Consider the following 72089-nt stretch of genomic DNA (forward strand, 5'->3'; position numbering starts at 1 on the left):
CAGTGACAGAGCGTCGCCGGTTCTGTTGAATCCAGATACCTTCTTCATCATACCGATGGGAGGGCGCGAACGCGTTGTCTTTCAATGAAACAGCTCCTTGACACCTGTACTGCGGGACGGAGGCAAGCTGGCGGCGGCTCCATTATGCTCTGGGGAACATTCATGTGGGCATCCATTGGTCCAGTGGAGTTATTGCAAGGCTCCATGGCGGCCAAGGAGTATCGTACACTGTTTGCAGAACACGTACACCCCTTCTTGAGGATCATATTTCTCAATGGCAGTGGTATTTTTCAAGAAGATGTCACTAGGCCAGCAGTGTAATGTAGTGGTTCAAGGAACAAAGCTACGAGTACAAATTGATGTGCTAGCCCTCCAGCTTTGAACTCGGTCGAACACATCTGGGATACGATTGGACGGGACTTTAGAGCTTATAGCCCCTCTCCAGGATTTTACGGGAACTAGAGCAGTAGCCGTGATCTAGGGGACGCAGGCACGGTAGCTCAGCGTGTTCGGTCAGAGGGTTACGTGCTCTCTGTAATAAAAAAAACTGAGTTACTCGATTAACAACGAACTTCAATTGATATTTTACGACGTCCGCCCTGAGCAGATGCAACGATCAAAAGCGAATAAAATGAGATTAAAAAAAAGGGGGTAGCGTCTTTGATTCATAATCAAAACGTCTACGGTCACGGGTTCGATTCCCGCCACTGCCTAAATTTTGATAAATAATCAACATTGGCGGCCGAAGACTTCCGGCATAAGAAGTCAGCCTCATTCTGCCAACGACCTTGTCAAAGAGGGCGGAGGAGCGGATAGAGGTTCAGGGCACTCTCTTGTCCTAGGGGTGGGAAATTGCCCCTAAAGGTGGAAGAATCAGCAATGATCAACGACATGAGGATGCAGAAGGCAATGGAAACAACTGCATTAAAGACACGTATCGTGTATCCACAGGACATGTGGCCTGTAACTGAAGAAGTGTCGTGTTGATCTCTCCATTCGCAAAAGATTCCGGAATGGTCCCCCATTCGGATCTCCGGGAGGGGGCTGCCAAAGGGGAGGTTACCATGAGAAAAAGATTGAATAATCAACGAAAGGATAACGTTCTATGAGTCGGGGCGTGGAATGTCAGAAGCTTGAATGTGGTAGGGAAACTAGAAAATCTGAAAAGGGAAATGCAAAGGCTCAATCTAGATAAAATAGGGGTCAGTGAAGTGAAGTGGAAGGAACACAAGGATTTCTGGTCAGATGAGTATCGGGTAATATCAACAGCAGCAGAAAATGGTATAACTGGTGTAGGATTCGTTATGAATAGGAAGGTAGGGCAGGGGGTGTGTTACTGTGAACAGTTCAGTGACCGGGTTGTTCTAATCAGAATCGACAGCAGACCAACACCGACAACGATAGTTCAAGTATACTTGCCGACGTCGCAAGATGAAGATAAATAGAGAGAGTGTATGGGGATATTGAAAGGGTAATCTAGTATGTAAAGGGGGACGAAAATCTAATAGTCATCGGCGACTGGAATGCAGTTGTAGGGGAAGGAGTAGAAGAAAAGGTTACAGGAGAATATGGGCTTGGGACAAGGAATGAAAGAGGAGAAAGACTAATTGAGTTCTGTAACAAGTTTCAGCTAATAATAGCGAATTCCCTGTTCAAGAATCACAATAGGAGGAGGTATACTTGGAAAAGGCCGGGAGATACGGTAAGATTTCAATTAGATACTGGATTGTAAGGCGTACCCAGGAGCAGATATAGACTCAGATCACAATATAGTAGTGATGAAGAGTAGGCTGAAGTTCAAGACATTAGTCAGGAAGAATCAATACGCAAAGAAGTGGGATACGGAAGTACTAAGGAATGACGAGGTACGTTTGAAGTTCTCTAACGCTATAGATACAGCAATAAGGAACAGCGCAGTAGGCAGTACAGTTGAAGAGGAATGGACATCTCTAAAAAGGGCCATCACAGAAGTTGGGAAGGAAAACATAGGTACAAAGAAGGTAGCTGCGAAGAAACCATGGGTAACAGAAGAAATACTTCAGTTGATTGATGAAAGGAGGAAGTACAAACATGTTCCGGGAAAATCAGGAATACAGAAATACAAGTCGCTGAGGAATGAAATAAATAGGAAGTGCAGGGAAGCTAAGACGAAATGGCTGCAGGAAAAATGTGAAGACATCGAAAAAGATATGATTCTCGGAAGGACAGACTCAGCATACAGGAAAGTCAAAACAATCTTTGGTGGCATTAAAAGCAACGGTGGTAACATTAAGAGTGCAACGGGAATTCCACTGTTAAATGCAGAGGAGAGAGCAGATAGGTGGAAAGAATACATTGAAAGCCTCTATGAGGGTGAAGATTTGCCTGATGTGATAGAAGAAGAAACAGGAGTCGATTTAGAAGAGATAGGGGATCCAGTATTAGAATCGGAATTTAAAGGAGCTTTGGAGGATTTACGGTCAAATAAGGCAGAAGGGATAGATAATATTCCATCAGCTCATGCATCGAAGCTGCTTATAAGAATAATATACAGAAGAATGGAAAAGAAAATTGAGAATGCGCTAGGTGACGATCAGTTTGGCTTTAGGAAAGGTAAAGGGACGAGAGAGGCAATTCTGACGTTACGGCTAGTAATGGAAGCAAGGCTAAAGAAAAATCAAGACACTTTCGTAGGATTTGTCGACCTGGAAAAAGTGTTCGACAATATAAAATGTTGCAAGCTGTTCGAGATTCTGAAAAAAGTAGGGGTAAGCTATAGGGAGAGACGGGTCATATGCAATATATACAACAACCAAGAGGGAATAATAAGAGTGGACGATCAAGAACGAAGTGCTCGTATTAAGAAGGGTGTAAGACAAGGCTGTAGCCTTTCGCCCCTACTCTTCAATCTGTACATCGAGGAAGCAATGATGGAAATAAAAGAAAGGTTAAGGAGTGGAATTAAAATACAAGGTGAAAGGATATCAATGATACGATTCGCTGATGACATTGCTATCTTGAGTGAAAGTGAAGAAAAATTAAATGATCTGCTGAACGGAATGAACAGTCTAATGAGTACACAGTATGGTTTGAGAGTAAATCGGAGAAGGACGAAGGTAATGAGAAGTAGCAGAAATGAGAACAGCGAGAAACTTAACATCAGGATTGATGGTCACGAAGTCAATGAAGTTAAGGAATTCTGCTACCTAGGCAGTTAAATAACCAATGACGTACGGAGCAAGGAGGACATCAAAAGCAGACTCGCTATGGCCAAAAAGGCTTTTCTGGCCAAGAGAAGTCTACTAATATCAAATACCGGCCTTAATTTGAGGAAGAAATTTCTGAGGATGTGCGTCTGGAGTACAGCATTGTATGGTAGTGAAACATGGACCTTGGGAAAACCGGAACAGAAGAGAATCGAAGCATTTGAGATGTCATGCTATAGACGAATGTTGAAAATTTGGTGGCCTGATAAGGTAAGGAATGAGGAGGATCTATGCAGAATCGGAGAGGAAAGGAATATGTGGAAAACACTGATAAGGAGAAGGGACAGGATGATTGGACATCTGCTAAGACATGAGGGAATGACTTCCAAGGTACTAGACGGAGCTGTAGAGGGCAAAAACTGTAGAGGAAGACAGAGATTGGAATACGTCAAACAAATAATTGAGGATGTAGGTTGCAAGTGCTACTCTGAGATGAAGAGGTTAGCACAGGAAAGGAATTCGTGGCGGGTCGCATCAAACCAGTCAGTAGACTGATAACCAAAAAAAAAAAGAGCACTTGCATGTGCGCATGTGGTACGATCTCCCTCCAGCTTCCATGCCACGACGTGTCGCCGGCGTTACCCGTGCCAAATAGAGTTGTGGCGATTCGTGAATGAGTCTCTCATTTGAACGACTCTAAATAAAGAATCGTAAGAATCGAATCGTGATACGGACGAATCGTCGTTCAAAAGAATCGTAAGAAAGATTGCGTGTTTCTGAGTCGTGACGATTACAAGTTCCGACGATTCATCGATTCTTACGTTAGTACGCTATGCTTCGAAGCAACTTCCGAATCATGCCGAGTTGTGCCGAATGATTACGAGCGCCAGATGGCAGACAAGTGGAGGATGCGTGTGAACAAAGGAAGCTCAGAACGAACAAACGAAGTTCGTGGGCCGAAATATTACTCGTGAAAACCAAGCTGACACTTGGCGGTGCCTGACGGGAACGAGCATAAAGGCATTTCCCATTTACTATCGCTACCATCAGCCACCGCGCCGACGTCAGCTTAGTTTGCGCGAGTAATACACGAACTAGTGATGACAGAAACGATTTACAGCGACTACACAGCTCCCAATACACAAGATTAAAATCAAGAAATGCAAGTATGATGAATAAATACGTGCCTCTTATTTGTTGCAAATGGAATGCAAAACACACACACCTTCTTTATACATGAGCAATAGCACTTCGATTATGTACTATATTTCGCGTATCTCGAAAACGGCCTTAACGATTTGGATGAAATTTTGTATTTAGACTGGATTTTGCTTTTTGACTTCACATAGTTCCATTCTTTCGTAAAAAGTCAATTATACAATATATATATCCTACGTAGCTCCATTCGTAAAACGCAATTTTATATTATAGAAACGCTATTTCACATGTTTTTATAACGCCATCTTGTAAAACTTTGTTAGTACGAATTGAAAGTAGTTAAGGTTTTGGTTTCTTTGTTTATCTGTATAAAGGTGTCTTTCCTTACAGCACGCGATTTTACACAAAAGAATTTTTTAAATAAAAACGCGAATTTCGTGTTTCTTGGGAACGGCTTTAACAGTTTGGATAAAATGTTATATTTAGATACAGATTTTGATTTTTAAGTTTATCTATATTGGTGTGTTTCCTGAAAAAAGTCGATTTTACACATAAGTATTTTATATCGCAATTTTTCTGTGCTCTTTCCATCTCCACAGCACCTTGTATTTCATAATAAAGCAGCTGTCAACCCTCACACACTGCAAATTTAGCTTAACTTTTGTTTCGTCGAAATACAAAGCATAGGAATTTTGCTTTTAATTTGTCTGAGAACTTGCTTCTGCCACTACTGTTTATGTGAGAAGATGACATACTTCGAAAGCGTAGGATGCAATCGTATACAGCAACATTACTTCACTGCTAATTTGCTAATTCTGTTAGTTCCACCAGTGCTGCCACTAAATGGCTGTCGCACTAGACCAATATTACAGAGCCTATATAGAGAGAATACCTTTCTTGGTGGATCGCCATGTAATACCGTCTTTAAACAAAACTTTTTAATTAATAAATTCAAGTTCAAGTTTTCGAATGTTATCGTGTTCAGATTCATATTAAATTTTAGTGAAGTAATGTCGCTGTTTACGATTGAATCCTACTGTTTAGAAGTACGTCGTCTTCTTACATAAATAGTAGTGACAGCGGCAAGTTCTCAGACAAATAAAAAGCAAAATACCTATGCTTTGTATATAGAAGAAATGAAAGTTAAGCTAAATTTGCTGTGTGGGAGGGCTGTCAGCTGCGTTATGAATTACAAGGGTGATGGGGACTTGGAAAAACATTTAGCACAAAAAAACATAGGATGATATGAGCCAAACCAAGTCTGCCTCACTACTAGATTTTGTAACTATAAAACAGACGTCTGTAGTTAGATACGTTCAAGCCACATAATCAAACTGGTATACCACGTAATTTTGCACCATCTTTCGCACAAATCGACTCCTCTCTCCTGGCATATTGAAATAAAACAATAGATGCAATCAAATCAAACGTGACCGTTCATCAATTAAGGCATTACACGTATAAATCGAGAACCACTCTTGTAACGTCATATGCATGTTTACCCATAAATAAACTATTCTGGCATATCTTATGATGACACAGTTCGATTCTAACCCCACTGACAATTTCAGACATGTCCTGCCATCTGTGAGTAAGATGTAGAACTTTTTGCATTCCGTAAGAATCGTACCATCGCAGTCTATTATGAATCGTGAAAGAATCGTAGGAATCGATTCGTAATGTGAGATTGAATAGTAGGAATCGAATCGGGAAAAAGAATGGTGTTACTCAACTTATAGTGCCAAATGTAAGCATATCAGTTAGTGGGTAATTGGTCATAGCATTCTCGCCACGTATCAGTTATGAAATAACTGGTCACGGCTATCTCGCCAGTCAGTGGACTCCTATCAATTAACCCTCACAATTTCACCTGTGGCAATAACAGCATTCAATTTAAATACATCGTATGCAAGATTCTAACTGTGATGTCCCTACGTAATGTAATATGATTGTAATATTCCGGCTGCGAGTAACAGCGATGATGCGCTACCGTACTCTGTTACGTCAACGCTCTTTGCTCTGACGACAACGCTCTTTGCTGAAAAAAAAGAGGAGCGTCTATGTTTTTCTTGTAATTGTTGGAGGTAAGTTTGCATATAGCAGTAATCTGAAGTGCAGAAGGCAACATGTAATGACGGTTATCAAGAATTAAAAATTGAATTTCTGGAAAAAAAGATAAACATCTTTCTCTCTCTCTCTATTCGTTTAGTCGGTTCCGACTCTTCGTGACCCCATGAACCAAATCACGCCACTTTTTCCTGTCTTGCACTTTCTCCCGTAGACCTTCCAGGTTGGAACACATTGCTTCTGTGATGCCATCGATCCATCTCATCCTCTGACGTCCTCTTCTTCTAGTTCCTTCAATCTTCCCCAGCATTAATGTTTTTTCCAGCGAGGCATGCCTTCGCATTGTGTGTCCAAAGTAGGTCAGCTTTTGTTTTAAGATTAGACCTTCCAGGGAGAAATCTGGTTTAATTTGCTCCAATATTGACCTGTTGGTTCTCTTTGCAGTCCATGGAACTCTAAGAAGTTTCCTCCAACACCACAATTCGAAGGAGTCAATTCTTCGCCGTTCAGCCTTTCTAATGGTCCAGGTCTCACACCCATACATCACAACTGGAAAGACCATAGCCCTCACAATACGGATCTTTGTTGCTAGTGTTATATCTCTGGACCTTATAACCTTGTCAAGGTTTGACATCGCCTGTCTACCGAGCAACAGGCGTCTCCGGATTTCATGGCTGCAGTCACCGTCAGCAGAGATCTGGGAACCGAGATAACTGAATGTGGTCACTACCTCCATGGTTTCTCCTGCTATATCCCACGAATTGGTAGGTGTAGTTGCCATAATTTTCGTTTTCTTCACATTCAGCATAAGACCAGCCTTTTCACTTTCGTCTTTCACCTTTAGTAAGAGTGTTCTCAAATCTTCTTCACTTTCTGCCAATAGGATCGTATCATCCGCGTACCTGAGGTTGTTTACATTTATTCCAGCTATTTTAATTCCTGTTTCTCCTTCATCTAGCCTCGCATTCCTCATGACATGTTCTGCATACAGATTGAATAAGTACGGTGACAGTATGCAGCCTTGCCGGACCCCTTTCTGAATCTTTATCCATTTCGTTGTTCCATACACAGTTCTCACCGTGGCTTCTTGGTCAAGGTATAAACTCCGTATCAGATGAATGAGGTGACCTGGTACACCCATGTTTTTCAGTACGTTCCATAATTTGTTGTGATCGACGCAGTCAAAGGCTTTGGCGTAGTCAATAAAGCAGAGGTACACATCTTTCTGGAATTCTCTCGCTTTTTCCATAATCCACCGAATGTTAGCAATTTGATCTCTAGTTCCTCTTCCTTTCCTAAATCCAGCTTGTTCTTCTGGCAGCTCTCGATCTAGATATTGGCGAAGTCTATTTTGTAAGATTTTCAACATAACTTTGCTAGCATGTGAAATAAGTGCGATTGTTCGGTAATCTGAGCATTCTTTAGAACTTTTCTTCTTTGGAATGGGGATGAATACTGATCTTTTCCAGTCTTCTGGCCACTGCTGCGTGATCCATATTTTTTGACATATTGAGTGCAGCACTTTCACTGCATCCTTTCCAGTGACTTTAAACAATTCTGCTGGTATTTCATCATGTCCACTAGTTTTGTTATCAGCCATATTTTCAAGGGCCCACTGGATTTCGCTCTCCAAAATATCTGGCTCTAGTTCTAAATTAACATTAACATCAGCAGTAGGAGCCCTGTCATGATGCAGTTCTTTCTTGTATAGGTCTTCTACATATTCTGCCCATCTTTCCTTAACATCCTCTGCGTCACTCAGATCTTTCCCATTTCTATCTTTTATCATTCCAATTTTTGCCTGGAATTTTCCTTTAATTTCTCTAATTTTCTTATAAAGATCTCTTGTCTTCCCCATTACGTTACTATCTTCAACTACCTTGCTCTGTTCATTAAAGAATATATTTTTATCTCTTCTAGCTAATTTCTGAAAATCTTTATTTAATTCAAACATAGCTGATCTATCTCCCTTGATTTTTGCTTTCCTTCGTTCTTCTGCAACTTGCAGTGCCTCAACAGATAGCCATCTAGCCTTTTTACTGTTCTTTTTCTTGGGAATGTGTTTCTCTGCGGCCTCCTTGACAGTATTAGCTACTTCTGTCCACATCTCTTGCGAGCTTTTGTCCTCCAGCTGTAATACATTAAATCTGTTTTGTACCTCTGCAGCATAGTCGGAGGGTATACAGTTAAGGTCGTATCTGCAAGTTGGGATACGTTTTGGTACATTCTGAAGTTTCAGCCGAAATTTTGCAATCAGGAGCTCATGATCTGATCCGCAGTCAGCCCCAGGTCTTGTTGTAGCTGACTGAACCGCGCTCTTCCACCTCTGATTACAAAGTATGTAATCAATTTGGTTCCGGTGTTGGCCATCTGGCGACGTCCAGGTATATAGGCGTCGTTTTGGTAGTTGAAACAGTGTATTAGTAATTATCAATGAATTTTCTTGGCAGAATTCTAGGAGTCTCTGTCCAGCTTCATTTGTTGTACCAAGACCATATTTCCCTGTTATACCTTCTACAGCTTCATTTCCCACTTTTGCATTCCAATCTCCAACTATGAAGACGATATCCTTTTTTGGTGTTGACAGTAGTAATTCTTGTAAATCTCCATAGAACTGGTCAATAATTTCCTTTTCAGCATCGGTTGTTGGTGCATAAACTTGAATTACTGTGACGTTGAGGGGCTGACCTTGAAGTCAGATGGACATCATTCTGTCATTTTTATATTTGCATCCCATCACAGCTTTTCTCACTTTATCACTAACTATGAAGGCTACTCCATTACTTCTGTTGTTATTGTGCCCAGAATAATACACCATATGGCCATCCGAAGCAAATTCTCCCATGCCAGTCCACCTCATTTCACTTATTCCCAATATGTCGATGTTAATTTTCTCCATTTCTCTTTCCACTATGTCTAGTTTTCCTTGATACATGGATCTTACATTCCATGTTCCTATGCAGTGCTTCTCTTTGCACCATCTTACTCTTCGTGAAGCTCCTCTCAACCTGGTTCCCCCCGGAGATCCGATCGGGGAACTTGAAACTCCGGAACATTTTGAGCTGAGCGAAGCCATGGGGTTTTCTTGGGATAGTTCAGTGGTGGTTTCCCGTTGCCTTCCACTGTCCTCCAACTCCTATCTGCTCACCGACTCAGTTCCCCGCTGGGGTTGGTTACCCAACCTTCCGCTGAGTTGCTCGGCTTAACAGGGGCACCACGTGTAGGTAGGAAGTTGGAGAATTGAGGTGACAGAGGCTGTGAGAACTCTATTGCTGAGTTCTTGTAATCGCTTATCACCCCCATTTTATGCCAGAGTCTCATGATGTCTGCAGAGACCCCCCAGGTCATTACGTACCTTTATTCGATATTGGATCCTCGCACCTTCATAAAAACTATTAGTGTGTTTGACAATACAGCGCATAGTGATTTCTTCGCGAATTAACAATACTGGGCGAAACTGCTACTATCACGGCCCGAACGACGCGCAATGTTTCTCCATCAGCTTGTATGTTCAAGACGTTCCCTAAGCGAGCACTTTATGTCAGAAGATGACATATTGCCACTTTTGTTGGGTCTAGTGAAGCAGGGGATACAACCCGTCGGCTTTGACCAATGACGTCAGAATTGGCCAGAGAGCATTTATTACACAGACGAAGGAGCTGACGAATGTTCAGATACGAGAGACGAAAAATATAGTTGACATATATCAGTGAAAGTAGTACTTTCGCGTTAAGGATATCGCGTGTATGTATCGTATTATTTATGTGGAAAATGAAGGGGAAGAAATGGATGGAAATATTGGTAACATAGAATACCTCACGTAGCGGCCGCGCGGTTCCAGACTGAAGTGCCTACAACCGCTCGGCCACCAGCGGCCTGCCTATATGGGTTGTATCTCGAACCCCATTCGAACTGTATTGCTTAACTGAGTACGGGATACAAGTTTAGCGATGATTCTAACAGTATCGACTGTAAGTTACAGTTTTGATCACAGCAGTGACAACAGTACCCATTCCTTAGTTGAGCTATACAGCTATACGCAACATTTGTATCCTGCTCTCCAGTTGACATATATAGCTAAATCTCATCAATGTTACATATGTCGTTCTTTTGGAATAGGTCGTGTCAGAGTAAAGGTCAACTGAAGGACGGGATACAAATTTTAGTTGTGTCGGGCGTTTCGCCTTTAATATTGCTAGTACAGATTCGAAGAAATGGTACTGATACTAGTGCTGCGAAACGAAAGAACTACAGCTGCGAAATTTCTATTACGTACTGGAGTACACAAAAACATACGTAATGGTGTAATACAACAATGAAATACATCAAAATAGTCAAATGCAGTAAAAGAAAAAAAACGGGAAAACTGAAGTTACCACATTGGAACTTCTTAAAAGAACCCAAGCTCGCCTAGAAAGACATCAACAAAAATCACATACCCACTTCCACAACAAACAAAACATGACGAAAACACACACTCTCTCTCTCTCTCTCTCTCTCTCTCTCTCTCACACACACACACACACATACACACACACACACACACACACATTCACCCCATCCTAATGCGAAATTAGCTAACATATTTCGAACGGTACATTTGCCCAACACGTTTAACAAAACATTTTAACGGGCAATATGTTTAAGGAATAGCATGCCTCCATGAATACTCGTCTAAGTGACTTTAAAGTGTGGAAATCCGGCGTTTCCCCTTGCCTACAAGAGATTTCACAGCTGACCAATAAACCTCTATGTCATTTGTGCAAACCCCTGTGGATAATGATCTGATCTCAATATTGTGATTAACTACGAGATGCTGATAACCCCTTTCCCCTAAATCCCTATATGAAGAAAAACCATCTGAAATTACAGTGGATCCCTCTGCAACGTGATCTGCAATTAAGCTGACCAATACTTCCTTCCTTCGATTGGGTACTACTTTAACACAACATCGTCACACTCTTGACCTGAAACTACAGCCCCTCAAACCCATAATCCCACCGGTGGTTCCCCCCTGTTGTACTTCTTTTTGTCAAAATGCGACTCGTCAATTTGGACCATAACACCCGCACCCCCATTATTTCACGTATTCCGCACAAACTCCCCTAGAAATGTGTAGCAATCCACAACTGTACGCTTACTCACACGACGTTCATGGACTCACAGCCACACAGAATATCTCAAACACCAACAGTACGTGATTTTCATGTCTCTCAAGTCGAGCTTAGATATTTCGAACCGTCCCTCGACTAATGGACCGCCACAACCGGTCTTTGCTGCAGCGCCATACTAACAAGTCGCGTGTACGGCGACGAGATACACCTGCGAGCCGCACATGTTTCGACGGGTTGTATCCCCTGAATGACTAGACCCGGTTGCTTGATAAGTGCTCATTATATTCTCGTTGGTCAGTGTACTTCCACCTTTCAGTTAACATTCAGCGTTTCCCATTCCTACAAGAGATTTCACAGCTGAGCAACAAACTTCTATGTTATTTGTGTAAACCCATGCAATGTAATATGATAGCAATATTCCGGCTGCGAGGACAAGCAATGATGCGCTACCGTAATCTGATGCGACGACGCTCTTTGGTGTGGCGACAACGCTCTTTGCTGAAAAAAAAAGAGAGGAGCATCTATGTTTTTCTTGTAATTGTTGGAGATAAGTTTGCATATAGAAGTAATCTGAAGTGCAGAAGTCAACAGTAATCATGATTATCAAGAATAAAAAATTGAATTTGTGGAAAAAAGAAGGTAAATATCGTTTACGAACCTTTATTCGATGTTGGATCCTCGCATCCCCATGAAAATTATTAGTGTGTTTAGCAATACAGTGCATAGTGATTTCTTCTCGAAATAACAATACTGAGTAAATGTGATACTGTCACGGTCAGAACGACGCGCAATATTTCGCCATCAGACAGGTAAAAATTTTATAGTGTATGCATCTAGGCAAAAAATTCGAAAGAGAGTTTTTTCAATGCAATATCTGTCTTATCTTTGTCAAAGAGAGAAGTCAAGAGCAAGTTAATTAATTAATAATATTTTCTTTACGGCGTAGAAGTGTTCATTTTAAAGTGACGACCAACTGACAGGACTGCTTGCAAAGTTAGGGCACCTGTTAGGATTTTTTTATCATTTCTACGTATGTATGCTATTGATAAGAAGTGTATTATAACGTGTGTTTCTGTGTTGCATACCCTGTACTTGTTCGAGACCACAGAGGGGGGGGGGGGGGGGGGGGCGGCAGACTGGTGCCGTATGGTTCATCTCAACGTATCACCAGAATGTCCAGGTTGCAGGCAAGCAACAGCAAGTCTACCCATCTGGAATCTAATACTGTCCTTTTATGTACGGTCTTCCTATTTCTGTTAGTTACAGATGTATATTTAAAAAAAACCTCATGTGTAGATTTGTAATGATTTTTCATGTATATTTTTAAACTACGTGTGTTGTGTGAAGACTTTTTGTTTAGTGATTTATGGTTAGGACACGCGCCCAGTCGAGAATGGAATGGGAACAGAATACAACGGACAATATTCAGTCAGTTGAGGAAATCCCTTCCACTGATAGTTCAGTACCTGTAATGGCCACAGATAGAACTGAGGAGTTTGACATTAAAGATCTTTTACTTAGTATATCCAAAGCGGTGCAGACGTTAACTGCAAATCAGCAATCGATGTCTGCTAAAATGCAATCTATAGTAACTAAACAGTCTAAGATAGCTTCCGCACAAGAGTCAGTGGCAGCAGAATAAGACAAAATTTCTTCTATAATTCATACTGTAGCAATAGAACAGGCAAGTCTCTGTGCTAAACAAGACGGTCTCGTTAAGCAGCAGGAGGCTTTGAGTCATTGCCAAACAAACAAGGTTTTGAGAGTCTGAGCATTCAGCAAAGTGATCTTGCTACGGGAATGGCAAATCGTAAGCTGTCCCAGGAGAAAATTCCTGAGGAAGTATCCAAAATCCAAACCGTAGATTCTCTTGTATCCAAACTGGAACTTGTTAAATCAGATTGTGTCGCAGTCATAGAAGAGAGGGTGATACAATGTGTTAATAAACAACTGCAACAAGGTGTGCAAAACGTTCAACTGGCTATTGTATCAGATTCCACGACGATCCAGACTGATAGTGCTATGATGAGCCAACAATTTGGTCAAGAGTTCTCGAAGTGGAAAGACAACATAACCAAATCGGTTGAAGAATGTTCCAAGTCACTAAAGAAAATGAGAGCGAGTCGTTCTGACACGTATGTCACATTTTCCGACGAACCGAAGCAAAATGTGATGAATTCAGTGTCAGTGACGAGTAGCCCAATGCCTACGACAGAAAGTGCTCTTGTGGTGTCTGACTATTTATAGCAACATGCCACCTAACAATGTATACGCCCAAACGTTAATAGAGGAGAAGCTCCTAAAGCACCGGCGGTTCCAAGCTTTCTGTCCCGAGAAGAAAACTCTTAACCCCGTCGTTTACATTCGCGAGTTCAGAGGGGTTATAACCCGTGCATGGAATGATGCGCAAAAGATTTCTTTTGTCACTGGCTAAGTACAAGCGGAAGATAGTTTGTTGTGCACGGATATTATGGAAACTTGTGGCCCTTACGAGGATTCTGAGCTAGCGTTCTTGAGTTGGTATTAGGGAATTCTAGAACAACTGAAAAAAGTGGTTTATAAATCAGAACCATTTTCAGTCCGGAGTGAGAACTTGCGTCGGTACTTCGAGAAGTACCTGAATAAAAGTAGATATTAGGATACTCCAGTCCCACAGGTGGATATTTTGAAGAAAATTAAGGCAAAGTTACCGATCGAGATACGTGAGAAACTCATGTACGCTTCCGAAGACAATGTTGAAGACTTTCTCTCTGCCTTCGACACCATCGATCTACACTCCTGGAAATGGAAAAAAGAACACATTGACACCGGTGTGTCAGACCCACCATACTTGCTCCGGACACTGCGAGAGGGCTGTACAAGCAATGATCACACGCACGGCACAGCGGACACACCAGGAACCGCGGTGTTGGCCGTCGAATGGCGCTAGCTGCGCAGCATTTGTGCACCGCCGCCGTCAGTGTCAGCCAGTTTGCCGTGGCATACGGAGCTCCATCGCAGTCTTTAACACTGGTAGCATGCCGCGACAGCGTGGACGTGAACCGTATGTGCAGTTGACGGACTTTGAGCGAGGGCGTATAGTGGGCATGCGGGAGGCCGGGTGGACGTACCGCCGAATTGCTCAACACGTGGGGCGTGAGGTCTCCACAGTACATCGATGTTGTCGCCAGTGGTCGGCGGAAGGTGCACGTGCCCTTCGACCTGGGACCGGACCGCAGCGACGCACGGATGCACGCCAAGACCGTAGGATCCTACGCAGTGCCGTAGGGGACCGCACCGCCACTTCCCAGCAAATTAGGGACACTGTTGCTCCTGGGGTATCGGCGAGGACCATTCGCAACCGTCTCCATGAAGCTGGGCTACGGTCCCGCACACCGTTAGGCCGTCTTCCGCTCACGCCCCAACATCGTGCAGCCCGCCTCCAGTGGTGTCGCGACAGGCGTGAATGGAGGGACGAATGGAGACGTGTCGTCTTCAGCGATGAGAGTCGCTTCTGCCTTGGTGCCAATGATGGTCGTATGCGTGTTTGGCGCCGTGCAGGTGAGCGCCACAATCAGGACTGCATACGACCGAGGCACACAGGGCCAACACCCGGCATCATGGTGTGGGGAGCGATCTCCTACACTGGCCGTACACCACTGGTGATCGTCGAGGGGACACTGAATAGTGCACGGTACATCCAAACCGTCATCGAACCCATCGTTCTACCATTCCTAGACTGGCAAGGGAACTTGCTGTTCCAACAGGACAATGCACGTCCGCATGTATCCCGTGCCACCCATCGTGCTCTAGGAGGTGTAAGTCAACTACCCTGGCCAGCAAGATCTCTGGATCTGTCCCCCATTGAGCACGTTTGGGACTGGATGAAGCGTCGTCTCACGCGGTCTGCACGTCCAGCACGAACGCTGGTCCAACTGAGGCGCCAGGTGGGAATGGTATGGCAAGTTGTTCTACAGGACTACATCCAGCATCTCTACGATCGTCTCCATGGGAGAATAGCAGCCTGCATTGCTGCGAAAGGTGGATATACACTGTACTAGTGCCGACATTGTGCATGCTCTGTTGCCTGTGTCTATGTGCCTGTGGTTCCGTCAGTGTGATCATGTGATGTATCTGACCCCAGGAATGTGTCAATAAAGTTTCCCCTTCCTGGGACAATGAATTCACGGTGTTCTTATTTCAATTTCCAGGAGTGTATTAAACGAAGACATAAGAGCTACAAATCATGGGAATGGCCGTCGAAGAAGAACTTTGCATATCATCCCTGACCGAGCGGCCGTAATAATAGTAGAGCGTAGAAGATCCGAGGCTTCCTAGCTCTGCATAACAAACAATAGCTGGACGGCGGCCAGAGATTGAATGCCAATGCGGTGGTCATCCAACCTCGCCGGGTGAAAAGTGAACCTGAAGAGCGAAGAGTCAACCAGATGCAAACCACGAAGCAAAATAACCACAACATACATAGTCAGAATAATCAGCAACTCCACGGTAGTAATCCGAACTGGCAACCACAAAATATTAACCAGCAATCTCTGAATATAAATGACAGGAGAGAGCAAACGCCAGTGATTACGGATGTCACGGATGAACCCAGAACCCATCCGTTAAGCTAAAGGGGACCTGATCGTGCCCCTGATTATCGGTCGGGTGTGATGTAGGGGTTCTGGCAAGAGAGTTGTTATGATCCAATGCAGTGACGGAGAGAGACTAGTGGATGAACTTACGCTTGACGTCCAGCATTGTACAGGCAAGCGTATGTCCGTTCCTATACCGGCAATAAATGCGGCCATATGGCCATACCATTAAAGTAATTCTTGATACAGGTGCAAATGTGAATGCAATCTCAGCAGCACTGTTTGAGAGGTTGGCACGACACCGGAAGCTATCAGTCTTTCCCCTGAGTAATTGTGAAGTTACAGGTGCAATCGGTACCAGGGCACAGAAGGTAAAGATACAGACAAAAAAATGGTTCAAATGGCTCTGAGCACCATGGGACTTAACATCTGTGGTCATCAGTCACCTAGAACTTAGAACTACTTAAACCTAACTAACCTAAGGACATCACACACATCCATGCCCGAGGAAGGATTCGAACCTGCGACCGTAGCGGTCACGCGGTTCCAGACTGAAGCGCCTATAACCGCACGGCCACACCGGCCGGCAAAGATACAGACACTTATTGAATTAAGAATAGGGAATGTAGCGTCTTTATACACGTTCCTAGTAATAAATAAATTAATAGAGGATTGTATTTCGGGTATTGAGAGTATTCGGGAGAAGGACGTAAAATTCGACTTCTCTGCGGGATGTGCCTGTTTAAGATTGATGGTGAAGCCACGGAAGATATTGTTGGGGTTCAACATCTAAGCTTGTATGGTGTTTCAAGAAGAATCGGGGATCAAATTCAGAAGAGGTTTATCAAGTATGCACATTAACTGATGGCATATCTCAAAAGATGTCCGAATCTAACTGTTTGGACAATCGGCAGCGAAGACAATTGGCAAACTTATTGCAGCAGAATATCGATGTCAATAGTGAAAAAACGGGTATAGTGAAAGGTTATGTGTGCAATTTAGAAGGGCACCCACACAGAACATATTGCCAAAGTTTTTACCCTCTACCTTGGCGACTACGACGATCTGTTGGTCAAGAATTGCAACGAATGATGGATTGGAAGCTGACTGAGCCATCCACAAGCCTTTACTGTAGTACTTTATTGGTTGTCCCTAAACCAGAGGACAATGTTCGAATAGTTTTGGACGCAAGATAGATAAATAAGATTATAGTTCGCATTCATCCAAAAAATATCGATGAGCTTATACAGAAGTTTCATGGCAAGAAATTCTTTTCAACTTGTGATTTCAGAAGTTCTTACTGGCGGATAATGCTAAGTCCTGAATCGAGGAAGTACACAGCATTTGTTTAAGCTGGGAGAAGCTATCGTTTCAAGGGTCTTCCATTTGGCCTAAATGTTAGCTCTGGCGTGTTTATCCATGCGTTACATGCTGTTTTAGGACCTAAACTGCGCAGTCAACTTACGCTTTTGATGATGATATTCTCATTGCTACATATTCTTGGGAAGAACAGATTACCTGTTGGCCAGAGCCATAAATGCATTTAGTAAAGCAGGCGTACCACCTAACCTGCAAAAATCTCAATTTTCACTCGAACGGGTCGGTTTCCTCTCGCATATAACAGACAATAAGGGAATAATGGGGGATTCAGCAACGGTGAGCGCCATCAAGAATTTTCCCACATCATCAAACAAGAAGCAGTAAAAATCTTTCATAGGAATGACTACCTTCTATAGGCGATTTTTAAACAAACAGGTGATGAATGCAGAGCCATTACACCAGCTTCTACGAAAAAACGTACGGTGGAGGTGGACAAATGACTGTGAAGTTGCATTCCAGCTTATCAAAGACACTCTTGCGGGTGCAAAATTGTTACACCATCAGGATATGACTTTGGAGTTTGGTTTGATGACTGATTCATCAAGCGTTGGTTTAGGTTGCTGTTTGTTTCAAATCAGGGAAATCAATAATCAGCCAACGTTCTGTCCCATAGATTACACTAGTCGCGTGTTGTCGTGTTACGAGTGTTCCTACACAACCGCAGAACTGGAAGCTTTGTCGTTGGGTGGGCGTTTCAAAAATAGTTCAAATGGCTCTGAGCACTATGCGACTTAACTTCTGAGGTTATCAGTCTCCTAGAACTAAGAACTACTTAAACCTAACTAACCTGAGGACATCACACACATCCATGTCCGAGGCAGGATACGAACCTGCGACTATAGCAGTCGCGCGGTTCGAGACTGTAGCGCCTAGAACCGCTCGGCCACTCCGGCCGGCGGTGGGCGTTTCGAAAATTCCACAAATACTTGTTTGGAGCATGCACTACCGTGTACTGCGATCATCAAGCTCTCACATTCTTGCAACAGTGCGAACTACTTCATGCTCGTCTATCACGCTGAACCTTGGCTTTACAAGAAAATAATTTCAGAGCTGTATACATAAAGGTACAAGCTATCCAGATCGCATATGCTTTATCTAGACTACCTGAAGATTTGCAAAACATTAGCACTGTGGGAAATGAGGAGAAGCAACATAGGATCTTACAGATGAAAGATTTGGAACCCAGGAGATATTATTTATACATGTGTAGTAAGCTATCTGTCCTCCAGCAACAAGATGGTCATTGGTCTAAAACCACTCCGTCTTCAGGCCGCAAGTGACCCATCGGGACCATCCGACCGCCGTATCATTCTCAGTTGAGGATGCGGATAGGTGGGGCGTGTGGTCAGCACACCGCTCTCCCGGTCGTTATGCTGGTTTTCTTTGACTGGAGCCGCTACTATTCGGTCGAGTAGCTCCTCAGTTGGCATCACGAGGCTAAGTGCACCCCGAAAAATGGCAACAGCGCATGGCGGCTGGATGGTCACCCATCCAAGTGCCGAGCTCGCCCGACAGCACTTAACTTCGGTGACCTCAAGGGAACCGGTTCATTGGTCTATAGTTTTGAATAAACTGTGTCAGCGAGACCAAGGGCAGCTCCGAAGATTTTTCAAAGTAGTTAATAATGCATTGTTCTGCTGCAGGTCTGATACTTGAAATAAATGGTGTGTATGTATACCAGAAGATTACGTAGAAAATCTCATATTGCACACTCACAATGTTTTGGGACATTTTGGTGTACTTAAATGTGCAAGCACGATACGTAGCTACTGTTACTTTCCGAATAACAGGAGAAGAGTTCAGCAGGTTTTGAAGAAATGGAAAGTTCATCAGCTGACTAAGCCTTGTATCAAAGGTACATAAGATGAGATGCAAACACTCATTCCACATAAGCCCTTAGATGTAACCTCTGTAGACATCTGTGGGGCATTTCCGAGAGCAAGAGGACGTAGTAAATACATAGTTGGATTTTTAGATACGTTTTCTAAGGATGTAATGTTGTACACAACCCGATCAGCCACCACCAAATCCGTTATCGAGAAATTGTGTTCTGATTTTATTCCATCTGTTGGGAAGCCATGAACTGTTCTGACAGACAATGCAACGATTTTCACGAAGGCAAATATTACACATGTCAAAACGTCGTGTTACAACCTGGAGCGAGTCCCATCGAACGTGTATTTAGAGAGTTAAATAGTTATATGAGAACCAACTGCTCAACGAAGCAAACCAAGTGGGCTGATCTGTTGCAAGACTTCACTACAATCGTAAATAACCTACCGCATATAACTACTGGTTATACTCCGGAAGAATTATTCCTAAATACGTAAGAAAACAATGAGTGAGTGCAAGCGTTACCGAAGATACCCCGAAACAGGATCTCGTGGGAAGAGAAAATGCCGCGCGGGATTAGCCGAGCGGTCTTGGGCGCTGCAGTCATCGACTGTGCGGCTGGTCCCGGCGAAGGTTCGAGTCCTCCCTCGGACGTGGGTGTGTGTCTACATCTACATCTACATCTACATTGATACTCCGCAAGCCACCCAACGGTGTGTGGCGGAGGGCACTTTACGTGCCACTGTCATTACCTCCCTTTCCTGTTCCAGTCGCGTATGGTTCGCGGGAAGAACGACTGTCTGAAAGCCTCCGTGCGCGCTCTAATCTCTCTAATTTTACATTCGTGATCTCCTCGGGAGGTATAAGTAGGGGGAAGCAATATATTCGATACCTCATCCAGAAACGCACCCTCTCGAAACCTGGCGAGCAAGCTACACCGCGATGCAGAGCGCCTCTCTTGCAGAGTCTGCCACTTGAGTTTATTAAACATCTCCGTAACGCTATCACGGTTACCAAATAACCCTGTGACGAAACGCGCCGCTCTTCTTTGGATCTTCTCTATCTCCTCCGTCAGACCGATCTGGTACGGATCCCACACTGATGAGCAATACTCAAGTATAGGTCGAACGAGTGTTTTGTAAGCCACCTCCTTTGTTGATGGACTACATTTTCTAAGGACTCTCCCAATGAATCTCAACCTGGTACCCGCCTTACCAACAATTAATTTTATATGATCATTCCACTTCAAATCGTTCCGCACGCATACTCCCAGATATTTTACAGAAGTAACTGCTACCAGTGTTTGTTCCGCTATCATATAATCATACAATAAAGGATCCTTCTTTCTATGTATTCGCAATACATTACATTTGTGTGTTTGTCCTTAGGATAATTTAGGTTAAGTAGTATATAAGCTTAGCGACTGATGACCTTAGCAGTTAAGTCCCATAAGATTTTACACACATTTGAATAAGAAAAATGCTTGATGCTTACCTCAACGTGAAAGACAAAGCTCTTATGAGAAAGAAGAGACACGACGAGGGATTAAAGAGAAGACAATACTATAATGTTGGAGATGTGGTACTATTGAGATCTTATTCAAAATCTTCGCTTCTGGAGAAGAAGACCAAGAAGTGGCAAAGAATATACCATGGACCATATGTTATTATAAAACTGCCACATCCACGTGCATATCTGTTTGCATATGCAAAGACATGGAAAATAAAGAGCCGTCTTTTTTAAGTTAGCACCGTTTTGAAATTTAAAAAAAGACGTGCTAAGATATCTCAATAATTTTATTTTTACATGAAAGCCTGTACCTTAATCTACTTTTCTACATAATTTCCCTCAATATTGAGGCACTTGTCATAACGTTGTACCAGTTTTTCATACCCTCCTCATAACCACTATTTTGACTTCGTCATCGTCTTGAAGACGCTGGCCGCCAAGGTGCTTCTTCAAGATGAAACAAGGGTGGGCTACGTCACACCAGAATCAAAGGAACAGTCCATGGAATGGTGGCATTCAGATTCACGAAGAAAAGTGAAGTTTAAGCAAACAGTTTCTGCCCGGAAAATCATATGCACAGTTTTTTGGGACATAAAAGGAGTATTGCTTGTGGAATTTCTGCCTCGTAATGAGGCTATCAATGCAACAGCTTGCTGTGAGACATCGCACAATCTGCGCCGTTTAATTCAGAACAAAAGAGGAGGCAAGTTGTGCAAGGGCATCGTTTTGCTGCAAGACAATGCCCGTCCGCGTGTGGCGAATCAGACCAAAGATGTCATGACATCTTTTCGGTGGAAACTCTAGATCATCCTCTGTACAGGCCCGATCTTGCGCCCAGTGACTACCATCTGTACCGGCACTGGAAGAAACACCTGTGCCGTCAGCGTCTTCATGACGAAGACAAAACATTGGTAATGCGGTGGTTAACAAGTCAGGCGGTAGGCTTCTATGAGGAGGGTATTCAAAAACTGGTACAAAGTTGTGATAAGTGCCTCAATATTGACGGAAATTATGTAGAAAAGTAGATTAAGGTGCAGGCTTTCATGTAAAAATAAAATTATTGAGATATCTTGGCACGTCTTTTTTGTATAACTGTATGATCTGTAATTAGTAGTTATTTAAGTTATGTAGTTTGTTTTCTATGACATGTGATGATAATATACCACCATTGTTTACCATGAACTAGTGTTCTAAAATGAGTGAACTTTCAATCCAGATGTAGAGATATAACTATGTGGTTCAGTTACGGTTACTTTCACCATGCTTGTTTTTCTTGTCTGTTGTTACTACGTGTAGGATAATCTGCATACTGTTTTCTTGATTCTGTAGGTTATGCCCTTTTCTGCAAGTTTCTGATTTTTATATATATTAGATCGCAGACGGGAACATTGTTACTGTTTGACTGCGAAGGTAAAACTTGGAAATATTATTTTATACATAACTCTACTGTGAAACTGTGTGTTGTATTTTGTCGGGACTATTGTGCCCCATGATAACTTGTGACTGTTGTGAAATCGCATTCAGCGATATAAAGACAGTGAACTTTGTTGCTGTGAGTTATTTTAAGGCTGTGTGCTGTCCGACAGTGAAACTTCAATGGAAGTGTTGTTGATTGACAGTGATGTGGTTTTTATGGTGTTAGGCAGACTAGTCTTACTGCGCAAAGACAGCGATCCACCCTCCTCAGTCGCTAGTACACTTGTGACTCTTTGCGCTAATCTTCTCTGCAGAACTCTAGCGTCATTTGATAATGTAACTGTGGATACTCTGGACAACGTGTCTGGTGTTGAGAAGATAACTCAGTGTACATTGTTTTCAGCGTACTGTAACTTGTTTTGATTGTTTGTTGGACACTCTGGAGTGCAAGTGCAAAAACGAACCGAAGTGGACTGTTTACACACAGGAGCGAATTGGGTAGATTTGAGCGATAACCAGTTTTATTTCAGATAGGCGCTGTAGTTCGTCTTTTTGTCCTTGCTCATTCTTTTGTACCTTTTTGCATGTGGCGAGAACTTCTATCTTGGCGTTGTGGGGCCTCAGTAATCCCCATTCCAGCATCCAGTCCTACACTAACAGCTTTCCATCTAATTACATGACCAGCTATCACCACCGACCAGTATTCCATCCCGATGTCTTGCAGCTTCTCACCATCCTGCTGTACCATCGGCATCGCACCGTCGACATCATAGAAATTATCACCGAATCGTGGACATAATATCAATAATCTTGTGTTTTGTAAATAACTCCGTTTTGAAAGACTCTAAACAGTTCTGCGAACATTTAAACAATTTTCTGTACTTTTTTCGTTCCTTACTAACAGTAAATTTGTTAGTCTGGCGAGGCCCATTGCGGAGTTTTTATCTCGGGTTTCAGCCCCCAGCCGAGTCTGAATGTGTGGGCCTCATTTACTTTGTAAGATCCATTCTCGAGAAAGTTAGTATGATTATTTATGCCAGCCGGTAATGAGAGTTCCCAAGAAACCCAATGATTTAATTTCTATGTGGTCACATAAAATGTTTTTGTAAATTAAAAGTCTTAAAGATTTTGTTAACAACCCGAATAAGTCAGGCTGTGATCATCAAACTTGATGTCAGTCCTTGTCTGTACAATCACCAATCAATGAAATGCATTTGTTCCAACGCTGAATGACTCGGCGCAGACTTTTGTTGAACTAGTCTGCAGTTTGGCAGATCAGGGAAGGTTCCACCAAGTCGCCAGTCACGTGATTCCAGATTTCTTCATCGCGAGCAAGACGACGAAGTCACTGCGTGCCATTTCAAAACAATACGGGTAATGGGACGACCTCTGATATTCCAAAGGGGCAGCACGCGTGACCGTGTACTGTGCAGAAGTAGTTGGGGTGAGCATAGTGCAAAAATGCCCCTTTTTGACACCTTCCCGTGATACTTCCTTTTAACACCCTACCGTAATCTCGTCAGAAGACTTTGGTGAACTGTTTCCCTGACAGGTTTTTGTCAGTAAGTCCCGCAGCATGAAGCACGCCGAAATATTAAATTTCACAAGAATTCCAAAGTAATGTTTATTTGCACGAACTTAGATAGTAGTAATCAATAAGATTGCCTTTTTCGCATTATAAAGCCATTTTGAAGTGCACTTCTAAGTGATGTGGATAATGAATCTTATTTAGGTCTTATTTATGAACAAGAACGTATTTTAATAGATTACATTACTACTTAAGTCTAAGTGGAGTTGACGACCATGTGGCATCCAGTGGCCATCTGTGAGCTTTCTGTTGCACCATACTATTACTACAATCACGTATCTGTTGTAATACTGAAAGTTGGACTTTAATATTATGACGCACTATACTGTAGTTTGTGTTTTCTATTCTATGCTGGTTTCCATCGGTGTGTCATAGGGGCGTAGTCCGCTTCGCGTTGTACAAATTCAATTTGTTTGGGAGAAGATTCTTATTTGCTATTTATTGATATGTGACGCCACTATTAACTCAGGAACCTTTGTAGAAGAAACATTGATTGTTTCGTATTACATCAAATCATTCTTATTATGTCACTGCATTTAATGGCAATACATAGGTTGTCCAATTCTGTTGTAAAAAGATCTCACGCTTGCCCTAGCCCCAGCACAAATCGCCACTCCATCGCAAACATATGCTATAGGTGGTAGTAGAGAGTAGTTGTGGGTAGTGCTGGCAATGTGAATGTAGCTTTAGCTACGGACTGTTAAGAAACTGTGTCTTGCTTTTCCTTGTGGCGTTGCAAGTATGACTGGTAGAGATGTACCAAACGCATTGTGGGCACCATGACTAAGTCATTCGTATCCCCCTTCTTAGTGGGAGTCTTACCTACCGACTCGATATGGGAGGATACTCCTGTCATCTGCACTCCGGCAAATGAGTCACACGTCTGTAGTGCTTGCGACCAACGCTTTGAGCACGCGTTATTTTAATGCGATGCATGTTGCATTCTAACCAGAGAGAGTACATAAATAATATTAGAGGCATGCCATCAAATTTATGCATCGATAACACGTGACTGCACAAACATTTATAAATACATGTGTTGTCTGGACTCAAACCTAGTCTCCCAGTGTATGTCAGAATGTGTGGCGATCCCTTCCTTAATTAGCGAACATCCAAGCACATTTTTTTGGCAGGCCTGTAACTGGCTTGGCATCGTTTCATTGTTCTGAATGAAATTCATAGATTTTAAAGCTAACCGTTATATTCCTACCATGGTAAACTAACGACACAAACCTGGCGTCCCACTAGTAACGTCTGCACGATTTGTTCATAATGTGTAGACGTATACACAGTTCTCCCTTCTAAATAAGGCGATCAATCTGATAAAATGTCTAATACTCCTCAGTGTCAATATGGGTCAATATCTTTGCATTAATTCCTTATAGCAGCCATAACAAATGGACGGATAAAAGTGGCGAAGATTTCAGTTTATAATATATACAGATCCTGGTTAATCTTCACTGCCCTCTGGAGTTGCTGGAGACCTTAGTTTATTGCACTGTTCTCCAAATATCGCGCCTCTCAAACTGGCCAGTTTGTAGCCCCTGCCATTGCAACGACATGTCTCTGAAAACGACAATTAAACATGAAACAGGTAGTATCACATATGTTACAAACCCATCATTACTATCAACAAATTAAATACATAAACCTTCTTGGTGAATCAGTCTGTTAGTGAAAACCATATCAAAATCCCTGAAGCAGTTCATGAGTTTATCCACAATATACAATGAGTGGAAGCCGGAGGGTAAATTAATTTATAGACACAAATCAGGTAGTAGTCTGCCTTAAAAACTACATATGGACTACCTTAAATATAGAAGATGAAATACGAGTTAATGGTACAAAGGGATTCACCTGTTGAGATAGTGGTGGCCGCAAAAGTGAAATAGCTACAAACGAACATTATGTAGGATCAGTGCTTTATGATCTCCACGTCAAATATTGCAGTCAGTGGTCTAATAAGGAACCACTTCGGTGCGGGGCGGCGAAAAGCGATTGATGTTTACAGCTTTCGACGTCCCACATGTTGCCTACCGTGCAAACACCATATTGGCTGCTAACGGCGGGACGGGAAGTATTCAGTGGCGATCACAGCGTGAGGCTACGTAGAATAGTAGGAATTTTACAGAGTTACAAAAATGTGGCAGACGAAATTGTAGCCTCTCTTCAAGATGAGTCACTGGAACATGTGGTGTCACTCACATGTGTGGACGAGGTGCATGAGGAGTACAAAGACAGTTATCAACAAGTGAAAGTGATACCGGAACAGGTGTTGAGCCATATGGTTCATCAACATTGTCGAACAAGGAGACACAAATCCCGTCTCTCGTGGAACATAGTAAAGGACAATCGATGCCCATGCAACGGATAATACACAAAATATGTTCGAACAATATCATCCGCAGCAACGTGAAAAAGCAATTGTGAACCATTTCCGAGTATTTCCGCAGAAATTTGGCCGTGCAGTCCATAAGAAAATCTACGCATATTCGAGAGTCGACATACATCGTACGTGTTTTCTATATATTTAACCTATCTCTTCACCTTATAAATGATACGACGCATAAAACAGTGCAAGATTTAGCGGCTTTTACCAATGAAATAAAATACTTTGTATACTAAAACTTTTAATGGTGCATTTACATACCTGTTTAGAAATTCTCTATGAAGAATGAATTCCAAACATATGTTAGGGCAAACAGTAATTCCAAATTGTTTGCGTGTGTTGGCTGAATGCCTGAAATTGAGACGAAATACTTTCGTTAATTTTTTTGGAAAAATCCTCATTAAGATCGCCATCAAAGAACTTCCAGGCAGCCGCCAAGAGGCAGCATAGAGGGGAGAATGGAAATTGGGCTGCACTCCATGCGCCAAAATTTAGTGTGTATGTGCAAAACTGAGTAAACAGATGTGTCTAAAGCCAAAGGCAAGCGGATACATTTTGTCCATTTTATTGAATGCGCGTTTTATGTTCTGAGCTTACCTACAAGTAAACAGTTGTTTGATGTACTGTAAAAATTAGACATATACAATGATGAGTGGTGAGAAATATGACTACACGGAAAAGTGATGAGCGTTTTCTACAAACCAGCCGATAGTACATGACTAAAACGAGTTTTCCGATTCTCTTGCTGTAAGTAATAAAACTCGCTAAACTGTAAAAGGTTCTTTATCTGAATGGAGCAAAGCTACATATTTGCTGGTGTTCGTTATTCGGCAGAGGTTCAAGTTTTGCATCAAAAAATTAAATCCTACTTATGCAAATGAAATGACGATTTCAGTGACTTTACTGGTCTCATACAGGCATTAATTTATCGTATAAAGTGAAGTGGCGAGTAAAACGTTTGTACCAAGGTGAGGGATCGAACCCTATTCCCCTGCTTACAAGGCACGTGTGCTGGCCATTAGGCTACATTGACACAGCGATTCACATAACTGGTTGGACCACCCTGGCATGTCTGTCTCCTCGATCCAAATTCTCACTGCGTCACCAGTCTGTTATAAATTTCCCCTTACACACGAAAGAATTGGGATCGAGGAGGGAGACATCCCAGTGTAATCCTTGCAGTTGTGCCAACTGCTGTGCCGAGGTGGCTCAGAGACTAGTCCACCTGCCATGTAAGTGGGAGACCTGGGTTCGATTTCTCTCCTTGGGTAAAAATTTTTACCCGCCACTACGGTCTATATGCATAAAACACGTTTGCTCCTTAGCTATATATATCATCAGTCATTCGATTCGGAGGGAAGCAAATGGGATGCAAAACTGATATCTCCCATATCTTTCTGTTTCGTATCACAACTGGATGATGAAGTATCTGTTTTCCATATTGCTCATAGCTATTGTGATACTCACAAGTTCACTGCAGCATAAAGTTTGAAAGTTTTGCTACGAAAAATACGCTCGCTGTCTATTTCACCTTTGGTTCATTTTAGGTGACATGCTGCTGTGTAATAAATGTAGCTAACATAACGAGATTGTGTTTTAAGTTGAAAGGAAAGCCGCATCTCACTACAGTATGGAGAAAGTAGGAGCTGAAATATTTTATTTGTGCGTGGTTCTTGACGGCACTGCATGCAAATGTCCTGCAGCTCAATAATGAATGGTTCGTCGACCGCGAGTTATTGTTGTACTTACTGCTGGAAGAAAATGATGAAGAAGAATAGGCCCATATTTCGCACTACGAGTTACAAAAGCTATAGCATTTGTGATGGCGATTTATTGTTGTACTTATTGGTGGAAGAAAATGATAAAGAAGAATATATTTCGCACCACGAGTTACGAAAGGGAAATCTGAAATATATTTCACATTTGGGAGAATGCTTGACGAGCGTTTACTTAGAACTCTTATTTTATCTACAGTCATTTATTAAATGGATATGATTCACGTAGTACTACATGAGATACATCTAACTAAATTCTGTAAGTGTGAAGATCTAGGATTCAGCTGTGTTACGCATAGATGCTCTACCTATTAGTGGTATTTGAGAATTTGTTCTGGACTGCGACTCGAACCTGGATTCCTGCTTATCACGAGTGGCTGCATTAACGACTTTAATTATCCGAACATACCTGTTTACTTCGAATTAATTTCGGACGGTTATCAACAGTCATTAATGAATGTTATGTAAATATGTAAGTGAGTAATACGTATGTGGTTGTGTCAGAGCTGGAATTTTCAGTCATGTTTTCAACCTGAAACTAACACTGATCCTACTGTAGTATCCCAAAACGTATCTTTCTGTTAGAAGTGAAGGTAATTTATCACGTCAGTGTCTCAGTCTCAGCAAAAAATAAAAATAAAAAAATTAAAAAAAAAATTAAAAAGTAAAACTACTGCAAAGAAAAAAACGGTATTTTCAAAAGAAAGTAGTTTCATGCTCATGTAAACTAAACACAGTGGCAGTTCATAACCTGCACAGTTCAACACTAATCAATCTAAAAGCTTTGGTGATAACATTTGATTAAATATATATCACAACTTGTTTCATTTACGGTCTCTTCCGGTGAAGTTAACATTTAGTCGGTTACATTACTTACATTTCGTAAGAATGTTAATTTCCAGTCGTATTACTTATCGGCTGGCATGTTGCGTTTACTCTGTTTCAATACGGCTTCGAGCGAAACACTTTACTTCATACAAATCAAAGGAGCCGCTCCCTGCTTTGTTTTCTGTGTAGTGTCCATTCTATGGCCCAGGGTCGAATTCGAGGCAATGCAGTAGCAGATTACGGAGGTGTGGAAACATCACCTAACAGCATGGAGTCCCCTGCATGTTGCTGCCGAATCTAAATTAGAATGATGACATAACACATGTTTGTCAGTCACATATTTGTATAGTCTACCTTTTTGGTTTCGTCAGGCTAGAGCTACTTCTATCATTAGTAAGACTGATTTAAAACCGTGTGACAACCTTACAAGTTGAAGAGATTGCAATATTGTTGCCAGACCGTATTTAAATTTTTAGTTCAATGAACGGTCGTTTATCTTACAGAGAGGATAAATGTGACTGTGTAATTACTTATTTCCAATGGCGAGCACTTTTTAGTAGTAGTTACTGACATTCATTTATTATGTGTTTTAATCACTGGAGCTGACTCGCAACCGGAGCGGCGCCATATTATTGTCTGAAACAGATGCGTAATCTGGGGTCTCAGTGATGACTCTTCAGATGGGGAAATCACTAATTTCAGGATATTTTCATTTTAGGTCTCTATTGTTGGTGGGTTACCCAGGTCGAACTTTATAAAAATTTAGAAAAAGACTTACAGCTCGAGTTAAAAATTTAATTGTCAAAAACATGCATTGGAAAAACGAGCCGTAAAAAGCTGCGAAATTTTCCCCTCAGAGTTTTTCAGCGAACTTCTCCCACCGAAGCTGACATCTTCCTCAAAGTTCTTCTGGTTTCCACGGTTGGCTAAGGACAGCCGAACGCCAGTGCTGTGTGCACAAATACAACAAGCAATAATTTATACGTCACCATTATATGTTAGGCACCTACGGAAGGCAAAGCAAGGAGGCGCAGTGTTACCATAATATGCCAAAAACAGTAATATTAATGTTTTTCTTTCTGTCGAGGTGGGTCCCTGGGATTTGTTGGTATTATCTGGGCTTAGCAGCTGTCTAGTACAGATCGTAAATGAGCTCCGTATATACTCATTAAACCCGTCAGCAGGCGCTATGACGTAATTTTCGAACTCGCCGACTACGTATGCTCGGAGACTTAACTCGCGATTCTCCGTCGCTGTCCGTTTGCCCGGAAACTTGACACGTGAGTTCGTTGTCAGTTACAAGTTTACTACAATAGTTTAGAAGGGAGACCAAGCACGAGCGTTCGCATTGCTGGGCATGATGTTTCTTTCAGTTCTTCAACCGTATATTGTTTAGCAGCATTTGCCCATTCATTTCTGTCTTCAACCTTCCTCGTGAGAACAGTATAGGAGATGCAGCTGCTACGTTGCAAGATATGATAGACGTAGTCTAATCTCGTCTGCCTTTTTAATTTTTCCCTTCTACTTTTCCTTTAATGATTCTTTTACTGATACTACGTCTCAACAGAAGCCCAATCAATGTGTTCCTTCTGTGTTAGATTACCTTCGAGGCTTCTCTTCCTCCACTCTGTTGATATCTCGTCTGCCCAGGAAATCGTGACCATTGTGAAGTAGTACCACAAGACTATGGCTGTTATTTTATGTTTTTATGCTTCTTCGAGTGGCCAGGCTTCACTTCTGTTAAGCAGCATACTCCAGCCATTCGTCGTTATGAGATTTTTCTTGAGATGTTCGTTTATGTTGCTGGAGGTGGAAAGGTTTCCTCTCTTGTGAAAAGTAGTTTTTGCCTGTTGGTTTCGGCTTCCAATATCATTCCTTGACCTTCCGTCTGATGTAATTTTGCTCCCTCGCTAGGCAAAGGATTCGACCGTCTCCAGTCGCTCGTTGTTAAGTGAGCAATGGGCAACCTTGTTTTGTCTGCTCAGCACTAACGTTTTTGTGTTACATTTATTAATTTTCATGTAAGAGCTGAGGGTGATTTCCACCTGGACCAGCATCGCTTCTAATTTTTCTGCATCTTCACTTAACTCTGTGGTATCATCAGCAAATCTCAGGATGTCTATTTTCTTAATATGAGTTTTAATTTCTGCAATGTCTCCGAGTTTCTCACTGTCACCACCCAATACCTTCCTAATGTATCCATCAAAAAGGGCAGGAGACTGCGAGCAGCCTTGTCATACGCCCTGTGTAACAGTAGTTTCTGCTTGATGTTCTCCTCACGTTACCACATTCACCTCTTCTCTATACAGACTCCATATAATTTTTCTGCCCTTATGCTTTATACCAGTTTCGCTCAGCGTCTTAAAAGCTGTCGCCAGTCTACCCGGCTGAATGCTTTTTCGGGTGGAAGAGGGCAATATATGGGTCTTGACCCTTCTTTTCTTCTCAAGAATTAATTCCTATCTGGGAATTTCTTCTTGTGTACCTATACTTCTTCTAAGGCTGAACTGGTCGTCTCTGACAATTGCATCCACCCGGCCTTCTAACCGCCTCAGAATAACGGAGATCAAGTTATTAGATACAATTTGAGGGTCATATATTGTTCACACCTCTATGAAGATGCTTTCTTTCGTATTGGCACTGTGATTCACTTTTTCAGGTCTGTTGTAAGCACACTTCGGTTCGTATATAGCTTGCATGAATTGGAACGCTCCTTCACGTAGCCGTTCTCCTCCAGTATTCATGAGATCTGCTGGTGTATCATCACCTCCAATGGTTTCCCCAGTTTTTAGCTGCCTGATGGCTCAAGACTGAACTCATCGCGCAAGATAAACTCTACCTCTTCTTCCAAATCGATTTCCTCAGCATTCTCCAGTTCCAGGTCTTCATTATTTCCTGCAGAACGTTTCCCAAGGTATTGTCCCCACATTTCTACCATGTGTCTTTCTGCTCACATAATACTATCTCATCTTCATTTTGGATTCCACTGAATTTTATTTGTCTATTTGCAATGAACTGCTTAATTGATGTGTAGGCCGATTCCGGCTTTTATATATACCTTTACACACACACTATACAGGGTGGTCCATTGATAGTCACCGGGCCAAATATCTCAAGAAATAAGCATCAAACGAAAAAACTGCAAAGAACGAAACTCCTCTAGCTTGAAGGGGGAAACCAGATGGCGCTATTGTTAGCCCGCTAGATGGCGCTGCCATAGGTCAAACGGATATCAGCCTGCGTTTTCTTAAATAGTAACCCCCGTTCTTATTACATATTGGTGTAGTACGTAAAGAAATATGAATGTTTAAGTTGGACCACTTTCTTCGCTTTGTGATACATGGCGCTGTAATAGTCACAAACCTATAGGTACGTGGTAGCACGTAACATTCCGTCAGTGCAGATGGTATTTCCTTCGTGATACTTTACTCGTATTAAAATTGATCGTTTACCAATTGCGGAAAAGGTCGATATCGACTTGATGTTTGGCTATTGTGATCAAAATGCCCAACGGGCTTGTGTTATGCATGCTGCTCGGTATCCTGGACGACATCATCCAAGGAACCAGACCGTTCGCCTGATAGTTATTTAAGGAAACAGGAAGTGTTCAGCCACACGTGAAACGTCAGCCATAACCGGCAACAAAGTAGGTGTTTTAGCCACTGTCGCGGCTAATCCGCATCTCGGTAGCAGGCAAATTGCGCGAGAATCTGGAATCTCAAAAACGTCGGTGTTGAGAATGCTACGTCAACATCGATTACACCCGTACCGTATTTCTATGCACCAGGAATTGCATGGCGACGACTTTGAACGAGGTGTACAGTTCTGCCACTCGGCACAAGAGAAATTACGGGACGTTTACAGATATTTTGCTCGCGTTCTATTTAGCGACGAAGCGTCATTCACCAACAGCGGTAACCTAAACCGGCATTATATTCACTATCGGGCAACGGAAAATCCACAGTGGCTGCGACAAGTGGAACATCAGCGACCCTGGCGGGTTAATGTATGGTGCGGCATTATGGGAGGAAGGATAATTGGCCCCCATTTTAACGACGGCAATCTAAATGGTTCAATGTATGCTGATTTCCTACGTAATGTTCTACCGATGTTACTACAAGATGTTCCACTGCATGACAGAATGGCGATGTACTTCCAACATGATGGATGTCCGGCATATCTTGCGTGCGGTTGAAGTGGTATTGAATAGCATATTTCGTGACAGGTGGATTGTTCGTCGAAGCACCATACCATGGCCCGCACGTTCACCGGATCTGACGTCCTCGGATTTCTTTCTGTGGGGAAAGTTGAAGGATATTTGCTATCGTGATCCACCGACAACGCCTGACAACGTGCGTCAGCGCATTGTCAACGCATGTGTGAACATTACGGAAGGCGAACTACTCGCTGTTGAGAGGAATGTCGTTAAACGTATTGCCAAATGCACTGAGGTTGACGGACATCATTTTGAGCATTTATTGCATTAATGTGGTATTTACAGGTAATCACACAGTAACAGCACGCGTTCTCAGAAATGATAAGTTCACAAAGGTACATGTATCACATTGGAACAACCGAAATAAAATGTTCAAATGTACCTACATTCTGTACTTTAAATTAAAAAACCTACCTGTTACCAACTGTTCGTCTAAAATTGTGAGCCATATGTTTGTGAATATTACAGCGCCATCCATCACAATGCGAAAAAAGTCGTTCAACCAAAACATTCATATTTCTTTACGCACATCACGAATATGTAGTAAAACATGGAGGGGTTCCTATTTAAAAATGCGCAGTTTTACCTATGGCAGCGCCATCTAGCGGGCCAACCATAGCGCCATCTGGTTTCCCCCTTCAAGCTAGACAAGTTTCGTTCATTGTAGGTTTTTCTTTTCACGCTTATTTCGTGAGTTTTCGGCCCGGTCACGATCAATGGACCACCTTGTATAGATATAGTGTATGTTTATTAAGGTGTGCACCCTACGTCAAAAGGTAAAACCTATTAATTACAGCACTAAGTTAGTACCACACCCAATAGTTTCATCAGAAACTTTAGCGATACTACCTTGCGTTGTGATCGAGTCACTTCTGACTGCAAGAGGTAGATTAAATAGGTAACTGCCTTTTATGACTTGTTTTCAAAATACGTTAAAATGTACCCAATAAAGCCCACTTATGTTAAGCCTATGTGGAACCACTTAATTAGAGGGTACACAACTAAACTTGCTAATGCTAGTTTAATTCTGTCAGATAATGTATCATATTATACCAGCAACGGTTGGAAGGATTGTATACTAAAACTACACATAAAGAATATCTAGATATCACGATCTCATGCAGAAGCATCGCCACTTGAACATATATTTAGAGACTTTAACAGATTTATTCACAGTTACGCTGCAACACAACAATGTATGTGGATAAAGTACGTGTGAGTTTTGAAGAGATTGACAATAACACGCCACACTCGCACATCAGGCATACACCAGCAGAGATAATATATAACACACCAGAATATAATGTGTGAATTAAACCTTTGCCGATTTTGACTGATGCAAACAATGATAGGAAGTCGTTGTTCGCCGACGTGCGTGTATCACTAAAGCATGTTGCGCCAGTGAGTAAAGCCAAATTCTATGCTAAATTGGCTAGAGCTATAACACATACCATTGGCGATAAGGTCTTATTAAGAAAACACCCTAAGTCATCGGCTCTTAAGAGGTTAAACAAGAAATGGCAAAATGTTTACTCCGGATCTTACCAGATTATTTGCGTTCTGCATGTGTGAATCTATTTGTTGGCTAATGAGGATAATGGGGAGGGGGGGAGGGGCAAACCAAGGATTTGTTTCCACACAAAGAGCTGAAGAGATTTTATAGATGAGAACTTTAGTGACAGTTAATGGGACACTGAATTTTAAGCTTTGCCTAAGTAGTTCTCGTAGTTTAGTAATATTAAAATTTATTTTGGTAATACTGTTCCGTTCTTATTGTATATAAATGCATTCTCTGTTAAATAGTGTAATAATTAGTGATAATGCAGTTGTTAATACTTAGTTCTGTAATTTCGTTGAGTGCTTCACATGAAACTATCAGTGAACAGAGACCTTAGATTATGAACAACCGCAATGAGTTATTGAATTTAGTTGCATATTAAACTGTCTCGGTGCTGGTGGCCCAGTGATGTGTCAATTACTTCAATACGGTTGCGCCTGGAACTGAATTGGACAGAATCGCAAATCTCAACGCAACCTGCGGAAATGATTATGGCTCAAATGGCTCTGAGCACTATGCGACTTAACTTCTGAGGTCATCAGTCGCCTAGAACGTAGAACTAATTAAATCTTACTATCCTAAGGATATCAAACACATCCATGCCCGAGGCAGGCTTCGAACCTGCGACCGTAGCAGTCGCTCGGCTCCAGACTGTAGCGCCCAGAACCGCACGGCCACTCTGGCCGGCTGGAAATGATGATGGTTTGAGTAAAAATAATAACTGTGAAACAATAAAATATCGCATGTGCAAACAGTTAGTGTCTGACACTGATGAGTAAATGAAGGCTATGAACTATTAGAAAGGCTGAGAGACAGCATACGTTATTAAACAAGACGTTGATTGTTGTGGATAGAATTTAATGAGCGACATTAATGGACATTATGTTTATATTTCATGCCTCTTTGTTTCTTTATGTTCTATATTCGTCATCTGGAGCATTTTAAAAGTCATCTTACCCGTCGCTGAGCCTGCAGCCCAAACAGTGGGGGGGGGGGGGGGTTGCTGCTGTTATCTTGTGGGGCTAGACATATTTTCGCCGTACGGCTGCAGAAACGGAAACCACGACCTGCGAGCCGTTCCACGACGTAGACCGAGGGTGTCGCGGTCGTGTGTTCGTTCGGTCGCCTTGCAGACTATTGGTGGAACGTGACCGAGCAATAGGCGTAATGTTAGCTCATCCCGCAGTAACTTGAAACGATAACTTGACTAAAATAGTCATCGTTGAGGGGCTGTGTAGCCTCTCGTAACACATCTGGTCTGTTTTGAAACTAATATTTATTCGAACTGGCCATGAACAATTCACATATTTCATATTAAGTCAAAAATTCACGTTTTGAAGTAGAGAAAATTAAATAAGAGAATAATAGATTATTACATGCAAAGAAGCAAGGGGCTTTATTCAAAGAGTGTCTAACGAAACTCTCTTTCATTTCGCAACTACTACACAAACTCAACGGACGTATTGTTAACGTCTTTAGCCCCTGGGAGTCGTTGTGTTCGAGATTTTAATGTCCGAGCTTTTAGTGTTTGAGCCCTGAGTATTGGCGTCTCTTAAATTAATGCGCCACTGCGTGAAACTATTAATTTCATTGCAAGTCGGGCTAATAAAAGTAAATTTCTGTACGCTTAATTTATTGTCGATAGTACCAAAAGAATCTGAACTGAGATAACGCCAACCTCTCAACCGATAGAAGATCTATATCATTAATTCCAATTTCAGAGGTTCAGTTGTTGCCATAGCTACTATTCAAACATCGCGTAGCACCTTGACTTTCGATTATAGACCCTGTTTGATCATTTATTATCGGGATGAAATGTGACCGTTCATAGTAGTGAATGATATCAAAAGAACTGTGTTAATAAAAACCGAATAAAAGGAAAACTGTAGTGTCCTACGATTTCGAACAGAATATAGCGAGAAGTGAACCGTGTATTCTATCACCTCTGAACAATAATAACAGTAATAGTTTATTTTACATTAATATTAAAGGGAATAGTTTTCAACGGACAAATTATCGAGCGGTGTTAAAGGAACCAAGTGACTTTGAAGGAATTAATTCGATGTATATGTGCTACGCAAATCGAGTATATCAATTCATTTTGAAAAAGCGAATGGGTCCCCTAGTAACTGTTAATGTGCGTCTTTGGCGGCAACCGCTAAACAACGCTGCTAGCCCATAGTAATAATTTCAATCTAAGCTTTTTGACAATAGATAATGATTCAAATTAGCGCAAAGAGCGGACATAATTGACTAATACTGACTGCAATAGCAGACAGTATAGTGTCGCCTCGCCCTCACATATCTCGACGAGGTGAAGAATACTGGCTGTGCACAGAAAAAGAACGTTACACGTTCGCTGGTCGTGCAAGTGGCGATAGGCAGCAATAGGGGTCACGTTCTACTGGATATTTCATTAGCCTGTTGGTACCTACAAAAAAGTACAGGGAGATTGCGTAATGTATGACAATACCAAGGCACTGTGAAATATGTGAATGTTCATTTTACAGGTACCTTTAAACAGGAATAGGCACTGTGAAATATGTGAATGTTCATTTTACAGGTGCCTTTAAACAGGAAATGGATTCATGTGTGATCATCACAAGGTCAAAGGCGACAATGACACCGGTTTTCAATGCCCGTAAACATTACTAATGTACATTAAATCTGGCCCATATGTGATTAACACAACTAGACTAACTTTTATTTTTAAATATCGTGATGACAGGATCTTCCTCGTAGCTCAACGGCATACTTCAATATACTTAAACAATAGCTAAGCCAAGAAAAAACAGAATACATCTGTCTTACAATAGATCTCGTGCAGCTGTTCATTGTATGTCGGTATAAAGTACATCTTTCTGATACAATATGTGTAACGCAGATGTTTATGTTGACTGTGTCTTACAAATACTAATAAATATGAAAGATCTCAGGAATATTTGTAGCAGTACTTCATCTCGAAGGATCCCTCGCTGGAAGTACGTATCATGAAATTACCTCCATACCTAAAAATTGCATTTAACATAAAAATTTGATCACAGATGGAGCATCATATTCAATCTCTACACACACACACACACACACACACACACACACACACACACACACACACACATAGACACACACAAAGGTAATGTAAAACACGTAACTCGCAATTACGCAGACAGAGAGCAAGCCAACAACGATCTCATCATAATCAATACGAAGTCGCTTAAATCTACCCATTTCAATCTAACAAGAGTGAGTGTGTGTACTAAGGCCGTAAGCACAACCTAACGGAAGCAGAGGGCGTTCTTTTGTCCGCTGACCATGCTGCCATGTTAACCGATTCCGCCGCCAATCTCACCTAAGCCGCATACTCACAGTCTTTATGTGAAAATAAACTACCCTCGCAGATGCAGAACTGACTGCTGGTTCTTTGAGACATGCGAGTGGACACTGACACAGGCATAACTACACAGTACGAAATATATCTGACAGCGGAATATTTTCAGTATGCGTCTGTGTGTGTGTGTGTGGGGGGGGGGGGGGGGGGGGGGGCGTGGAGGGTTGTCACTAATTTTTATAGTATAGATTATTAAGGATCAGAGATCGTTTCATATATGTTAAGATATTGCATATTTCTAGACCACACTGGATGGTTAAATGGATATTAAAGCTTACGGGGGATAGGACGTCAAACGGACCGACTTGGAGCAGGTGAGGCACCACATGACATTTCAATTTCCACTGTCTATACTTTTATAAAAAAAATTCAAAAAACTTTGTCAGCATGACCAGGAAGAATTCAGAATTCACACTCATAGCAGTGGAAGTTCTAAAGCATAACGAAATATTTTTTTTTACATTTGAAATTTCATCATTTTTTTCACTTACTAATGGCAGTATTTGGTGCTATAGGTACACTTTTCTTCATAAGGAAGAGAGATTCTTCGATGAATTGTCCAAAGCATACAAGCCATACTTAAAGGTGTATGAAAGTCTAGAATTTTCGAAATCTATTAAAAACTGTGGTAAAAATTTAGGTAATTAACTATAAAATTTGTGTTTTTCCTAAACATGAACTTTAAAATATAACAGTTCATTGGTTTTTTCATAAATTAAATAAATTCTAGAGTTTCATACATCTGTGAGTATGGTATGTATGATGTGCAAAATTCGTCGAAGAATCTCTCTGACTTATGAAGAAAAGTGTACATAAAGCAACAAATGCAGCCATTAGTAAGTGAAAAAATGATGAAATTTCACAAGAAAAAAAAATGTAATTTGTTATGTTTCTGAACTTCCACTTCAATGAGTGTAAATCCTGAATCCTTCTTCTTGGTGATGCTGACAAAGTATTATGAATTTATTTGTAAAAGTATAGACACTCGAAATTAAAATGTCCTGTGATGCCTCTCCTGCTCCAAGTCGGCCCGTTACAGGTCCTACCCCCCCCCCCCCCCCCCCCCCCCCCCTTAGGCTTTTCTTTATTCAGTCAAACAGAGTCATATTTACATATATCATTGGCGAATTACTTTTCCTTGAGATGCATCCTGTGTATCTCAATGTGAAATGTTTTGTTACCGAGATTATTTTTTTGTTTTCGTTTCCTCTGGAAGATTAGTTACAGGTGTTTAATCGTTATAACTGTTGCGAATGACGCACACAACCGTAATACAATCGAACAGTGTTTGATATCCTCATGCATTTCCGAAAAATATTTCACACTGATTTATATTCTTACTCTATTGCCAGTCCTTCATGGTCACTGAACTTATAACCTTCCACAACAGAATTTACAAAAGTATTATAAGAAGTTATGTGCCTACATCGCCTTTTTCAAGTATGCCCGAAAGAAATTTTACATCTTTCCATTTTGTCACCAGGAGGACCTGTTGAGTTGTCCTAGTTACGAAGTTTCGAGTCCAGACACAATTTTAGTGTGATTCGTTGTAAGCTCGTATTCTTATGAGTAGACGGAAGTGAGGATATGTATCGAGCAACTTGCGGAAGCCCAAATAACCTGGACACGGCTAAACATGTCACCTTCTAGTTCATGGTGAGGTTCAGGTTGATTTTTATCGTTCCCCAAAATAAGGGTAATCCGTGAACATAAATAACTTTTCAACACAATAATATGAGCATTATAGTCATGTAATTATGTTTATTTTTCCGACAGCATTCCTTGAAACAGGAATTGACAGTGCCAGATGGAGGTATGGTAGAAAAGTGTAACATGTGTTCCAGCCTTTGCATATGCTATTTACTATTTTTTTGGAAAGTGAAATTGAAATGTTGCAGGTTTTGGATGATAAATATGGGAAATTACTTATATTAATGAAGTAGACTAATGACAGAATGACCACAAATTCTCTGTACGTGGACAATTATTCTGAACGTGGAAAATGATAAAACAGCACGGAAAACACACAACTTGTTTATTTGCCAGTCTTAGAAAATACGTACTATTACTTTAATAAGTTGTTTCCACCTCGCTATTTCTGCAAGTAAGAAAAGGCAATTACGCTGTATAAATTGCTGCATGCGAAAAGAATTATTTGAATGTGTTGAAGTCCGATTTAGTTTGGAACAAAGTACTTGCAATATTTTTGCAGTAGCATTTCTATTACCTCTGGTGGGTCCACAGATTCATATTTTTTTTTCTTAAATTTTATTTTAACCTTATGACTGACTTTCATTTCTATCTTGATTGTTAGCTTAACTGGTGATAATAGGGGTGTGAGTGGGGAGGGGGACGGGGAAAGGATAAAATTACACCGCATGTCTGTCAAAACTGTAAACGTAGGTGAGTTATCGTATTTTAACTGTTCTGTTATCATATTTGTATGAGACGGAAGTTGGGAACCATTTAGCAATTTTTCGTCGATTCAGCACGTGAAGTGAGTGTGAGTCTGCCTGACTGGCTGACTAGCCAACATGTAGCCAAGCTATTCGACCAGGCTAGAACAGAGTTCCGACAACAGGTGATTAAATAGCAAAACTAATGCACGTACGCTTGTTCAGCTGTGCTCTATGTTCCTGTGAACACAACGATCAATGTTACGTAGATGTCAGCTACTGAGGGACCATGATGCTAGAAAGCAATGAATCGTCGACGAAGAACGTCATAAACCAGTGTCTGTATAAGTCCGAAATTTGGGTACTACGACAGCTAACCTTGGTAGAATAATTGGGGAAAAGAGAAATTGTGAAAAGGGAGATATTGTTACGATTATAGGGCATCTGAATGTGACCACAGACCGCTATCTTGTTCGATTAACAATAACCAACAGCACAGAGTTTTGTCAAAACAGAGGGGTTACATCCGGCTGATCATACATTGCTGATAATCACGCTTGTTTTCGGACTTCAGGCACATACTGAATTCATATAATGTATGCATTGTTACTTTTTCTGTGCCTTGCCATATCGCGTCTGTCGATATTTTACTGTTGTCCTTTACTAGGAGATTCCAGAGTTCTTCCCACCTGCAAAAATGTCACTCAGACTTCAATTCTATTAGGTCTAAACGGAATGTAATGTTCACCTCAACTGCATCCTGTAGGTTAATTACAAATTATCTGTCATGGCGTCCTGTTTCGGTACTGTTATGAGCACAATATTTCTGGCGGCAGAGAACCAACCCGTACAACGCTAAGACAATGAACCATGTAAATGGCCATGAAATCAGCTGTCAAAAACAAAAGCACCCTCGAAGTATCGGCTCGACAGAAAAAAAGCGTGACTCAAAGCTGTTGGAATTCCGCAAGTTGTTGTTTTGGTTGCTTTCGTGCAGATCAAAGGCTTCTATTTGTTTAATTTCCGGCCTGCCCATTGTCCATGTTTCGCGCAGATACAGAGTTATGCTCCGAACGTAGCTTTCAAATGGTTCAAATGGCTCTGAGCACTATGGGACTCAACTGCTGAGGTCATTAGTCCCCTAGAACTTAGAACTAGTTAAACCTAACTAACCTAAGGACATCACAAACATCCATGCCCGAGGCAGGATTCGAACCTGCGACCGTAGCGGTCTTGCGGTTCCAGACTGCAGCGCCTTTAACCGCACGGCCACTTCGGCCGGCGAACGTAGCTTTCAATGAAGACTTTGTAGTGTAAGGGTTTATACTACTGGATGTACCATTTGTTTCTTGTTAATGAATGTCACATTCCATAGTGCAGTCGTTGGAACTGTATCAATCCTCCACCTTCGCTATCGATCTGCTTCGCAACTTCTGCAATATCAAAATTCACTCAACTCTTCTAGTTTCTTTTATTTTTTTTATTTGCCATCATGTCTCTGGTTTGCTACATAGATTCAAATTGAATAGGGGACAATGGGCTGAAGGCGTAGGTCGAACCCACAACCCAGGCTCAGACATACAACAAATCGTAAGAAATTATGATTCACTAAATCGCGGGTCCTAATGCGATAACGAACACGCTACAGCTTAAACTCCTTATATAAATACTCCTAGCCTAATAAACCCAAGGCAGTGCACTCAGAACAATATTAGATGAAACAACGTCAATTTTGTACGAGAACACTTTAAACAACTTGTCACGGACTCCAGGCAGTAACCAAATCACACTCAAACTCCAGGTATTTTAAACAAGAAATTCAAATCACTCCAATGTCAGATTGCCTCAAGGGAAGGCATAAAACGACTAATTGGCCTTAGAATAATTACCTGTCTTCAATGGATCTAAACGTTCAAGACCCCACAGAAAGATCTGGTGGAATAGCTATACGCTGGTGCAACGGTGCGTTATGTGATATACAGTGATTTCTGTAACAGACTGGACACTAAAATTAAGAAATAATACACAGTAGCCCCCAAGTTTTAAGTGGTAAACTATAATATCGGCGTAATCAGATGGCAAAATGAATTGCTACAGTCATATTGGTATAACTGTCGTATGGGCGAACCAAAAGATAAATTGTGAACAAAGCTTCGTGATTGATAATCAAGCAGCGATCTGTCTCAGGTTCATCGCACTTGCAACACGGAGGGCAGGAAGCGTGTCGTCAGTGAACTGCGTAAATACAACAATATCACATTATTACGTCAGTTGAAGGCCGAGTCCAACAGCATCGGAAAGGTACATCACGAGTCAGAACCCGCAACATCATGTAATCGGTTAACCACCACCAAGCTTCTTCGCTACGCGGTCCATCCCGACGCTGATCCAAATAGACGTTTTCATAGCTACAGTATTCGGCTCCAAGGTTGCCTCTCGTGTTCACTATCAACATACGCCATTACTACCTCCATCTCATTCTGCGCCTACGCTCGTCCAATCCTCTCTCGTTCCCACGACCTCGCGACCGCATCACAAGCGCCAGAAGGGCCCGATCTCTGTAGGAGAATCGATGGGACGAAAGGCGCTACGGCTCACAAAAGCAAACAGCACAACCACTACTGACAATAATACAACTCAGAAAAAGAGAAGAAACAGAACGTTAATTAAATAACAAAATAAATTCTTGGAGTAAAAACTGGTCATGTAAGTGAATCTAATTGTAAGTGATAGCTATTATCATATCCAGGTGTCAGAGTGCAACAGTTTCGTTTTAGCCTCATGCTCTGGTTCACCGTGATAAATGCTACTTCTACCCAGATGCGCTACCTGTCGTTATATACGGCACATGTTCTTGGTCTAGAGCAGTGGAAATCAGCATAGTCAGGGTTGTATGTCTGTAACGAATTTATTATGAAAGTAGTAGATCATGACGGAACTACATAGGTTTCTTCATAACACCAGCAACAAAATCAGTCGTTTGCATTTCATGGATGCAAGTTGATACAAAGGCACACTCTATCCTTTTGCGTTATTCCGTTGTTAGTTCTTTGTTCAACCTCCGTTCTCCTAATTACCTAAAAAATTCTATTTAGCATTGATTTTTTAGGATTTTTAGTTCTCGCATTGAAATTCTCACCCACTCATCTCGCATCGCTCTTTTCAGGTCCCATACAGCCTCAAATTGCGTTCCATTGAGATAAACACGTCTTTCAACTATTCCCGAAAGGTTTTCCATTGGCTGCAGCCAGGCTACATTCAGACCAGGACAAGACATGTTATTGTTGCTGGAACATGTACAAATGCATTGTTTTGTTGAAACATTGGACTTTCATCCTCTAGGTCCACAAGCGTTCTAATCCATTCTCTCTCTAGCATCTCAGAGTACATATTAGAGCCATTTTAATGTTAGCCCAAGCAGTGTGTGATTTACATGTTGTGGGGATGGCTCTACAGATCATTACACCTCCGCCGTCAAAGTTTTTGCACATCCTTACTCGCTGCCCTGTTCTCAGATCATGCAAATCACACTGAAGTCCATCCGGCCCATCTAAGTGAAACGCATTCTCATCACTGAATATCATTGTATCCCAATCGCAAGGGCATGACATATATTTTTCAGCAAACTTCCATGTAGCCTGTTTATGTTTAGCTATTAAAGCTGGTTTCTGCAGTCGTTTCTTCACTGTAAGACGTTTATCTCTCGACTAAACTGGCGTTCACGTCTGACAGTTACTGGCAACTGTGAATGAGCAACATGTTGAGAAAAACTACGCTTTGTTGTCCTTTCTTGACGCAAAAGTAATCGTTTCGATTGATGCTTCCAATTATTTTCTGCCTTGCCATATTTTCCATTCTGTCTATATAGTGAGCCCAATCTAACTAAATTACAAATCACTGTACTTGAACATTCCAGTTTCTTGGAGATTTCACGATTGTGGAGTCCCACTTCCTTCTACGCTTTGGTTTTGGTGTTCGTTTCCTTTCTGCAGGAAAGGCACGTACGCACACATTAAAACCGGACGTGCCAATTCCCTTTAGAGCGAGTTCCACCCTCGACCACCTGAATCGTTGATGCCTTGTTACATGCTATATTACTGACGTCAATTGCGATAGTATTTGACTACGTTTGTCAGTATATTGCATCTCATACTTTGGATATACGCCGTGCATAACTATTTCAGCTGACAATGTTAATTTTTCTACAAATATCCATACCTTTATACTGATTTCCTGTACTGTGTAGAACTCAAGTGTTGATCTTAGTTATAACGATACTCTGATGATTGTTTTGTCCATGTTTAAAATTTACCCATCTGGCATGTCAATTCATGGATAATAAAAGTTATTTACTTTTTTGTTTTTACTTTAGCTGTCAATTAGCACACCTTAATTTCATTAACCACTTTCGAAAATTACTAAAGTAAATTCGTACGACATGATACTCTGGAAGTCCCTCATGAGGGATGTTCAGCAAACTGGTTGCAAGTTACGAAGGTCAACCACAAACCACAACGAAAAACTTCTTGGGGTTGGTATTATTTTTTGTGTGTCATTAGTCTTCCGAGTGGTTTGATGCCGCCCTCTACGAATTTCTCTCCTGTTCTAAACTCTTCATCTCAGAGTACCAGTTGCTTAAGTGGCTTGATTCCACCCTCTACGAATTTCTCTCCTGTGCTAAACTCTTCATCTCAGAGTACCAGTTGCAACCTAAGTCCTCAGTTGTTTGGTGGATGTATTCGAACCTCTATCTTCACCTATGGATCTTACTCTTTACAGCTCCCTCTAGCACGATGGAAGTTATTCCCTGATGTATTAACAGATGTCCTTTCATCCTGTCCCTTCTTCTGTTCAGTGTTTTCCACATATTCCTTTCCTTCCCTGATTCAGGGCAGAACCTCGTCATTCCTTATCCTATCAGTCCACCTAATTTTCAACATTCGGCTGTAGCACCATATCTCAAATTCTCGATTCCCTTCTGACCAGATTTTCTGGCAGTCCAAGCTTCACTATCATACCATGCTTTGCTCCGAAGCAACAGTCTCAGAAATATCTGCCTCAGGTGTTTGATACTAGTAGACTTCCCTCAGCCAGAAATGCTCCTTTTACCTGTGCTGGTCTGCTCTTGTTTTCCTCCTTGCTCCGCCCGCCACTGGATTTTTGCTGCCTAGGCAGCAGAATTCCTTAACTTCATCTACTTTGTGCTGTGTAGGCTTCAGGTCAGAACCCTGTGCAGACCAGTCCATAACAGGGATGTTATTGTCGAATAACCACTCCGCCACAGACCGTGCATCATGAGAAGGTACTCGATGGTGTTGAAAGATGCAGTCGCCATCTTCGAATAGCTCTTCAACAGCTGGAATCAAGAGGGTGCTTAAAACATTAATTTATCCCTGCGCTGTGATAGTGCCACGCAAAACAACAAGGAGTGCAAGACCCCTCCACGAAAAACACGAGCACACCATAACACCACCGCCTTCGAATTTTATTGTTGGCACTACACACGCTGGCAGATGACGTTCACCGGGCATTCGCCATATGCACACCCTGCCATCGGATCGCCACTTTGTTTACCGTGATTCGTCACTCCACACAACATTTTTCCACTGTTCAACCGTCCAATGTTTACGCTCCTTTAGCGTTTACCCGCGTGATGTGTGGCTTATGAGCAGCCGCTCGACGATGAAATCCAAGTTTTCTCACCTGCCGCCTAACTGTCATAGCAGTTGCAGTGGATCATGATGCGGTTTGGAACTCCTGTGGATGGTCTGGATAGATGTCTGCCTATTACACATTACGACCCTCTTCAACTTTCGGCGGTCTCTGTCAGTCAACAGACGAGGTCAACCTGTACAGACGTATGACACAAGTGACACCCAATCAACTGACCACTTTCGAAGTCCTTAAGTTCCGCGGAGCGTTCCATTCTGCTCTCTCACGATGTCTAATGACTACTGAGGTCGATGATATGGAGTACCTGCCCGTAGGTGGCAGCACACTGCATCTAATACGGAAAACGTATGTTTTTAAGTGAATCCGGATACTTTTGATCACATAATGTAGTGTTACAGGACATTCATGGTGATAATAGTTCGATTCAATTGGGGCAGGGAATCCATTTCCTATTTACCAGCATAATATTGGTCCTGAGCAGTGGCCGCTGCAATATGTCAGCCCCCATATAGCGGACAGCTATTTAGAACCTTCGAATGTCTCTCAGTTTGTAATCAATCACATGTATGTTTGTAATCAATTACATGTATGGAAAAACGTAATGGTATCAAACATTTGCAATTCTCCTAGACCGTCATAATGTGCTACAAGGCGCCCAGTACAACACACGCCCTCTGCACTCGACGATTTTTCCGTTTATACTCAATATATACCATTCACCAATACATAAAAACCTAGCTATACAAAAAAATTTGCTGTAGGCACAATAGAACAAAAAATCCAAAAACCATGGGGGATGGGTGGGAGGATGTGAAGATAGCGAGAATGGGCTGGCTGAGTGGATGGGGAGGATAGGGGGAGGGGGAGATGGAAAGGTTGTGGAAAATGGGGGAGGGAGGTAATGAGGGAAGTGAGGTGCAAAGGGAAAGGAATGTTAGAGGGTTAGGGAAACGTAAAGGGAAAGGGGGCAGAAAGAGGAAAGGATCAGAGGGTAGAAAAGGGGGGGGGGGGAGTTGGGGTAGTACCTGGTTAAAAGTTATCTGTCATGATAAGGATAAAAACGTTTGCTCGTCACGTTGACTCTACAGTATGTTTGCAAAGATCATCAGTTAAAACATGGTGCTAAAAGGAATTAACAATATACCAATCCCATAGTGTGCATGAAATACATAATCACAAGAGCAGGAGGATAGCAAAGCAGAATAAAATTTCTATTGTTGTTGTAGTACTCGCAGTTACCTAGGTTTAGGGACAGGTCGGAGAAATATAAGAGTGTGATAAGTGATAATGTGAGCATGTTTTGATGAACCAGTGACAACACTGTGTAGCCAGTGAAGAACAGATTTCACAACATGCTAACATGACCACAGGTTATCATTTACAAAACAAAAAATGGTATCAAGTGTAATAGTTATGACAATAATAATTGTGTAGCCAAAGGTGAATAGTATGTCTAATATGCTACCTAAATACCCATTGTCGGACATAAACAGAAAATTGAGTCAAGTGTAATAATCATAAGACATAGTATATAAATATATTGACATGTGTTATGAAATACATTTATTTATGTTTATGAAACGTAATATGGTAACTGGATAAACACCAATAGGGATGTTTAACGAAAAGGTACAAGTGTCTGGCATTACCAATAGCAAATAATCATATAATAATGTACGAGGGCAGTTCAATAAGTATTGCATCACATTTTTTTTCTGAAACAGGGGTTGTTTTATTCAGCATTGAAATACACCATGTTATCCCCCAATCTTTTAGCTACGCAACACTATTTTTCAACGTAATCTCCATTCAATGCTACGGCCTTACGCCACCTTGAAATGAGGGCCTGTATGCCTGCACGGTACCATTCCACTGGTCGATGTCGGAGCCAACGTCGTACTGCATCAATAACTTCTTCATCATCCGTGTAGTGCCTCCCACGGATTGCGTCCTTCATTGGGCCAAACATATGGAAATCCGACGGTGCGAAATCGGGGCTGTAGGGTGCATGAGGAAGAACAGTCCACTGAAGTTTTGTGAGCTCCTCTCGGGTGCGAAGACTTGTGTGAGGTCTTGCGTTGTCATGAAGAAGGAGAAGTTCGTTCAGATTTTTGTGCCTACGAACACGCTGAAGTCGTTTCTTCAATTTCTGAAGAGTAGCACAATACACTTCAGAGTTGATCGTTTGACCATGGGGAAGGACATCGAACAGAATAACCCCTTCAGCGTCCCAGAAGACTGTAACCATGACTTTACCGGCTGAGGGTATGGCTTTAAACTATTTCTTGGTAGGGGAGTGGGTGTGGCGCCACTCCATTGATTGCCGTTTTGTTTCAGGTTAGAAGTGATGAACCCATGTTTCATCGCCTGTAACAATCTTTGACAAGAAATTGTCACCCTCAGCCACATGATGAGCAAGCAATTCCGCACAGATGGTTCTCCTTTGCTCTTTATGGTGTTCGGTTAGACAACGAGGGACCCAGCGGGAACAAACCTTTGAATATCCCAACTGGTGAACAATTGTGACAGCACTACCAACAGAGATGTCAAGTTGAGCACTGAGTTGTTTGATGGTGATCCGTCGATCATCTCGAACGAGTGTGTTCGCACGCTCCGCCATTGCAGGAGTCACAGCTGTGCACGGCCGGCCCGCACGCGGGAGATCCGACAGTCTTGCTGGACCTTGCGGCGATGATGACACACGCTTTGCCCAACGACTAACCTTGCTTTTGTCCAATGCCAGATCGCCGTAGACATTCTGCAAGCGCCTATGAATATCTGAGATGCCCTGGTTTCCCGCCAAAAGAAACTCGATCACTGCCCATTTTTTGCAACGCACATCCGTTACAGACGCCATTTTAACAGCTCCGTACAGCGCTGCCACCTGTCGGAAGTCAATGAAACTATACGAGACGAAGCGGGAATGTTTGAAAATATTCCACAAGAAATTTCCGGTTTTTTCAACCAAAATTGGCCGAGAAAAAATATGTGTTGCATTACTTATTGAACTGCCCTCGTAATATGAGGTGAAGGGCATTGGGTTGTAGACTTTGTATCGTTTTCATATTCTCCCCACCCAGCATTTTTAATTTCTGTTTACCTGCTCTGAGTATATGTTTCAGTCCCATACTTGTTTCAATGTGATTCCATCTTTTTATCCTGATTTTATATGTTTTTAGGAGATTGTTGTAAATAATTTGTTGTCTCACTTTGAAGTGGTGTCACTCAAATATATAACCTCATTAACCAGAAATTTCCTCCTCTCATAGGACAGCTTATGACATGGTGTGCTCACTACACCATCAGTAATACTGTTACCTTAGTTATTTTAGTGTAATTAACATGGTCCTTCTAAGATATGTCGTCCCTACTTCACTCAGACTGATGAAGTCCTATTAACCCCTTAGCTTACAATGTCGTGTGAGAGACGTAGTGTGCCGATCTGGCCAAACATCACCTAGACGTATCAGAGACGTGGTATGTTTACCGCGCCGAACAAGCGCATGTCGTGTGAGAGACGTCGTCGGTCAGCCACGCCAAATGTAAACAGAATGTCTCTGACATGTTGCGGAGCTGATCAAATACACGCGGAATACACGGAGTGTTCTTCGTCGCATTCGAACCTGCCAACATTACAAAAATACTTTCACAATGTTCCCGACGTCTAGCAAACGTGCTCATGAGGAAAGGGAGACATGTGGTGGCATAGCCAGCAATGATTTTGCAGGATATTTTGACAGCGGCAGTAGCAGTGGTAGCGACGTTTTACCTCCTGTACGAAAACGGTATAAACGGCTGGTCATTGAAGATGATACTGACGAAGAAGAGCAAACCTTCCAGCAACAAACAGAGTCGTGGATGTGGCAAAAGAAAGACAGTGAATCAACAATCTGGACGATATGGAAATTCCCGGAATAAAGGAAGCAGCTTTACAGCACGTGAGTACAAGCATAAGAGAATTAGACGTTTCCTATGTAATATTTAGTAGTACATTTTGGGAAAACATCGTAACTGAGACGAATAGATATGCACAAGACGTACTCAACATCCTATCGGCAGTAATGAAATAAAAATGTACATTGGGCTATGTATAATCATGGCTGAAGTAAGGAAACCGCCGATTCAGATGTATTGGTCTAGAAGGGCCGTTATAGAAACGCCGATATTTAGGAAGACGATGCCATTCAGTAGTTTTCTGCACATAATTAGATTTCTGCTTCTAGCGAATAACAGAGTGGGCAACAACACAGATAAGCTGTACAAACTACGGCCAGTCATAGATATGTTCAATCAAAAATTTAAGGAAGTGTACACAATGCAAGAGAATATTGCCATTGATGAATCATTAACGAAATTTAAGGGGCGCTTATCCTACAAACAATTTAACCCATCAAAAAGAGCGAGGTTTGGTATTAAAATTTATAAATTGTGAGAGTCAAGTTCAGGATATTGCTATGATTTTAAGATATACACGGGTAGTGACAAACGTGATGCTAGTGGTAGTGCCTCTGAAAGTGTAGTTCTACAACTATCAAAGTCGGTATTAGACGAAGGGCATACTCTATATTTAGATAACTGGTTTTCTTCTCCGAAACTTTTCAAAACTCTCCTCACCAATAAAACTAATGTGATTGGAAGAGTGCGCTCAAACAGAAAAAATATGTCCACAGACGTCCTGAAGGTAAAATTAAAGAAGGGAGAATATACTGTGAGCAGTTGTAATGGAATATTGCCACTAAAATGGAAAGATATACGAGACGTTTACATGCTTTCCACAAAACATTCAGCAGCAGAAATTATTGCCACAGACACACCTCTCCGCAATGCGTCGTGGAAACCGAAATGTGTCGTCGAACACAACAGAGGCATGATTGGAATTGATCGCCAAGATAAGATGCTCGCATGCTTCCCTGTATGAAAGTATACCGCTAGATATTCTTTTACCTATTTGATGTTGCTTTATTTAACACGTATGTTTTGTATTACAAAACACATTGCGGCAACGCAGAATATAACATTCACATTGCAGAATCATTGTTGAAAACTACACCTTCACCGGAATATAATCGGAAGGGACGTTTAGCATCCGGCGATATACTACAATGACTGGACGCGCAACATTGGGCACATTTTCCCAAACATATTGATCCAACACCATCAAAAGCAAATCTTGCGGGAGCTTGTGTAGCGTGCAGAAAGCATAAATGACGCAGGAAAACAACATGGGAATGCAAAGAGTGCAGGGTTGCACTATATGTGCCAGATTGTTTTGAACGATATCTTACAATCGAAGAGTATTAAATTCGTGTACATGTCATCGTGAAGATTTTGCGTTTGAAAATATGTTTGCCAACGTACTAACGTAACAGGTACCAGAATGTTTTGAACAAAATATTATACAGTCGTAGATCATTGCATTGTTGTGAATGTTTTTATTAAGATGTATTTCATCAATGTATGTTTGCTCATAAAGGAAAATAAAACGTTTGTGAATATATCGTTGCGTTTGAGACAATGAACGAATTATTCGTTTCCACTGGGCAACTAATAGTCATTATTTATGATACCTGTAGAAATGTCACGTTACTGGTATCTCACACACGTACTTACAAATCCCGAGGGCGTCTGCACGACTTCCGACGCCACCAGGCGTAATGCACCGCAGCCTTGGCGTGTGTAAGCGCCGGAAACCGTAAGGCGCATCCGTACCTTGCAGTCACTTACGGCTCACGCTAACGGAACTTAAATCGTATGGCAAACGGTTAATATACGCATACGCATCTTAAGCTATATTGAGCTATTCCTGTGTGTAGATATTTTATGCTGCTGCTGTATGCTATTCCTATGTATAGATATTTTATGCTGCTGCTGTATGGTTTCAAATGTGCTAAGTAGGTCTAACTATCACCTTCCCTCCCACTCCACCAGCCGTCCACCCAACCCCCTACCCCATTCCCCTTGCCGACAGGTTACGTTATTGTATGATTAGTTATTATTTGTAACGTCAAAAATTTGAACCCTTTCTTTAAACACCCCTCCTTGTGTTTATCCAGTTAACATATTATGTTTCACTCATATTTACAAAAAAAATAGTAACATGTACATATACATGTGTATTTTATGTGTTATAATTATTACACTTGGCGGCATTCTTCTGTTTATAACAGACAATGAATATTTAGATACCATGTTATGCATACCGTTCACCAATGACTACAACACAATTATTATTTTTACAGCTATGTCCCTGGATACCATTTTTGTTCTATAAATAATAATCAGTGTTTATGTTAGCATATTGTGCAATCTGTTCACTATTGGTTATACAGTATTGTCACTGGCTCATCAAAATATGCTCACTGCTACCCGATACATCTATATTTCTCGGACCAGTGCGTGAGCCTAGGTTACTGCAAGTGGTACGCCAACAATAGAACTGTAATTCTGCTTAGCTATCATCCACCTCTTATGATTATGATAGTTCATGGACACTATGGTATTAATATATTATTATTTCCTTTTAAGCTGCATATTTTCACTATTGATCTTTGTAAAGATGTCATGAAAAATAACTTTTTAACCACGAGGCACTGCACCTGCCCCTTTTTCTTCCCTCCCCACCTTCATCTCACTGCCCCCTTTTCCTACTCACTTCCCTATTGCTCTAGATTGCCTTCCCCTTCCCATCCTCCTTCTCTCATTACCTCCCTTCAGCTCCTTTCCCCCAACCTTTCTCCTACCCTCCTCCTGAACTCCCCTCTCATATGGCCCCCCTTACCCTCCTATGATCCCATCCTCCCACCCACTCTCCATGCTTTTTGCATTTATTGTTCTATGGTGCTTATAATAATTTCTTTTGTATGAATATCCTTGGTTGGATTGCTAAATTGTATGCATAGGGTATCAATAAAAAATTGACGTGTAGAGTGGGCGAGCTTAACGGCAGTTGTGGTGTATCGTGCACCTGGTATCACATAATGACAATCTAGGAGAATTACAAATACTTGTTAACATTGTGTTTTTCCAAATATGTAATTTATATTGGTGAAAAGAGCTATATGTGTGTATATGGATCAGGTATGAAGATTTACCATTGTAATTCCAGTTAAATATAATGTGCTTTTGAAGGTATGTAAAAATTTTCATGGGACTAATTTCAAAATATTTTAATACATCGCTGGTTAATACGATGGTGCCACCTGTCACAGGTGGTCCACGATGCCTCAGCTTTAGTTTACACGAGGTCGTCAACATGTCGTATAGTTTTAACCCTATTGGTGCTATGTATGTTGTACTTTTGTACGTTTTTGTACGTTTAATTCATTAGACAACCAGTCTGGGAGCATTCTATGTCATAAATGACAAACCATCTGGAGTTTTTTAATGTACTGACATTTTATTGTCAAAATGTCGACGTCACATGTATGTGAAAAAGCACACAAAGGTATGTAAAAGTTTCTGCAAAATTTAGGTCACACAGAAAGTGGTTTTATCTGTTGCAGGTTATCGATTAACTATTTTCTTTTCATGCAGGGGAGTGACATTCTGAAGATGAAGCACAATTCTGCCGAAACTAGTAATTGGAATAAAGCTCTTAAAATCAAGCGATTTAGGCTTTCACAAAAAAAATATATGGCTTACTTAAGGTCCCAGTAGCCGGATCGAAGGAAAATTCCACGTTGTAAACAACAGATGTAAGGAGTGAATTCGTTAACTCGCACTTTCGAAATTGTCGCCGGAGCAGATGGTATAACGAAATGATCTTAGTTTCGATCTCACATACAACCCTTCCATCCATCGCTGCTTCAATTGCAACAACTTTCTTTTAGTAAAATTTATGTCTGCAATCCGCGTGGAAAGTGAGGCGATCAGCACCGTCATACAAGTCGCACGAGAGATAATAATAAAAGTCATGAGTCCTCCGAAAATCCGTCGCCCTAGCAGCACAATACATAATCAGAAATGTACGGAGATTCGGTTTACTTAGGGCAGTCCGCCACTCCAGAGTGGGAGAGTACCTCCCAGAGGATCGAAGACGGATCGTCGCCAGAAAGATTTCCCATGTGAGCAACCATTTAACATCCACAGGGAATGGAACAGTCTCGCCTGCTGCCGATCAAGTCGAAGAGTACCAGCCAAGGCACGGTGCTCAGACAAGCTAGCAGGTACAACGTTGACTGCAAGAATGCGATCTGGCATCAAATCCAATAAGTAGAATCAGTCAGTTCTGCTATTAGAAGTCGCAGTAAGATGAGTAAATTTGACGAACGTAATATGCATACACTCCCAAAAATCTTTCTAGTGTGTCAAGTGTATCGAGTAGTTTAAATCCCGACGACAATTAAAATGGGGACACCGATCAGCAGTACGCAGAACACTGTTAAAATCACCTCCCACCAACAAACCCCGAAGACTCCTACGTAAAAGAGAAATAGTCTCTTTTTCATGAAAACGAGAACGTTGCACTGTGCGACCAGATCCAGATGGTGTATATAATAGAATTACGGTGAGCTCTAAATATATACACCCGATCCCACAACCAGAGTCTAGCACCTCTACCTCAGCAATTGGAAAAATTCCCTAAAGAATAAGGCAGTTTCCGTTGAAACTTCTGGCGCCACGTTAAAAACAGCAGTTCGAAATCCAAAGAGAAGGAACGTGATGCATAGAACTTTCTGCAGGAACAAGGTAGCCCAATAGGAGTCATATATGAGCAATACCAACAGAGCAGCGTGACTACTCCACCAGTCGTTCCTCACAGTCCATAGAGCGGTGTTCAGTGACAAATCCGCGGAGGGGGAAGCCAGTACCGGCAGCAACTGAATCCTTACACTTGAGCCGGCCGCTGTGGCCGAGCAGTTCGAGGCGCTTCTGTGTGGAACCGCGCTGCTGGTACGGTCGCAGTTTCGAATCCTGCCTTGGGCATGCATGTGTGTGATGTCCTTAGGTTAGTTAGGTTTAAGTAGTTCTAAGTCTAGGTGACTGATGACCTCAGATGTTAAGTCCCATTTTGCTCAGAGCCTTTTGAACCATTTGAACCTTACACTTGGTTCTTTTGCGTGAAACTGCCGGCTACGAGGCGTAACAGCCACCGCAATTGGCAGCGCAGGCCACTTCCACAGCAATCTGTAACATCCCAGGGCCAGAGCCCTGCCCGACAGCACGGTCACTCTACAAGGCATGCCGACTCCCTAAAGGACGGCAATGAGAGAGGACTGCAGAGACAGCGGGGGACAACTCTGGAATGACAAATTCTGCAACGAGAGTTGTAGTAGAGGGCAAATTACTATCTTTACACTTCGGAAGAGACAGTACGGTGCTGTGTCACTAATTTTACTCCGACACACACACACACGCACACTCACACACACACACACACACACACACACACACACACACACACACACACACACACACACGTTACGAGGCGGCTCCACAGCAGCTGCTACTGGAACTGTAGGACAATCCACTGAGATGATACGGTGAATTATTGAAAGTGCCTCGTTTTTTAACAAATATCGCTATATCTCGAAAGCAAAATAATATATTTTTACTTTTTCAAACAAGTACTCTTCCTGCTTACCTCAGGCGACACTTGCAGTAAATAGCAAGTATGTGAAAGAGTGTATTGAGATATAGGGAACTCGATTTTTAAGTTTTTTTTATATATCTCGAAACATGAATAGGAAATCACATAAAAAACCTCTCGATGCATCTTTCTAAGTCCTACGATTTTCTGTACAACTTTAACATTTTTCCAATCACAGCTGCAGATTTTTACTTCTTTAAGAAAAACCGTTTTGCAATTTTGCGGATTTTTTTTTTCACCATGTTCGCCAACTTGAATCGAGTCTGATGAGAAAGAAACTTCATTTCATATTTAATTCCCTGTGCGCTCACTTTTTTCAGGTAATAATTTTTGCAAATTTAAAATTACGCAGTCACTAAATGTTTCGACTAACTGGCCACGCTGTAGCTACGGCGTTCAGTCCCTAAAAGAGCCGAGTCACCCCCGCCTTGACCTACCCGTCTACAGACAGCTCGTGCCGTGCACGCCCTTCCGTCTGAAACAACTCAGAACGTCTGTCCCTGCCTCTGCTGTGGAAAGACCCTCGCCAATATCGTAGAGTGTACTTCAGAAAATACTGCTACAATCAGCACAGCAGCTAACAGCTGACTACTCGAGTCTGATTGGCAATGAGACAGTGCATTTTAAATGCATAGATCTGTACCTTTCAGAAGTTGTTGTGTCACAAAATTAATTTCACAGCTACAACAGCAGCAAACTCTGACGACTTTTTTGTCATAAGCGACATAAAACGAAATGCGCACTTGCAGTTATTAGCACCTTGCCAAGTCCAACGACTGTGAACACTGGTGTAGAAACTATGATTACACTAGGTGTTACAATTACGAACAACTTAAATTGGAACGAACAGATAGAAAATGTTGTGGCGAAGGCTAACCAATGTCTGCGATTTACGGGCAGCACTTGGAAAATTTAACAGACCTACTAACGAGACTGCCGACACTACGCTTGTCCGTCATCTTTTAGAACACTGTTGCGCGGTGTGGGATCCTTACCAGATAGGACTGACGGAGTACATCGAAAAAGTTCAAAGAAGGGCAGCACGTTTTGTATTTTCACGAAATATCAGAGAGATTGTCACAGAAATAATACAGGATTTGGAATGGACATCATTAAAAGAAAGGCGTTTTTCGTTGCAACGGAAACTTCTCACGAAATTCCAATCACCAAGTTTCTCCTTCGAATGCGAAAATATTTTGTTTACACCGACCTACATAGGGAGGAACGATCACCATGATAAAATAAGGGAAATCAGAGGTCGTACGGAAAGATATAGGTGTTTGTTCTTTCCGAGCACTATCGAGATTGGAATAATAGGGAATTGTGAAAGTGGTTCGATGAACCCTCTGCCAGCCACTTAAATGTGATTTGCAGAGTATCCATGCAGATGTAGATGTAGATGTAGCGTGTAAATGAGTGGAATGTGGTTACTTCCAGGTGTTTCTGACCACTATCGTGACGTCACTATTTCTTTTCTCTTCTTCTTTTCTTATATTAAAGAAGTGAATTTCTGTCTTGACTTACCGTGTCGCAGGGAAGGCAGAGAAACCTGCGACTGGGGGCCTCTACTGAGCTCGAATTTTACCTGTCACGGCAATCATCGAAGGCTTGTCTTCAAGCAAGCAACAGGAAGGCATCCTGTGGCAACCCATGTTGGAGACTTATATTCCATTCGATTTTATTTTGGGAACTTCAGCCGATAATTTTAGAAGCTCATTCCATTCAACAGATTCTGTATTTCTCGCTCACTTTTACTAAGGACAGCAATGCCAGCAGCATATCTTGTCATCGATATTTGCACCCAGAATCGTAAACCTCCTCTTGAATCTCTTTTATTCTTGTCGTTGCCTCAACGTTCCATTGACTGAATAATCTGAGCGAAAGATTAGAGACTTCTTTTATCTGTACACTACTTTCTGGAACTCCCATCCTTATTCACCCCTCTTGGCTCTCGTACGTTCTGTATGCTACTGTTTGTCCTATGTTACTTTCAACGCCTTTTCCTTCCTCATTTCAAACACCATTCCCTACTTTTCACCGTAGAACGCTGTTTTCTGGTCGACAAATTCTATGGTGGTGTATTTATTTTTCGTAAGTCTTTGAACCGTGCAGCGCCTCGATGTTATCACAAAACTATGGTACAACCTGTTTACCTTTCTAGCTAAGTAGGCAACCCCTTACCGTCATGCCTGGAGTCATGGGTGCTGTTCGCCATGCCGACTTAACAGCAAACAGCACTCTGAATGAGTTTAATTTCAGTCATTACCACCAATAAGTGCACGATGGCCATCCAAGGAGAGGGACTGTCCGTAACGTGGGATGACGATGGTATCGCGTAAACTTTTTTAAAAAGAGAATGAAATAAATTATTCTGATAATCGGAAATGGAAATGTTTTGTTAAAAATTCTCTTTTATGTTGGTTAAAAGCCACAGATAATTGTTCCCAGGGCACTATCGCCAGAAATATCATACGTATTCCAAAGTGAAGACATCCGCCTTACTCACGGTGGTTCTTAAAAAAAACTTTCTTTTATGTTATGCGATAAACCAGTTAAATAAACTGCTTAATTATTTCTTTTTCTGTCAGGCTTGATGCTCCAGCATAGCACCCTATGTGCAATGGCAGCGTACACATTAATGAAAATGATTATTCATAAAACTGTACCTCTGGCCTAAAAAATGAAATACAAAATATCACAAGACGGTGTTCTGTATTTATTAAGATTATTACCTTTAGTAATTCTTGCAAGAAAAGATTATCAATAGCATTTTTATCATTTTATAACTAATGGCCTCACTACAACAATTAACTTACGCAAAATGGCCAGGGCAACATTTAATTATTACGTAATCGAATCTTGGGTCAGAGATGGAACTTTTTGCTACCAACTAAAAACACGTTCTACCATTAATAATTGCATATGTGTTTGACAAATTTGATAATAATGCTACAGATAATTATATTAATTATTTAAGGACCGTGATCTCTATGCGACCGTCCGATAGGACATCAGACCCAATGAGACCAGGAATACAAATAAGAAGAAAAAAAAATATCTTTTTCTTATATGCTACGATACAGAGATAGTAATTATTGCACAAGTAATTATTGCACATCTAAGGACGCAGACCTACCCCCATGAACCATGGACCTTGCCGTTGGTGGGGAGGCTTGCGTGCCTCAGCGATACAGATGGCCGTACCATAGGTGCAACCACAACGGAGGGGTATCTGTTGAGAGGCCAGGCAAACGTGTGGTTCCAGAAGAGGGGCAGCAGCCTTTCCAGTAGTTGCAGGGGCAACAGTCTGGATGATTGACTGATCTGGCCTTGGAGCACTAACCAAAACGGCCTTGCTGGGCTAGTACTGTGAACGGCTGAAAGCAAGGGGACACTACAGCCATAATTTTTCCCGAGGGCATGCAGCTTTACTGTATGGTTAAATGATGATGGCGTCCTCTTGGGTAAAATATTCCGGAGGTAAAATAGTCCCCCATTCGGATCTCCGGGCAGGGACTACTCAAGAGGACGTCGCTATCAGGAGAAAGAAAACTGGCGTTCTACGGATCGATGCGTGGAATGTCAGATCCCTTAATCGGGCAGGTAGATTAGAAAATTTAAAAAGGTAAATGGATAGGTTAAAGTGGGAATTAGTGAAGTTCGGTGGCAGGAGGAACAAGACTTTTGGTCAGGTGAATACAGTGTTATAAACACAAAATCAAATAGGGGTAATGCAGGAGTAGGTTTAATAATGAATAAAAAATAGGAGTGCGAGTAAGCTACTACCAACAGCACAGTGAACGCATTATTGTGTCCAACACAGACACGAAACCCATGCCTACTACAGTAGTACAAGTTTATATGCCAACTAGCTCTGCAGATCATGAAGAAATTGATGAAATGTATGATGAGATAAAAGAAAGGTAGTAAAGGAAGACGAAAATTTAATAGTCATGTGTGACTGGAATTCGAGAGTAGGAAAAGGGAGAGAAGGAAACATAGTGGGTGAATATGGATTGGGAGAGAAAAGTGAAAGAGGAAGCCGTCTGGTAGAATTTTGCACAGAGTATAACTTAATCATAGCTAACACTTGGTTCAAGAATCATAAAAGAAGGTTGTATAGATGGAAGAATCCTGGAGGTACTAGAAGGTATCAGATAGATTATATCATGGTAAGACAGAGATTTAGGAACCAGGTTTTAAATTGTAAGACATTTCCAGGGGCAAATGTGGACTCTAACCACAATTTATTGGTTATGAACTGTAGATTAAAACTGAAGAAACTGCAAAAAGGTGGGAGTTTAAGGAGATGGGACCTGGATAAACTGACTAAACCAGAGGTTGTACAGGGTTTCAGGGGAGCATAAGGGAACGACAGGAATGGGGGAAATATACAGTAGAAGAAGAACGGGTAGCTCTGAGGGATGAAGTAGTGAAGGCAGCAGAGGATCTAGTAGGTAAAAAGACGAGGGCCAGTAGAAATCCTTGGGTAACAGAAGATATATTGAATATAATTGATGAAAGGAGAAATTATAAAAACGCAGTAAATGAAGCAGGCAAAATGGAATACGGACAAATGTAAGGATGTAGAGGCGAGTATCACTAGGGGTAAGACAGATACTGCCTACAGGAAAATTAAAGAGACCTTTGGAGAAAAGAGGGCAACTTGTATGAATATCAAGAGCTCAGATGGAAACCCAGTTCTAAGCAAAGAAGGGAAAGCAGAAAGATGGAAGTCTATAGAGGGTCTATACAAGGGCGATGTACTTGAGGACAATATTATGGAAATGGAAGAGGATGTAGATGAAGATGAAATGGGAGATACGATACTGCGTAAAGAGTTTGACAGAGCACTGAAAGATCTTAGTCGAAACAAGGCACCGGGAGTAGACAACATTCCATTGGAACTACTGACGGTCTTGGGAGAGCCAGTCCTGACAAAACTCTACCATCTGGTGAGCAAGATGTATGAGACAGGCGAAATACCCTCAAACTTCAAGAAGAATACAATAATTCCAACCCCAGAGAAAGCAGGTGTTCACAGATGTGCAAATTACCGAACTATCAGTTTAATAAGTCACAGCTGCAAAATACTAACGCGAATTCCTTACAGACGAATGGAAAAACTTATAGAAGCCGACCTCGGGGAAGATCGGTTTGGATTCCGTAGAAATGTTGGAACACATGAGGCAATACTAACCCTACCACTTATCTTAGAAGAAAGATTAAGGAAAGGCAAACCTACGTTTCTAGCATTTGTAGACTTGGAGAAAGCTTTTGACAATGTTGATTGGAATACTCTCTTTCAAACTCTGAAGGTGGCAGGGGTAAAATACAGGGAGCGAAAGGCTATTTACAATTTGTACAGAAATCAGATGGCAGTTTTAAGAGTCGAGGGACATGAAAGGGAAGCAGCGGTTGGGAAGGGAGTGAGACAGGGTTGTAGCCTGTCCCCGATGTTATTCAATCTGTACATTGAGCAAGCAGTAAAGGAAGCAAAAGAAAAATTCGTAGTAGGGCTTAAAATCCATGGAGAAGAAATTAAAACTTTGAGGTTCGCCGATGACATTGTAATTCTGTCAGAGACAGCAAAGGACCTGGAAGAGCAGCTGAACGGAATGGACAGTGTCTTGAAAGGAGGATATAAGATCAACAAATGCAAAACGAGCATAATGGAATGTAGTCGAATTAAATCGGGTGATGCTGAAGGTATTAGATTAGGAAATGAGACGCTTAAAGTAGTAAAGGAGTTCCGCTATTTGGGGAGCAAAATAACTAATTATGGTCGAAGTAGAGAGGATATAAAATGTAGACTAGCAATGGCAAGGAAGGCGTTTCTGAAGAAGAGAAATTTGTTAACATCGAGTATCGATTTAAGTGTCAGGAAGTCGTTTCTGAAAGTATTTGTATGGAGTGTAGCCATGGATCGAAGTGAAACATGGACGATAAATAGTTTGGACAAGAAGAGAATAGAAGCTTTCGAAATGTGGTGCTACAGAAGAACGCTGAAGATTAGATGGGTAGATCACATAACTAATGAGGAGGTATTGAATAGGATTGGGGAGAAGAGAAGTTTGTGGTACAACTTGAAAAGAAGAAGGGACCGGTTGGTAGGACGTGTTCTGAGGCAACAAGGTATCACAAATTTAGCAATGGAGGGCAGCGTGTGGGATAAAAATCGTAGAGGGACACCAAGAGATGAATACACTAAGCAGATTCAGAAGGACGTAGGTTGCACTAAGTACTGGGAGATGAAGAAGCTTGCACAGGATAGAGTAGCATGGAGAGCTGCATCAAACCAGCCTCAGGACTGAAGACAACAACAAAAATGGCGCAGAGAGCGCTTCCATTGTTGATGAATATCAATAAGTCAATTTACACTACTTTTATTCCGGAGGCTATGCTATAATAGCTCCCTGGAATTCCTTTTGCATAGTTACGTACAGTCTTGTGAATGGCAATCCATGATAGCATATTACTGTTTATAAAGGTCTACGTCCAAGAGGTGACGGTAGACATACTTGATTTAATAGGGATATTAATAGACTTTATTTCTCTGCACCCAAACAGGTGACGACAGACTTATTTGATTCCTTTTTATTATTACTGAGTGATTGAATTCGTCTGCGTTCAAACAGGTGACGACAGGTTTATGAGATTTCAATAGTTATTGTAATACCGGTACTTTCTTACAGTTGAAATTCTTGTACGTAATAGATTTTTCTTTGAAGTTGAGTGCAGTCATTTTACTATCTTTCCTCGGAATGGTGTGTACTTTACGCTGCCCCATTCGGGTAAAAGCCACTGGAAAACCTAGGGAAAACCAGGGCAGAGCTATAACACTGTACTCTTACTAAACAATTACAAACATTATTATACACATGGTCCATTTCTGTTCATTAATGTTTTCACAGGAAATCAATATGTTTACTAATGGTTTTACAAAAATCAGAATGTTCATTAATGGGTTTACAAAATCAGAATGTTCATTAGTGGTTTTACAAAAAATCAGAACGTTCGTTAATGAGTTTACAAAATCAGAATATTTACTGTTAATCTGGTTCCGCGGTGCTGAGGTGGTGAAGGCGGGGGCGCTGGACTTCGCCCCCGACAGCGCGTACTGCAGGTCGTGACGTCACCGAGGCGAGCGATCAGCTGGCGCGCGACAGCGACGAACCGTACCCAACCGCGTACCGGACGTGCGTTGTCTTCTACCCTCCTTGCAGCTGTTCTCCGCCACCGCTCCATAGCAAAATTTCATGAAATTCAAGAACAGCAGCAGCCTCAGTTCATTACAAATCAATAAATGTTTATTCCTGTAGATGGGGAAACACAGGATTATTCATCCTGTTTTATTGTGTCATTCGGCACTAGTTTACGTCGGTTTGCGTATGAATTAATCGTTTATTTATTTATACATATGAAATCCACTGTATGACACTGTTTATATTAATAGTACGTCACACGTTTGTTGAAGTTTACATTTCAGTTTCGTATTGCTGTATGACAATGTTCAAATGCACAGTTTGTCACAGGTTAACCTTAGCTTCACACAGTTGTTTTGCCGCAGAGTAGGCTGTTTATACAGTCTCACTACTTCGGTCACACACCAAACTGTTTCTCACGTCACAAGCTGGTCTTTCCGGACACGCTTGCTCGAATCAGCTGTTCTGTTCGCTTGCGCGGCTGATTCCCATTGTTGACTTCCTCTGATGCACGTTATAACTTATTACAATGTACATTAGGTAGCACCAATACCTCCTTGTTACATTTTCTGGGTCAATTAGACCATTTTTTGGACTCTACGACACTGATCTGGTTTTTACAATAGCTCAGGTTGTTACATCCTAGGATATATACAAATAGATAGATATATTATCTGAATACACGCCTTGTGATAATGTCTCTGCTTCCGGGTTATTCTTTAAAATCACTGTGCTTGACAGTTCGGTTCACTGAAATCGTGAACGGATCATAGTGGCGTCATATCTTAATATATTAAGTAGGTAAAACTATCTAGGTGTAGCTATTCATCCTTTTAGTTGATTCATGGCTCGTACCGTTAGGCGAACTACGCTCATGACCAATTCATAAATTCTTTAGTCTTTTCAAAGATTCGAGATATGCCGTTGGATTTGTCATTACATCTTTCTAAGAAATTCTATAACGATATTCAGTGCATAAAACTTTGACTAGATACTACAAAAAAAAAAAAAAACTTTCATTTTGAATACAAATAAAGTCAAAATTCATTAATGAAATGAACCATTATTAAACTTAAACTTACATCTATTAGATGTATATATTATTTATGAAAATTTTTCAAGTCCTTATATGGGTATATTGCAACGGCTAGTAACAGGCTGCTGTAAAGTGACATTGACGCCTCAATTATTCCCCAGTGTACCATCTTACATATTTCTAGTTTTACTGCCTCCTTTTTCGACCATGGAATGGAGTAAATAGCATTTCAAAATGTTTTATGTGGTATCACATCAAAGTTGTACATATAACCTCTGATGACCCCTAGTCTCCCAGAGAATACTTGTATATGTTCCGTTAACAGTTGAGATAACTGTAATTGTTGCTCTGGTTTCAGATATGTGGATTCCTCTACATTATCTTTTATTGATTGACGGGATTCTGTGGTACCAAAATTCTCTCCACTGTGTTAGTTGTAATCTCGCCCCCCAGAACACTGCTGCATATGCAGTACTTTTGGCAGGTTACACACTTTACTGTGACATTGTGACAATATTTGCCGTGTACAGCTTTTGTGCGTAGCAATTCCAGTTGCACTCTTACTTGTCCATTCTCTAGACTGCAAATACCTTGAGAGAGGTTCACATTAGCATTCCTTTCTCTCGCAAATTCCCAACCCAGAATACAGACGACTCTCAATCCCTTTACTGCTAGGAACGTGCAATTAAACGCTCGTTTTCCCATAAATACGTCCACCTGTACCTGGCTCTTAACTACCTTTGCTTGGGCACCAATGGCACCTGATAGTTTACAATTCTGAACTTGCAACACTGGCACTTTATGCAATTGGCACAACTTCTTATAGAAATCATAACTCATCATATTAATAGGGGCTCCTGTATCTATTATGGTATTGACAGGTATACCTAGAACTTTAGCTTGAACCATAGCCTGTATCAACTCGTTATCTACTTGGTTCATCTCTTATTCTCTGTTAAAACTTCCTCCTTCATTCGAACACCGTCGTTATTTCTTACAATATTGACTATATCTTGTTTCCCCTTACTCTTTTGTGAGCTCTCCCCTCGTCCTACGGTCAACAACGGAGAGCTAATTGCGGCCGTCTTTAGTTTGTCGAATCAGTCGATGTGGGACGATTGTCGCTCGTCACGTCAACCATTCTCACATTTTGATTCTGGTTCTACCTAGCCGGATTGTTTGAAGTACATGCTTGCCCAAGTTCGTTCCAATTGTTACTACTGTTTGAATATCTTTCGTTGTTATTCTGATTATCCTGTGTCGGATACCATGGCATTGAAAACCTTAACTTTGCCTGTGGCCCTGCGTCTTGCATTTGCTGTTGATTGCCACCTCCTGGGCCTAACCTTTCCTCATATTTTCGTTTTCGTCTATGTTGAGGTGAACTGTATCCACAAGCCGGTCTATTGTTATTAGCTTTGTCATCATTCGGATGGCTGTTAAGTGACTGATTTCCATTCATAGGTTTACCATTGTGTTTTCGCCCATTAGAACAATTACGACAATTTTTTGAACTGTTTTGCCTATTTTTGTTCTTCCCTTTATAATAGTAAGCATTTGCATTGTTACTTGGCAACGTTAAGTCTTCCTGGATTAGATCTATTGGATTCGAGACAGACAAGAAGTTATCCAAATCATTGTCTGGTACATGGATTAGTTTTTCTCTAATATCGGATGGAATTTGGGATTTTAATAGTCTGATCACATAACAATTTGAGATCGGTTCGTCCCAATATCACTTTTTTAATACATTTTTCTAAACACTTTCTTAGGCTTCCATGTTTAGGACTATATGCCTCCGGACTCTATATTTCTTTTCCAAGTCTTTCCTGAACACAGAGTGACCAGTATTTATTTAGAAATGCCGTCTCAAACTGTTCACAGCTGTAGCTAGTTTCAGCTGCATCTGTTGCCCTTAGAGCAGCATCTCCTACTATGTGCGAAACAATAAACTGTATCTTTTGTTTCTCGGTCCTTTCACTGGGCAGTATATTTTGAAAACTATGAATACTACAGGGAGAATGTTTTTCTTATCGGTGGAGAGGGTTTGAAACTGCCGGTGTTTTATTAAACTCTCCTCCATCATTATTAAAGGTACAGTAGGCACAGCCCCTGAACAATTCAGTAATTCACTGCTAGGACTATACGTTCCTTCCTATACCCCATAAAGTGTGTTATAGGTGGCAGCGAACGGCAGATTATCGTGTGAAACATGAGAAGCAGGCATATTGTCACCATCCATTCTCTTGTTGTTTACCCTTTCCTGTTGTGTCTGATTCATCGGACCAGTTGAGTGAACTGCGCTGATAGAGCCTGTCACTTCTGTCTGTATTTTCTCGTCTATTTGTTTCTCTTTGTCATCTACCCATTGTTCTACTTTTTCTACGACCTTTTTAGTATGTTCAGCTAAGCAGTTCTGTATCTTTTCTTCATTTCCTATTTCTGTGTTTCCTACCCTTTCGTTTATGTTTTGGATATCTTCCGTCATGCTATTTTGTTCCATCTGCAGATTTTGTACATCTGTCGTTAGACTGGTTACCAAATATGGTAATTCTTGGTACGGTTGTCTTAAGCTGGCTATGTCTGCTTTCATGACTTTGAAACTTTTCAGTTGTTCGCATATTCCGCTTTCCCTTTCTTTTTCCCTTTCTTCTCTCTCTCTTTCTCTCTCCGCCAGTTCCTTTCGAACTGATCTAATTTCATCAAAATAGCAGTCACGGCGTCGTAACCCTGGGCAGCTCACATAACTGTTTTTTAGTTGCGGCCGCGGCAGTTTCACCCGCAACAGTTGGCAACACACTGCCATCAGAACGAAGCTCAATCTCTGCGTCGTGATGTGCAGCCTCGGTTTCAAAATTAGTGATATTGTCTTTCATATATCTGTGCGAGATAGATCCCATGGAAATTTTCTCTAATTCTTGATCACTATCCTCTCGTGAATTTGCTTCTATATCGGTCGAGAAGCCTTGCCACGTAATCTCATGCATTCTGAACAGGACATCATTTTAGCACAACTATCTTTATACGGTAATCACCACAAAAATAATAATAATACAATCCAAAATTTCTAATTCTACACAAAATCTATAACAAATATACATTTCCTTGCCTACTGGAATTACTATTTGCCAAACACTACCAGTCGGTACTAACCATGAATACTGGCACACAACACGCGACACGAAAGCAAGAGATATTTTCAGAAGTCCTTACCTTCGTTCTTATTCTCGGCTTTATTCTTATAATTCAGATCTGATAGGAAGATAGGTTCCAGGTCTTCGGTTTTATCTTTACATCGAAATTAATAATCCACTTAAACATGAAACAGGTTACATGTACCAGCATTAATTTTCTTATCTTAAAAATATATTCTTTACATATACATAAATGTTCTGGATCATCGAGTCCCACGTTGGGCGCCAGTCATCGCGTAACATTTTTTCAAAAGAGAATGAAATAAATTATTCTGATAATTGGAAATGAAAATATTTTGTTACAAATTCTCTTTTATGTTGATTAAAAGCCACGGCCAATTTTCTCTCAGGCCGCTATCGCCTGAAATATCATACGTATTCCAAAGTGAAGACATCCGCCTTACTCATGATGGATTTTTAAAAATCTTTCTTTTATGTTATGCGATAAACCAGTTAAATAAACTGCTTAATTATTTCTTTTTCTGTGAGGCTTGATGCTCCAGTAAAGCTGCCTGTGTGCAATGGCAGCGTATACATTAGTAAAAATTATTATTCATAAAACTGTACCTCTGACCTAAAAAATTGAAATGGAAAATATTACAAGACGCCGTTCTGTATTTGTTAAGATTATTATCTTTAATACTTCTTGCAAGAAATGACTATTAAAAGCTTTTTTATCATTTTATCATTAATGGCGTCGCTACAACAATTAACTTATACAAAATGCCTAGGGCAACATTTAATTATTAGGTAAATGAATCATGGGTCAGAGAAGATACTTTTTGCTATCAACATAAAACACATTCTACTATAAATAATTGCATATAGATTTGACAAAATTGATAATAATGCTACAGATAATTATATTAATTATTTACAGACCGTGATCCCTATGCGACCGTCCGATAGGATGTCAGAACCAACAAGACCAGAAAGACAAAGGAAAAGGCAAAGAAACATTAATATCCTTTCCATATGTACTACGATACGGAGATAGTAATTATTACACATCTAAGGTCGCAGAGAGCGATTCCATTGTTGATGAATATCGATAAGTTAATTTACATTACTTTTTTCGGAGACTATGCTATAATGGTAAGAACATTGGTTAAAGTTGATTTTCACTACATCTGACACATTTGTTTTGTGAGAATCAACAACGCTACAGATATTTGAAAAAACTCTCATTTCTTGATGCTAGCTAGTTGCACATTTTTTATTAGATTGCATGACTCAGGGTAACTGAGTCAGCAACTCGTCTTGTCTACCTAGAACTTCATATCAGACAGCTATGGTACGTGGTTCTGAGCAGACAATGTGCAACTTAGACGAAACAATAAATGAGCTCTTGAGAAAGTGGATTTTGACTTTGAGCAGTTGTGTAATTCTCTAATACATCAACCTGCGAGCCAGAAAAGCACGTCGCTCAGCAGATTTCCTGGAGAATATTTGATGGGAAAGAAGGCCACAAGGTCAGTTGGAATAGAAAAAATGACCTCAGTAGAGGATACAGAATTTAGCATGATTGTGTATTATGTATTTAATCCAAGGTCCTAGAAACAACGGAGATGCTTCGTCCCACCTATAGCCCTCAGTGGTTCACAACCCCACAACACGCCACAACAGTCCACCCGTCCCACTGCCGCCCCATACCGAATATAGGGTTATTGTGCGGTTCGGCCCTTAATGAATCCCTCCCCAGGGAACGTTTCATACCAGACGAAAGTAACCCCAAATGTTTACGTGGTAGACTAATTATGGTGTACGTGTACGTGGAGACAGCAGTCGTAAACATAGTGTAACTAAAAATGGTTCAAATGGCTCTGAGCACTATGGGACTTAACTACTGTGGTCATCAGTCCCCTAGAACTTAGAACTACTTAAACCTAACTAACCTAAGGACATCATACACATCCATGCCCGAGGCAGGATTCGAACCTGCGACCGTAGCAGTCGCGCGGTTCCGGACTGCGCGCCTAGAACCGCTAGACCACCGCGGCCGGCCATACTGTAACTGATGTGGAAAAAGAGGAACCAGTCCGCATTCCCCGAGGTATATGGAAAACTGCCTTAAAAAGCATCTAAACGCTGGCCGGCACACCGGACCCCGACACTAATCAACAGGCGGATTCGTACCAGGGACTGGCACGCCTTCCCGCTCGGGAGGAAGCGCGTTAGACCGCGCGGCTAGCCGGGAGGGCTTATCCAACATGATGGAATACTTATGGTTAAATTAGCATTAAATAGAGAGGCAAGGCAACAACGTTACAACAGGCCACACTCTTAAGAAATTATTCTCACCTTTTTTCTTTTAAATTAACAAAAGTTAAACAAAATCGTCGGTTCTCCCTGTTCTTTGCTTCACTAGCCTTAGGATGTAAAGAATTGTAGCTCAGTTTCATAGAAACAATTTCCGACTGTTGTGACTTAGCACGACAGCCAAGTCACAACGAGAGGAAGCCGAAAGGCACGCGTTATGCTCACGCAGATTGGCGTGAGGTCTGGAACAGTTAAAAGGAAATGAGAACTTAGAAAATGGACGCAGTTGCTATAATACTTAACTTTAATCCACATTTGTAGAACATCGCTCTTGATGATACATGCTTCACAATATTAATTATCAAAGCTATGGCGCCTTGCTAGGTCGTAGCCAATGACTTAGCTGAAGGCTATGCTAACTATTGTCTCGGCAAATGAGAGCGTATTTGTCAGTGAACCATTGCTATGAACGTCGGCTGAACAACTGGGGCGAGTGCTAGTACGTTTCTCTAGACCTGCCGTGTGGTGGCTCTCGGTCTGCGATCACTGACAGTGGCGACACGCGGGTCCGACGTATTCTAATGGACCGCGGCCGATTTTAAAGGCTACCACCTTGCAAGTGTGGTGTCTGCTGGTGACACCACACCGACATCTACTAATGAGAAATTAACAGCTAATAGCAACAAAGACTATAACTGGCCTCTCAGTCTAACGAGACATTCCTTCTGCAACATATGTGCGTGACAACTAAAAATGAAGGATAATACTCACAGAAATATTGTCTTGCTCTGATCTGAATTTCAAAAAGATCAAATTAAGAAGCGAGGAAGGAATCATTTTACAACTAGAGCAAAACTTACTTCTAAAAACCAATCTGGTAACCATAGGTTAAGCAAACTGGCAGAAAAGAAGTTGCAGCTGAACAACCAATCCTGGCTCCCACCACTTGGCGTTAATGAAAAACAATGAACCTCTTCTCACTTTTACAAATTTTCATCTTATACACAAACTAATATTACTAATACTACTAGCAAGAGCGAAGAATCTTCCCTTTTATTAAAAAAGAAGAAGAAGACAATCAACAGCTTACAGTCTCGTTGTGCGTGTTCGGTTACGACGGCGTAAGTAGAGCCTAGCCAGCTTGGTCACACAACCGAAACTGCGCCCTGGTTAGGACACTTAGGCTACGAACAGCTAGATCTAAAGAAATAGAAAACCACTAGTAACATACAGAAGTTGCTTCAGAAACTGAACGTTGCGATATCAGGTTGTAGGCAATTTACAAGCTTGGTCACTGTTGTGAACAAGAGCACTAGTGGTTTAATTATCTGGACAGTTACAACTTGTGCCCGTGTTCCAAATTATTTTAAATGGAACAGAGAAGCACGCGCCACCGAATACAAATCTTGCTCCAGTAACTTTCAAGTATGCTATTCCATGACAGCGCGTTTTATACATGGCTTAAACAACCTCTAGAAATGTCAACCCACCAAACAATTTTGACCTCTACTTCAACCACAGTTGTTTAACGTATTAACTGGGCCATTCCCACAGTAACAACTGGCAAAAACTTTTTTAAGAATCGCATCAGAGAGCTCAGGGAAGGAAATGCGTGCCTTTATCGGAAGGAAGTCTAATCAGTTTCCTTTCTATATTCTTAACGCTTCTGTCAGAACAGCCCTGGCACAGTCAGAACCAAAAATCGAACTCGGACGAGGCACCATATTCATGCCACCATCAGTACTGGATAGAACGGCGTTTAACGCCGTAACAGCGTAGAGCTCGAGCCCATTAGATAGTCAGATGTGGAGCAGTGAATGTGGCTCACCGTTTGCGTTCGATTCGAGCAGCGCAGCAACTCTGCCTCTTCTCCAGACCGTCTGCGGGCGGGCGCATCAAACACTGGCAGCCCTTAGCAGCAACCACGTATGCTTCTGGCTCCAACAGCGGCTCCACAGTCAGGAAGGCGCCACGCCACGTTGTCCAGCAGAACAGTGCTGCCAAACTAACCGCCATGCCACTCACTGCCTAATACTCGATGTCGTCTGCGTCCATCGTGAGCTGCCACTCCCTGTCTTTAATCCGCCACCAACCTACCATAGCGGCTGCCTGCCGTCTTCTATACTCTTTCAGATAAACCAGCGCGGGCCAAGGATATCGACGGGGGTTAGGCTCAACTTATCTCCCTCAAAGTGGAACTGAGGCTAAGGTGCATCGCCCGTAAACTCCTTCTTGATCCACCTCAGGTGCACCCTATTGCTCTTCCCCCACTGGGTATCGCAGAGGAGGAAATTCTCCAGTGGGAGTGTTGTGGCCGCCATATAACCCACGAATCTGGGCAATAACTTCTCGGTAATTCCTTGCTTCCCTTACTCTGCCTCCTACACGTTTTCAAGAAAACCCTACCCCGACCGGAATAAAGGAGATCCGTCTGGCCTTGATGTATCTAATCCTCTCCCGGTATTACTCCAGCTAAATATTGTTATTGGTTGCCTCCATATTTGCCTGATCTCTTTTGGATTCAGCTGTTCATACAGGAGATCATTAACTGACCAAAGTTTGGTCAACAGGGAATTCAAAGGAAGCGCGAACATAAACTTGGCGGGTGTAGTCTTAAGCGCTTCATGGGTCTGGGACCTCTTATCATGATAGATTACTAAAAGGAATGACAATTTGCTTTTAATTAGAAATTGAAGTTAATTACAGAAATGAAACTAGAGCAGATGGATACTGCTGATGGTGGATGCAATTTTTTTTAG

The sequence above is a fragment of the Schistocerca americana genome, chromosome 6 (assembly GCF_021461395.2).
Source record: "Schistocerca americana isolate TAMUIC-IGC-003095 chromosome 6, iqSchAmer2.1, whole genome shotgun sequence".
In the NCBI taxonomy this organism is placed as follows: Eukaryota; Metazoa; Arthropoda; class Insecta; order Orthoptera; family Acrididae; genus Schistocerca; species Schistocerca americana.